This window comes from Theobroma cacao, chromosome 4 (assembly GCF_000208745.1).
Source record: "Theobroma cacao cultivar B97-61/B2 chromosome 4, Criollo_cocoa_genome_V2, whole genome shotgun sequence".
Taxonomy (NCBI): domain Eukaryota; kingdom Viridiplantae; phylum Streptophyta; class Magnoliopsida; order Malvales; family Malvaceae; genus Theobroma; species Theobroma cacao.
Window position 1 is genome coordinate 3,629,189 of NC_030853.1, and position 66,660 is coordinate 3,695,848.

The window sequence follows — 66,660 nt, forward strand, 5'->3', positions numbered from 1 at the left end:
TTAATATTTAAATGATTAATTATTAATATTTTAATTAATTTTTAGATTATTAATATTTAAAAATCTAATAAAAATAAAATGTCACATAAATAATAAAAGGTGTTTTTGTCTTTTTATTTTCTATTCCTTTCTTATTTCAAAATTATTATTACCAACCAAACACTACAATAAGTCATAATAATTATTCCTGTCTTATTCCCTTTGTCATACCAAACTAAGTAATAACTATTCTATTCTATTCTCATCTCATTCTATTCCCACATAATAACTATTCTATTCCATTCCTATCTATTCCGCCAACCAAACGTACCATAAGGGATTAGATGGATTAAATACTAATATTGATCCAATTTAATTTATATTCAAATCTAGATATATATAATGTATATAGATATTCATACAAATATTCATAACATAAATACATTTTTAAAATCAAATTAATAAAATTTTTGTCATATTAAATGGGATAAATAATTGAAATTTTTGTCTTAATACATCTTAAAAGATGAATTTGATTTTTTTAAAACACTCAAATAATTGAGCTTCTAAATTATTATTACTACAAAACTTTGAAGTTATTTTAATTTTTAATTATATTACAAAAATTTACAGTATTATTCAATTTCATAAATTATGAATATCAAATAATGATTTTTTACATATAATATTGAATTATATGATGCTTCGCTTATCATACAAAAAATGGTATCTTTGTTTTTTTTTTAAGGTAAAAATGGTATCTTTGTTACTAACTACTTTGAGATGGTAGGAAAGAGGAAAGAACTTCTAAATTATTAAAAAGTAATGAAAATATTCACTAGATTGAAACATGTATTTTCAAACAAATTAAATCAAATCTTATCCATAACATTTTTTAAAATTACTTTTTATTATCTTTCAACTCAAATTTAGATAATTAAAATTGTAATAATAATTTTTTAAGGTAAAATACCTCAACTCCAATGTTTGAGTCGAAATTTCAAGCGAGTGCATTAGTTTTCGAAATAGACACTTCATCTCAAAAATGTAAACATGAGATTAGGAAAAAACTAAAATATTTTTTTTATTAATTAAAAAAATTATTATTATATTTTAAAAATATATAAAAAAGAAAGGAGCACTGATCGGTGCTCCCTTAGGGAGCCCCAAATCCAGCTTCCAAAGGGAGCACTGGCGCTCCCCATCTTGGGAGGGTTTTTTTTTAACTAATAAATATATATATATAATAGTAATTTTTAAAATTAATTAAGAGTAAAATTATTTTTTTACCCTTATCATGTCAGCAAGTTGACAGAAATACTAACAGTTGACTAATGGTTGGACTTACGTGTCCGGTAAAAAATATTTTTTTAGGACGAGATATTTATTTCGAAAATTAATTGATTTTTGTATAATTTTAATCAAAATTTAATAAGTACAGGTAATTTACCTTTTTTTTAATATACATTTATCATGAAGTAGTGAACATTTCCTTAAAAATAAAAGGTGGGAATCCCATATCCCTTTTCTGAAGGAGAATATGACATCTCTTTTTTTATTTAAAAAATATAAAATTTTAAATTATTTAAAATAATTTGATATAAATTTTTATTCTTCTATGACGTTTAATTAAAATTTTATATTTTTATTTCTAATCAAATAGGTTTTTATGATTAATAATTGACTAACTGTTATTAATAAAAACTTTAATTGTTATCTTATAACATGTGATATTAACATGACATACAAATATAGTATAATAGATAATGACGTGATATGATAATATAATCATATAATATTTTCAACTTTTATGTTATTTTAGAAAAAATTTTTAAATATTATTTGATCCCTAAAATGAAATAAAAAAAATCAAATAGTTATTTCATAAAAATAAAATAAAATAATTATTGCAAAATTTGATTAATTAGAATGAAATACATTTAAAAATATTTTAATATATTTAACTAGTTTAAAAACATAGTATTAGAATAAACATAAAAGATTGATTTATCTTTTGATAAAAATAATCAATGATAATTATTACAAAGTTTGATTAACTAGAACGAAATACATTAAAAATATTATTAATATATCTAATTAATTTAAAAATAATATTATTAGAATAAACATAAAAGATTGATTTATCTTTTGATAAAAATAATCAATGATTAAATCAAACTAAGGATGGGCTTTTATTCGGAATAGGCCCCACATTGAATGGCTCAATCTTTGTAACCAAACGTGCTGCAAAAATAGTAGGAACAGGAGTAGCAGTAAAAATTAAAAAAAAAAAAAAGAAAGGAAAAAGGTGTTAGAGTATTTATTTAGTATATTACTCCATTTTTGTGGCTCTGGTAGCCGTCTGATATTGAAAAGAGGAAATGAAGAAATGAATCAGAGGAATTACAGGCGTCGAGTGGTGGTGTGGTGTCGGGCCATTGGCTTTTCGATGATTGGTTAAAGTATATTAGAATCAGAGAAAATGGAGCTGCAAATGAAGGTGGCGCAGGCGGTCCATGTTCTCTATCACGACACAGAATCTTGCAACCGCGTCGCAGCCAATCAGTGGCTGGTTCAGTTCCAGCAGACCGAGGCAGCTTGGGAGGTCGCCACCTCCATCCTTACCTCCGATCATCAGCCTTTCCTCTCCGATTTCGAAGTCGAGTTCTTCGCCGCTCAGATTCTCAAACGGAAGGTATATGCTCAGGTTTTCGCAAATTTCGGACGCTCTCACTGTAGTTGATACACTCTCTGACTCATCTTTGCTCGAAATGTTCAAGTTGCTTATTACTGGTCTACTGTTTGAACTTTGAGGAATCAAATAAAAACCTGCTTCTTGTGTTTTGGTGCAGATCCAGAACGAAGGCTGTTACTTGCAGTTAGGAGTTAAAGATGCTCTGCTTAATGCCCTTCTTCTGGCTGCCAAAAGATTCAGTTCTGGCCCTCCGCAGGTGCTGCTTATTCTTTTTTTAACCTATAGGGCTTTTTCTGTAATGAACTAAAGGCGTAGGATTTATGCTGTTGCTGATGCTGCCACTGCTAAGCTTTCTTTTTCTCTTGATAACAGCTTTTAACCCAAATTTGCCTTGCACTCTCTGCCCTTATACTTCGTTCTGTTGAGCATGGAAAACCTATTGAGCAGCTTTTTTATAGTCTACAAAATCTGCGGACCCAGAATGATGGGAATGCTGCTGTTCTTGAGATGCTCACTGTTCTACCAGAAGAAGTTATTGACACCCAAACTACTGATTCTAAAATAAGTGCATCCCACCGAAGCCAGTATGGCCAAGAGGTTTACTATGTTCCTTTTTTGGTTCCCTTGCCGCCTCCTCTAATTCTATTTGTGTTTTGTTTTACTAAGCTGATTTTTTACTGCACATTTATCATCGTTATTATTTTCGTATAAAGCAGCTTCTTTCACATACTCCTGTGGTCATTGAATTCCTGCTCCAGCAATCTGAAAATAAGTTTGAAGGTGGCATTCAACTAAATGAAAGGAACAAAAAGATTCTCCGTTGCTTACTCAGTTGGGTAAGATAGTTTCTGGAAATCATGCCATAGCCCTCCTATCACATTTGCGTTTTTAATTGCATGTGTTAATTCCTTTTTAGTGCATCATTGTTGCTGCATCTGCCAGACTTTTGCATGTTATCTACAAAAATCTATTCTTTTATACACACACATACATACAAAAAGAAGAAATTGTTAGATGAAGTCTCTGTTTTTATGGCATCCATTTCACCATTACTCTCTTTTCTTTTTCCGTTTAGGTTCGAGCCGGGTGCTTCTCAGAGATTCCCCAAGGTTCATTGCCAACACATCCGCTACTTAATTTTGTATTCAACTCACTGCAGGTAACCTTTTACTATCAGTGTCATGACTTTTGAGTCAAGTATTTATTGTGCACATGCCTTATAATTCTTCCGCTGGCCATAGGTATCCTCTTCATTTGACCTGGCTGTTGAAGTTCTTGTTGAACTAGTGAGTCATCATGAGGTATGTTATGCCATGCAGTTTGATGGGACTGAGTATATTTCATTACCTTATTTTTTTCCTGTGCTACTGTCCTCTACTTTTGGATTTTGTTATATGATTTACTTGTCTGTAAAACCTTATTGTTTAGTTTGTTTATATATATTTATGAAGTTAAAGTTGTGCTTGCTTTCATAGGGGCTGCCTCAGGTTTTGCTATGCAGAGTACATTTTCTTAAAGAGATGCTTCTTCTACCAGCTCTTACTGGTGGAGATAAGAAGGTGATTGCTGGCCTCGCATGTTTGATGTCCGAAATTGGGCAGGCTGTAAGTATTTTGTATGGTCTCATGGTCCCTTTTAAGTATACATCCAGTAATATTATTATTATTATTTAGAAACATTTTCCTGCATATTTGGACACTTTTGTGTTGGGCATTGCTGTTGGTGATGTTAGACTAAAGCTGGCATATCTTCCACTCACTTCCTTATTATCCTCTTCCACTTTTATGCACACTAGGCACCGTCTTTGATTGTAGAGGCAAGTGCTGAGGCACTTATGCTGGCGGATGCTCTTTTGAGGTGATGTATTGATCTATAAACCTTTGATTCACCAATCATATTTGCATTCTGATATTTCTGTGAAGCTGATGCCCATATTTTTCTGATATATATCCTTTACATTGCTGTTGTAACTCAAGTGTGGAAAAAAGAGCTGAGAGCCATTTGCTTCTGGCTAGTTTTTATGTTGTAACTAATTTGGAAACTGGGTATTAAAAATTTATAAACATGTCATGGATCCTGCATAAGTATAATGGGAATAGTCATATGCCAAAGGGATCACAATTTGAAGGTCCCATGCTAGGATGAATTCTCCTCAATAGTTTGCTGGCTCTTTGTCTTTATTCTGGTGCCTTGTGTTTTTAGGTCATATTTCATCCTGGCATGCTTTTAATTCCAGATTTTATATAACCTGTCATTTATGCTGTCAGCTGTGTGGCATTTCCATGTGAAGACTGGGAAATTGCAGACTCAACTTTGCAATTTTGGTACTTCTCAAAACTCTTCCACTGAAAAACAGCTTATTTTGCAGTATACTATGTTCTTCCTTTTGTTGAATTTTTTTTTTCTTTGGAAGCTCAATACATTTTCTTTCTTTCTCAGGTCTAGTCTTGCAAGCTATATACTTGGTCTTGATGTTGATGGTACAAGCAAAAAAAATGTCGAAGGCATGTTTTTTTCTGTATTCTCAGCATTACTTGATGCTCTTTTACTGCGTGCTCAGGTTATTTCCTAGCCCTTTTCCTGCCCTCTTTTTCTTTCCTCTCTCTATGAAAAAAGAAAAGCTTCATAGGTGTAACTATGATGTGTAATTATGATGTTTGCACTGTCCTATTTATTCATTTTTGGGGAAATGAGATTTTGCATTTTACCCAAGAAAAGAACTGAAAAAACAAAAAATAATGGCAGAAAGCAAGGCGCAAACTTGCAAGCAATCGGAGCCAAACTTGTAGATGTCTCAACTAGTTTGACTAAATTATATTTTCAGTTTTTCCAGTTAATTGTATTAAGGTCATGCATCTTAATTAAGACAGCAGATTTTTTGTTTGAAGCCAGAGGGGGGAAGGGGTGGAAGGAACTGAATCACATGAAATTGAATGATAGGTTCTGTCATGTAGGGTGTCTAGTCTTGGGTCTGAGATGAGTACTGCAAGGGGGAAGGAGGGAGCGAGGGAGGGAAGGTTTGGTTGCATTTTGTCAGAATGAAATTAGCTGTTGTCTCATAGCTATCGCCGCAATATCAGTGTCTTTTTTTTTTTTTCTCTTATTTAGACTTTGCTTGAATTGTTGCATTCTGTTTGAATGCTGAATTTTCCTTTAGTTTGCAGTGAGTGCCAAGTGGACACCTTTAGGGGTTGTTTGGATGAATGCTTTTGGTAATCTCAGTAGAAACTTCAGAAGGTTCTATGAATTCTGCCACTGTTGCTGCCAAATGATTTAAACGTCCTTTTAAGATTTGGATCTTCCTGAAAATGAAAGCCTTTGTAGAAGGAGTCTATCCTAACACATTTTCAGGGAATATTTTGGTCTATCAACTTTTCACTTACTTGAATATTTCATGCTTTCTATTAGTAATTACATTCTGATAGGTGAAAAAATGGGACCCAAATGGATTAACTGCTAAATCTATCACACATCTTAGGGGAGTAATTGGATTGATGGCCTCTAATTTGTTCATTTACGATGAATTTTTAACGACTCAGTAACCAACATGAATGCTTACTTTAGTGGTTGTTGCGGAGGCTGAAACATTGCTTCAATTTAATGTATCCTTACTTTGAATATCATTTCTTAGCATTTTTTGTTTTGTGTGACACATGCTTGTGCATGTCTGGTTATGCTATTCATATTTGAGAATTGATGCTAATATGTTGAAATCGTCTTTCATAGGTGGATGAATCTACATTGAATGACGAGAGTGGAACTTTTGACTTGCCTGATGGTCTTCTCCAATTCAGGATGAATCTTGTTGAACTTTTGGTAGATATATGTCAGCTGCTACGACCTGCTACATTTGTGCAAAGGGTGCTGATTCGGTCGTATAATTTAAGTCTATATGGTTCAACTAGTTTAAAAGTTGTTCTGGTTGATGATATATCTTGGATAAAGCTGAAGCCTGTATTCTGTTGGTTGAATTTTTTTTATGCCTGTTCAAGTATTTGTTTTATTTTTTGGTCCAAGTTTAATATGCTATCATAATCACTGTAGTTTAAGAATCAGCATGGATCTACCTTTGTTTCCCTTTTGCTATGACATATTTGGATAACTCTGCCTCTGTTAATGTTGCCTGCTTATTGATGTACGAGGACTCTTCAATTAGCATATATAATATAACTGATAGTTCTAACAATGTTGTCCTTTGTCTTCTCCTCTTTTGCAGTTACCTTTTTGTCCATAATTTCTAACATGATAAAGTATGGTGTTGTTTTAATCTTATATCATTTTATTCGTTTTCCAATTTTGCAGCTTTTTTTTGGTGGTTGGTTTTCCACAAATATGGCAATACCTTGGAAAGAGGTTGAAACCAAATTGTTTGCTCTAAATGTGGTAAGCACAGCATACACCTTTGTCCCAGTCTTTGTCTCTTTCTCTGTACTCTTGGTGCATTTGTATTCGTCATTTCCAACTTCCTCCAATGAAAAAGGAGGATGTATATATTTAATCTCTGTGCATGTGCAAATCTAATGTGTATCTATGTACATATTTTGCATTTAATCAAGTTGAGTAAGTTCTTTTTTCTTACACCTGTGTCATGCTCGTTAGTACTTGCTGTTCTAATGTTCGAATTTCTCGAGCTTTTTCCAAGAAGCTCTAAATGTGTGGTCAACATAATGTTATATTCTTGTGGAAATCCTCATAAGAGGTTTTATGATATGTTTCACAAGAGATGTGACTGGATGAATCCATCTTGATTATATAGAAGTTTATTTTTCCTCATATTTTCTTGGAACTTTAATAATGTAGGAGTCCTGCAATTGCAGGTTTCTGAAGTAGTCCTTAAAGAGGGCCAGGCCTTTGATTTCTCGGTGGTTATGCAGCTGGTTACAATCTTATCTTCCAGGCCTTCTGCTGAGCTCAAGGGATTCATGTGCATTGTATGTCAGTTATGCCTTTCAAAATATTTATGCACTACTTTTTGTTAATTTGCAATGAATATTATTTCTCAATGGTGGGTTTGTTGAAAAAAAAGGTGTTTCCTCAGGAGGATTTTTCTTTTTAACTAGGTTTACAGATCAGTTGCAGATGTTATTGGTTCCTATTCCAAGTGGATATCTGCCCTGCAAACTAATTCTAGACCCTCACTGTAAGGATGGCCATTTTCTATTGTTTACCAGTGAGGTGCTTACTTTGTATTAAATGTATTGTAGGAATCTTGCATGTATTTACATAGATCATTTTGTCTTTTGTCATCTTTTGTGGAAACTTTTTGTGAAGAGGAACGAAAAAGTACAATCTGTTGTGCAATCATCAATCTATCTAGGATGCACCATATCATGGTTTTGCTAATTTGCTACTTTCAGATTATTTCTTGCTGCTGGGATTTCAGAACCTCTGTCCTCAAATGCTTGTGTGTCTGCCCTCCGTAAATTTTGTGAAGATGTTTCTGCTGTGATTTATGAGCCGTCAAATTTGGATATCTTGATGTGGATAGGAGAGGTAATTATTTCTTCATATTCTTTTATATGGTAAAAAATGAAAAATAATTAATGCTTCATCTAATTGTGGTCAAGTTTTCTGGATTTATTTGACATACATCCAAGCCAAGTAAACAATGTTTGTTTGCCACTGGCATAAGGATAATGCCAACATAATTTGATACATAGAACTGATGATCTAACACGTTATGAACTTTTGGTAGCCAACAATTTTCCTGATCACTCTTGTTTCTTTTTTTCCCCTTTTTGTTGCTTTCTTTTTCCTCTTTCTACATCTTCAGCTGCTTAAACATTTGTCATTAAAGCTAGATTGTTGCTATTTGTTATTATCGTGTTTTCTAACTTCTTTATCATTTCTTCTCACAGGCTTTGGAGAAGGGGTGTCTTCCTTTGGAAGATGAAGAAGAAGTTGTTAGTGCAATCAGTCTGGTCCTTGGCTCTGTTTCTAACAAGGAGCTACAGAACAACTTATTGGCTAGATTGCTATCGTCTAGCTATGAAGCTATTGGGAAACTTGTCAGTTACTTTTTATGCTACTTGCTCTATTGTTATGGTTCTGCGGTTATTTTCCTATTCACTCCTGAGGCTAGTATTTGTATTATCTGGGTTATGCAAAATTTTTCCATAATTCACTGTAGCAAATAGTTTGCTTTAAAATGTTTAATGTAATTGATTTGCGAAAACAGTTTTAAAGGAGCTAACTAAAAAATTCTTGATTTCTTTTAATGGATGTTGCTTTTTCTGACTACAATCGTAGCAATTATCATGAGGCATTGCAATTTGGATGGTGTGAGTTCGTTAACTTTGCATCATCTACAGATGGAGTGAAGAGAGGCAGAAACTGTTGGGTCTTTATGGCATGTTTTAGACTCTAGCTGAAATGGGTGTAAATAAAACTGGTCGGATATGCTAACTGCAGATGGTGAGATATGTCCAATCTAGCACATTTTACTCATATGTAGCTTAGAAAGGAACTAGTAGCTGGATGGACATTAAAGACAATCCTTCCTTCAGGTTTGTACTTGCTGCATCCAGAGCTGGGTCATATTTCTGAATTGAGTTGAGACTCTGTAGTATACAGGCCATCTTTCCCTCATAGGTCATCCATGGCTGCTGTTCCAATAACAGGCAAACAGAAGCTCTATTTGAAGTAATTTTGGATTTTTAGAAATCTTCATTTATGCTTCTTTGCTGTTTCAGATTTTTTAAAAGTCATTGGTCTTTGGTGCTTGGTGAATGCGTATGCTAAATTTCTTTCATCCTCTTTTATTAAGTGCATCCATGCCAAGTTTTTCTGTTCAGGTCTTGTTTTGAGCTAGTTCCCCTATCTAGAGTTGCTTTTGTTTTATTGACGAAGAAAAAATGTTGTTTTTTTAAAATGCCTGACCTCCCACCATTAAAGAATGCTATGTTTGGTGGAAAGCCCATTCACTTCTTCCCCTTGAAGCCTAAAGTAGATATCTAGTATTTTACACTGTTGCTCGACAACTTTCTGCAAGCCAGGGTTTGAATCCCCCTGATCCTCCTCTCTTGGGGTGTCTCAACAGCAAAACTGCCTTGCAACAAGGACATCTGTTCGACTGACCTCGTTTCCATTAATGGTACCTTACAGGCAAAGATAAATGTTTTTTAAACTTATACGATGTCAGAAATTTTCATGCGTATTATCCTGAATGAATCCCCTTTCTTATTTATGTTTTTGTGTCTTGTACCAACTCATCTCATCCCTTGGACCACTACAAAAAAAAAAAAAAAAAAGGGAAAAGTTGAGGAAAAACATTATTTCATATTTATTATCTCTTTCTCCAACAAATGTAAAGCCTGTTATCACCCTAGTAGTATCTGAAAGCTCTAAAAGTGTTTAGGTTTTCTTGAATCTGATCTGAATCTTTCATTTCCTGATTAACCTGTGTGAAGTATATTTTGTAGTGTAGTTGGAATAACTATTCAGAGCAGGTTGTTTTGCTTTCTGTCAAACCTGACAACTAGAAATAAAGTCTTGCTATGTGTTAATTTCTTAGTTTCTTGCCACCTGATCTCTTTAATTTGCTATGTATTAATAACTTTTCATCACAATGCCATTTGTCATGCTACTCCTCTTTCTCCCTTAAGACTATATTTGCATTAAGCATTTCAACTAAGCCTGCCCTTGTGGTTGAAATATATGTGGGAATTAGAAAGCTAGTGAGAGTATTATGAATGAAAACAATGAGACAAAGTTGCAGTCTTTGGATAAGCTTTTTCTAGCCTGATATTCTCTCTAGCATGCTTGATGCCATTTTGCAATCATATGTGAGGTTTGAGTGTTTTGTTTGTGACTACAACTTTTGTCTACAAGATAAGAATTCCTTTTGAAGTGTTGCACTTGACGTGGTAATAATTCAGTGCAAAGATTGAGTAACAGCTGGAAAGTATAGTTCTATCCCTTATAATATCGAGTGAAAAATAGGGAGAGTGATTCTCCATTATAAAATATGACTAGCTGGTCTTCTGATGTAGATGTTTGTATGTGTTCAAATCCAACCATTACTTCATAATCACCTTGGATTCTATCCTCTTGGATTTACTTAGGGTGTTGCATTGTTCTGTAGTGGTCGGTAGCTAGCTTACAAGGAGATTTTAGGTGTAATATTAGCTGAATGATATGGAGAGGGGTTCTATGGTGTTAGGTGCAATCTGATTGGAAGGATAGATATAGAAGACATAAAAGCTGAGAGTAGTTGGCAGATGAGAATTAATGCTCGTCAGTACATTTTATTTGCTTAGTTCTTTATGTCACCATCTATGAATTATTTAGCGTCATTCTGAATTTTATTGTGGAAGCAGCTTGATTATATTGCTTTTTTTATGCAAACTGTTGCAGACTTGAGTATGTTATTTTTCATTATAAAATTTTGAATTGCAATTAACAGCTTAATTTTCTTTCAGATTGAAGATAATAACAAACATTCTCTGAGACAAAATCCAGCTGCTTATACAGAAATTTTGAGCTTTGCAACTAGAGGACTGCACAGGTATTCTCTTCAGAGTAATGAATCAGATATGGTATTTTGTTGGTGCAATTTTATGCAAGTATATTTCTATCATTGCTGGAACTTCAGATATAATATGTGGCTTTTTGAGTTTGAGGTGTAATCTCTGGTCGTCTGATTTTCAGGATAGGAATTGTCTTCAGTCATCTGGCCATGCCTTTCCTGTGTGAGCCTTCTACTGATAATTCCATCCTTTCAGTACTTAGGGTTTTCTGGCCTATGCTGGAGAAGCTTTTTAGATCAGAACACATGGAGAACAGTAGTTTAGCTGCTGCAGCTTGTCGTGCTCTTTCACTAGCGATTCAGTCCTCAGGTACTGAAGAAAGTTTCCTCCTTTTCTTCTTGCTTTTTGTCAAATAAACTAATTTTGGGGTTTACTTGGGGGACCATGGAGTCTTTTGATTGCATGATGGTACAACTGGAAGTTGCTTGATTGTGCAGGCCAGCACTTTGAATTGCTATTGCCCAAAATACTAGATTGCCTGTCGACAAACTTTCTGTCATTTCAAAGTCATGAATGCTACATTCGAACTGGTAAGTGTTTAGGTTTTACTTTTGAGCAATTGGTGCAATGAAGAATAATGGTATTTTTTTTCCAAAGATCATCTTTCTTTATTATAAAAACTCTATATTGTGTCTGTTGATTTAACTGTACATGCTCAATACTTAACCTGAATTATAATCCTTATGAATTATCATTAATATCTCAGCTCATGATTGAAGAATTAACAAAAGTAAGAGTTTGAGATGCTTAGGATAATTTTTTTACATGTCTGCTTATTTTCAGTTTTTTTCTTCTCCTTCATGCTATCTGCTTGACTATTATCCTCCAGTTCTAAATCAAAATATGGAGTAGTAATTTAGTCTTCTTATTTGTCCATAATGTCTTTGGCTGGTGGTTATTCAAATGATAGTGTGGCATGGATGCTATTTTTCTTTTCCCTTTTCATGAATATAAGGTAAATTTGGCACATGGCATAATGTGGTAACATCTTAAATACATACACACATACTTACTGTATTTTATAGTATAGTAGATAGCCACATTCAATGGGCATTTTTTTCTTAACCTTTTACTCGGGTGCAAAAACAAATCTTGTCAGCTTCTGTTGTTATTGAAGAGTTTGGTCACAAAGAGGAGTATGGTCCTTTGTTCATGAGCACATTTGAACGGTTCACCCAAGCATCGTCAGTAATGGCCCTTAATTCTTCGTATGTATGTGACCAAGAACCTGATCTAGTGGAGGCCTACACAAATTTTGCATCGACATATGTTCGTGGCTCTCGTAAGGTGTAGTATACATCTTATTCACTATTTATCATGCTTTTCTTGCTCTTGTTTTTTTTAAATCAAGGTCAGTGTACTTTATACATATTTTATTAGGACTTGCCTTCTACAGGAAAATGATTCAAATGATTTTCTTGCTGTTGAATAAAAATCTCAGGAAGTATTGGCTGCATCTGGTCCTCTGCTAGAAATTTCTTTTCAAAAGGCAGCTATATGCTGCACTGCTATGCATCGTGGGGCAGCTCTTGCAGCTATGTCATATTTGTCTTGTAAGCACTATATGTTTAATACTTCTTGCTTCCTTCTGCCTGTGGATCAAAGATAAGAGCCATTAATGATAATGCTCTCTGTGGGCTTTGACATCCTAACTTTGGTTATTATTGAAACCACATTATATAAGGAAACAATTGAATACTGATGTTTGCAGTTTTAATTTTGTCTTTGAAATTACCTTATGTTCTCAATTTGAACCAAATCCTTTTGATTTGCTCTAAGAGTCAGTGGAGATACAGAAATATTCCTTGACTTTTAATATTTGAGCTTCAATTGGGGTGGATGTTAGTTGAAAGTAATATTCACTTTGTGGTATGAAGCCTGTTCACTGTGTTTTATCCCTGCAATAACATTGACAACAATCAACATGCTTCAGCAATTCCAGTTTAAGTATGATATATCTATTTCTGCACTAAACTACTTTCAGATTCTCGACAGACACACAAATAAATACATGTTAGTGTGTTCATAACATAATACGCATTCAGGTCACTGAATTGTAAGCCATGTTAGTGAATATAGCTGCTTGTATTTATTCTTGAAGTTGGCGCTTGTACTGGCCGTTTCTTGAGAATTGTTGTTTTTCTCTTTTATGTGTTTACAATCTGTTCCAGTTATAACTTGATGAAGGATATTTATATCATTTGCTTTGAGCCTTTTAGGTTTCTTGGAGATTGGCCTGGCTTCATTATTGGAATCGATGACCTTTTCTCCTGAAGGGTCATTTGGTGCCACAGCAATTCATGTCATTTCTCATAGTGGAGAGGGACTTGTATCAAATATAGTGTATGCTTTACTCGGTGTCTCAGCAATGTCACGGGTAAATGCAGTATTCTTGAATCTCAAATAGATTAATGACTGCATATGTTTGTGCTGACTTTGAGTATATAATTTGAAACCCATTCATTGCTTTGAAGTAAATCTTTGATGTCATGTGATGTATTCACCTATTATGTTTAGATTTAATTAAAGGACATTGACTGACATTTCATAGTGAACTTGGAAACAATAGCAATGATATTGAGAAAGTATGTGGTGCAAAGGTTTGAAGTTTAAAGCTCGCATTATCTATACAAGAGTAGTTGAGAGACGGTTCAAGAACACATCAACTTGTTAGATGACAGTTTGAGGGATAGCTTTTATTTACTGACAGAAGTTATTGAGTAAGATATGATAAGGCAAATGAGAAGAAGTGAGTTTATGGAGAGGGTTTGGAGAGAGCTCTGGGTCGCTATTGTGGCTATTCTTCATCCCTTGTCAAATGAAGGTCAAAAGGGGTATATATAAATTCGGAGGGATTGTTTAAGTGTCCGATTGGAAATCCATGTCACCGTGTTCTAAATATGATGAAGTGTGTGTTTAGTTAGGCTAGTTGAGCAGGCAAGTATGATGACATGTGGTGGTATTGCAAATTCTAATCCAAGCTTCACTAAGATGTAACACTGTGTTCAATAAATTAGTGGGGGCAGCTATATGGAAGGAGGTGTTTAAAATTACGGGCAACTATATGGAAACAATGTTTGTGATAGACAAGGAGGTATTGAAAATTAACTCATGAATAGGTTTGCTAAAATGCATATTTTATGGAATTTTAGTGCTCCAACCTTCACATATCAGTGACCTTGGTTTGGATACTTTCTTTCAGTAACATATCACAAAAACATGATAGCAATTAAGGGATTTATTAATAACTTTATGGATATGCATTTACTCCATTTTAAAGGCAATGAAGCAAGTCCCATTCCATGGTAACTCAAAGCATCTCATGTTTAATTGACGGTACATATATCTGTACTCGATACAGCTGACAGCTTATGCTGCTTTTCCTTCTTAATAGGTTCACAAGTGTGCAACGATATTGCAACAATTAGCTGCAATTTGCTGTTTGAGCGAAAGAACAACCTGGAAGGCCATTCTTTGTTGGGATTTTTTGCATTCATGGCTACAAGCAGCGGTCTCTCCTTTCTTTCCCTCCTTTTCTTTAACATGCATATGGACATTCATGCAATTGCAGTGTGGGCTCAAATTTAGAACTTCACCAATTTGAATAAAGCAGTTTTAGTCGGCTAACCAATTCACTTTCAGCTAATCCTACTTGGATGATTCCGTAACTTAGCCCTCTAGAGCTACTAACTCGAAATCAGTTTTTGTCCTTTTAATTTTCTATGATTTGATTTTTTTTTCATTTCTTTTTGAATTGTATCCTGATAAGATGTTGAGTGGTTTATTTTGGCTCCTCCTATGTGCATGCCATTGAAATGCTAAAATGAACGAGGGTAAAAGGACAACTAAGTTCACAAGGCTCCTGCATTGCAAGGTCTGGGAAGGGTTGGATGTATGCTGTGTTACCCTGCATTTGCTAGGAGGTTGTTTTTGTGACTTCCAGGTGGACATCAAACAACCTTACCATTGTGCCAATGCTGAATTGACTTTACTAGCCTTTTCTTCTGATATATATATATATATATATATATATATATATATATAGACAGTCACTCCAAAACAAACCACATTAGCTATATGATGCACTTGTTTTAAGTTTTGCTTCTAGGGCTGAAAATTGGGTATATGTGTCTGTGTGTGTTGTGAGGGAATAGCAAACACGTTCTCCCACTATGTTTTGTTGGCTATATGGATGGTGTTGTGCCACTGTGGGGGGAGACGTCATGTAATTTGAATTGCCTGTTATGATTCAATCTCAGATTTGTTGAATTTCTTCAGTTTAATCAGGTGCAGGCTCTTCCAGTTGAGTATCTGAAGCTGGGAGAAGCTGAAACGCTAGTGCCAGTTTGGTTGAAGGCCCTTGCTGGTGCTGCTGCAGATTATCTTGAGAGCAAGAGCTCCAATGGAGGAAAGAGCGATTATGGGCATATGCAAGGGAAAGGAGGAAGAGTACTGAAGCGAGTCATCCGAGAGTTTGCTGATGGTCACCGCAACATCCCAAATTTGACTTGACTCCCACCCGTAGATGCTATCAGCCTGTCCTGCAGCTTTCGACACATATTGCTCGAGGCCTTCCATACTTGCTTCAAGCTCAGTTCAATTCTGGGAGATGGAGATTACCATCTGTTGCATTTGAGAAACTTGCCATCACAATATAAGTAACACTCCTGAGAATCTCTTGTACAGCAGATTGACCCAATTTTGTTAGACCAGAAAGAATCAGATTAGGATTGTTCAATATCTTGTGGGAGAGCAGATGGAAATGAGAATACAAACTGCTTTTTTTCTTCCCTTTCGGTGCCAGAGAATTACATGTACTTAAAAGAAAGGAATGTAGTCAGTGATTTCTATTTTCTTTTGTTTTTTTTTTTCCTTCCCAACATGGCTAAATTTTTGGTGAAATTAATACCAATTATTTTTTATTTACAGCACTCTTTTTTCTCCATCATGGTCTACTAAATATTGTTACAAGACTACCATTATGTCATCTTAATTTATAAATATTTAATTGCCTGTTAATTAAGGATATTAATGAAAAAATTAATAAAAATTGAAATTTCTTACAATAAAAAGGGGTATTACTATATAGAGTTTGGCATAATATTTTTTAAATTATTCATGAAAATTTAAACAAATATATATCTTTTTATTGTGTTTAATTCAGTTTTTGTAATTTTAATTTTTGATTAAATTTAATAGGTTTGGATGATTAATGTTTGGTTAATTGTCATTAAGTAAATTGTTACTTGTAATTTTATATCATGTAATGTTAATGTTATGTGATATATTGACATGTCATAATAGATAATATAAAATGATAAATAATGTTTTGATTAATAATAATTAATTAATAATTAATTATAAAAATTTATTTGATTTAAAATAAAAATATAAAGATTTAATTAAAAGTAATAAAAAAGAATTTATTTGAATTTTTTTAATAATTAAGAAACTGTAGACGTAATTACTTCTAAAAATATATATGAGAGGTAAAGTAATTAATTTTTATGAATAAAATAACCAAAAATTTTCCGTTATGACCGTAAAAGATGTAAGAAAAACCAAAAAATAAATATTTAAAAAAGGGCGGCGAAGAACGTGGCGTGGGGTCGGAAAGGTTTCAGTAAAAGAAAAACACGAGTACGCTACAGCTGAAGCCATAGCCTTGGCGTTTAGCGCAGGCAAAGGTTAGTGGAAAACCTAGCGGCAGCGGCGGCGGTGAAGGAGGAGGAGCGGCAGCTTCCACTTTATTTGTTGCTTTTTTCAGGCGGGAATAACAGAGAGAGAGAGAGAGAGGTATGGTCTGCATATATAGCTTTATCTAATCTTTGTTTGAGTTTGTTGAATCTTTCTTTCATTTTTGTTTTGTTTATGTATTTAATCGTTTGGTTACTCCGCGATGGAAGGTCGACTTTTGAGCTTTCCATTGATTTGCTTCTCATCTCAATCTCTCTCGACTTGGAAGGAAAGGCAAAGATCTGTGCTTTGCTGGAATCTGGAAGATAATACCATGTCTACTCCACCTTCATACCTTCCTCTTCTTGAGCTGATCTGCTATTCTGTATAATAATAGTTCATAAACAAGTAGTAGGATAATACTTACAGTTCATAGTAAACGGCAAAAATGAACAAATCAAGAATTGAAAAAAAAAAAAAAGAAACTAAAATGGGGCAGATCTTTGCTTCTATATATGCACTTTGAGTGATGCGGATTGACATAATATAATTGAGGTAAGTAGTAATTTTTTGATAGTATTAAATGATAAATAAGTCAATAAATTCCATTGGATTTGGAGATAAGCAACTAAGCCTGGACTTAATTTGGATTGTTCACAGATTGATCGCTTCAGCTTTACTACATATCAGTATCACCAATGCTTCATCTTGTTTGTTTCTTTTGCTTTTCCCCTTCCTTTTTGACTCAATAGATTATGCCTCGAAGTTATTTCCCCTCCGTGTATATCTAATCTAGGGATGTCATGCTGAACATTCTCTCTATGTCCCATTCACACCATTCATGAATCATGATGCATATTACTTTTCTTGTGCGGCACGACATCTTTAGTCTTATATATGCACAGAACTCTGCACCCACCCTACTTTTTGTCAATCTATGTTGAAATCTTCTGCCTAATTTGTCCTATTTGCTCTTTGTAGGCTTGCTCTGTCTCGGGTTCTTCTTCACAACGCACGATGGCAGATGGTCACGAGACCGATAAAAACATCGAGATTTGGAAAATAAAAAAGCTAATCAAGGCGTTGGAATCTGCCAGGGGTAATGGGACCAGCATGATTTCTCTTATCATGCCTCCTCGTGATCAAATATCCCGTGTCACGAAGATGTTGGGTGATGAATTTGGAACTGCATCAAACATCAAAAGCAGGGTCAACCGTCAGTCTGTGTTGGCTGCCATTACTTCTGCTCAACAGAGGCTGAAACTCTATAATAAGGTTCCCCCCAATGGGCTGGTGCTGTATACTGGGACAATTGTTACTGAAGATGGCAAGGAAAAGAAGGTGACAATTGACTTTGAGCCTTTCAAACCTATAAATGCATCATTATACCTTTGTGATAACAAGTTTCATACTGAAGCTTTGAATGAGCTTTTAGAGTCTGATGACAAGTTTGGGTTTATAGTCATGGATGGGAATGGCACATTATTTGGTACGTTAAGTGGAAACACAAGAGAGGTGCTTCATAAATTCACTGTTGACCTACCAAAGAAGCATGGAAGAGGAGGACAGTCAGCTCTGCGATTTGCTCGTCTGAGAATGGAGAAACGGCACAACTATGTGAGAAAAACTGCAGAACTTGCTACACAGTTCTTTATTAATCCTGCTACCAGTCAGCCCAATGTTGCCGGACTAATTCTGGCTGGTTCAGCTGACTTCAAGACTGAGTTGAGCCAGTCTGACATGTTTGATCCTCGTTTGCAAGCCAAGATTTTGAATGTTGTTGATGTGTCTTACGGGGGTGAAAACGGTTTTAATCAAGCTATTGAGTTGTCAGCTGAAATCCTGTCAAATGTAAAGTTCATACAAGAAAAGCGATTAATTGGAAAATACTTTGAGGAGATAAGCCAGGATACTGGAAAGTATGTGTTTGGCGTAGATGATACATTGAAGGCTCTGGAAATGGGTGCTGTAGAAATCCTTATTGTGTGGGAAAATCTAGACATCAATAGATATGTACTAAAAAATAGTTCAACTGGAGAAATTGTCATAAAACACCTGAACAAGGAGCAGGAGGCTGACCAGAGCAATTTCCGTGATCCTGCCACCTCTGCAGAGTTGGAAGTTCAGGAAAAAATGCCCTTACTTGAGTGGTTCGCCAATGAGTACAAGCGCTTTGGTTGCTCTCTTGAGTTTGTTACAAACAAATCCCAAGAGGGGTCACAGTTTTGCAGAGGGTTTGGTGGTATTGGAGGTATCCTCCGCTACCAGCTTGACATAAGATCATTTGATGAGGTATCCGATGATGGAGAAGTTTATGATGATTCTGATTAGAAAGCACTGCTCAAAGCAGGCATGTAAAAAATGGTGTGAGAGAGCCTGTACTGCCCAGATGTAATGTTTCTTTCTTGCTACTTTCACCTTTTGATTCCAAAAATAATCTGGGACACTCTTGGTTTGGGTTTTACCTATTTAGGCTGTCTGTGAAATTGGATTGAGGGTGTTTCTATTGAGGAACTACTTATTGTTTTACTTGTTTGATCTTGCATTCTACTCTTCCATCTAACTCCTCTCTTGAAGTGGTTGGGTCTCTAGAGATATTTTTGTTTTCTTGGTACAAGGGAGAGCACTATACCTTTACCATTACCACTTGAGATAAACCAAGTGGCATGCTACATTATTATCTGCTTTCATGTCTCGACATAGCCCAAGAAAGGGTGGCAAATTCTGTCCCAGAGACTGTTATTAAGGAGGCGAGTTTCTGGTGGATGGGACAGACATTTGTTGGTTTTTTTTTTTTTTTCTGAATGGTGTTATTTTATGTTGACCTTATAATAATCTTTTGACCACATTGATGTAGACCAATGTTATGACTTATGGTTGAGTTCCAAAGACTTGTCTGCCTGTATTATGGTTTCTGTTCTTGGCTAAATACAGTTTAATTGGATTCTGGTTGTTTCTATTCAGTTCCTCTCATGGTACCTTGGCCACGGAGGTTGCTGTTCTACAAGAAATAACAGGTTAATACAAAAAAAGTGGAGCAACCCTATCCAACAGGGTCTGAGGAATTTGTTAGGTTCGGAATTTCTCTTCTTAGAAAGAAAGAACTTTATGGCAGCCTCGTCGGACTAGTCCCAGTATGACAAAGAAGCACTACTTGGGGTCCGAAAAGCTGCTAGCAAGCTAGGAATGTCGTGGAATGGTTCCAAGTTTTTTGTTATCGTCTGAAGTTGGGACAGACCGGCTCCAATAGAAGTGGGAGAGATTCTTACAGGGTGAGTGCTAACAAAATTAGGAGCAGCTTACACTTTACTAATTGTGATATTAAATTATACAATCAGATCATTCTTTTTTATGTAATAAATTTTGTTCTTACGGAAGTGCAAGTATCGGGTTCTGACATCACTAAAAGATGAGATGAGTTTTGAATTTATAAATAAAAATTTATCTTCTTCGGATAAGTGTGTTTTTTGAAATAAAAAAATAACTACATGACAAATGATATTAATACCTTCTTAATTATTCATTGATATGGGATACTACTCAAGAGAGTCACCAAGATTAAAGTCTATCTAATTATTCATTAATATGAGATTTTTTATAAGAAATACCTCGAATTAAGATGAATCATTCTCCTTTATCTCTGACAGAGCTAATACAATAAGATTACGAATCATTCTCTTTTATATGTAAAAGAACAGATACAACAATGATAAGATAAATTTTAAGTTTATAAATAAGAGTTTTATTCCACTTGATAAATGTATCTCTTCTATATGTAAAAAACAAATACAACAATGATAAGATAAATTTTAAGTTTATAAATAAGAGTTTTATTCCACTTCATAAATGTATCTTTTGAATTAAAAATATAAACTCGTGTCACGTTTATGTTATAATTCTGCTGCCCTTTTTCTTAGAATATCAATTCATTTATTTGGATCTTATTTCATAAATCAGAATTAGAAGCTAATTATAGGCATTAGGGCTATGAGAATGGCAAGAAAACTCTACACGTTTGAATTATTTTCATGCCCCATTTACTATTATTTCCATTATTTTCAGAGCGTACAATTTGTACATTAATTTACAACTACCGGTGTAGCAGTCACCATGATTCAAGGACCTGCTGGAATACTTTTCTCAACCGCAATAATCAGAAATCTATAGGGATGAAACAACCTCAAAAGATGTATATGATGGGGAAACAAAAAAGGAACAGGGAAAAAATGAAAATGATAATTTCATCATACTAACAGCTATCAAGAGCCGAAAATGGGGCACTCCTTAACGGATGACATCCAGTACTATGAGTTCGAGTTGTTTCAGCAGTCAGCAAGTGCAATAAGCTGATCAACTACACCAGGCTCCGCTAGTGTGCTTGTGTCTCCAAGTTCATCTAACTGTCTCGATGCAATTTTCCTCAGAATCCTCCTCATTATCTTTCCACTCCTTGTTTTCGGGAGGCCAGGCGCCCAGTGTATTTTGTCAGGTGCTGCAAATGCTCCTATCTGCAAGGCAGATGGATATCTTCAGACTACGAGCAATGGAAATTCAAATCAAGTGCATGAAAGATCATTAAACAAACAATTCATTATCTGAGTGGGATGTTAGGATAAGGCTCAATACAGCTAAAGCTTCCATTTTTTATTTCAGGAGCTGAATCTCACAAAAACTCCAGTATTCTTGATAAGGACTATACAACTGAAAAGTGCAAGGAGAGGACTGAGAACTGAAATCTGGTTATGGTGTAGATCATATATAACACTTGGACTTCCTTGAGGCTTTAAGATGATTAAAGCAAAAGGTTCTATTTTCAAACAAATAAGGTCGATCAATCTGTCGGCTTAACGCTATTCCATTTCAAGTTTCGTGTGTATATCCTCCAGAACTTGTAGGGTAATATATGAGAGTTCCTACACATGGGTGTACTAACATCTCAACAATTTTTTTTCCAATTTGTCAGCAGACCAAGACAATGCTGGCATCATTTCTACATCAATAATTTTCAAAAAGAAAGGTGCATTAGGTTAAGCGTCTTTATGCTACAGCCACTGGAATAGTATCAAACCTGATTTCGCACTGTGAGTATAAGGCTCTTTCGGAGTTCTTCACTGTAAGAAACTCCGTCCACAAGAGTAACAAAGGCATATATGCCCTGTCCTTTAACCTAACAGCAGCGGAAAATGAAAGCTTAGACTTACTAACCACAATAATGTATCTCAGCTACTTAGTATTTAATTCTTAGAAACATGCATCAGGCCCGCTGAATACCTCATGCTCAACACCAACCACAGCAGCTTCTGCACATTGAGGATGGGAGACTAGAGCAGATTCCACCTCAGCTGTGCCAATACGATGTCCACTGCAAATATTAAGATAGTATCATCCACAGGCAACAGGAAAGAAACGGTTTGTTTAATTACTTGCTAAGGAACATGAAGACATTCAACAGGCTATTTTCCAGATAATAGCAGCACTTCATTAAAAAGAATACCTAACATTGATAACATCATCCACTCTTCCAGTAAGCCAGTGGTACCCATCCTTGTCCCTGAAACAAAGACAAAAGTAACTCAACAGTAGTGCCTGAGGATGCCATCAGTTGATAAAAGTCTAGGATAGCAAATTAGAATCCAATATTGTGCACTAATAAAAATGAAGGCCAAAAAGATAGCAATTTCAGTGTTAGGAACAACATACCTGCTGCAGCCATCACCGGTAAAATAATATCCAGCGAATGGTTTAAAGTATGTTGTCTCATATCTCTCATGATCACCATAAAGAGTTCGAAATGCACCAGGCCATGAGCTTTTCACGCAGAGATAACCACTGCACTCACCTTCAATCTCAACTCCTTTCTCGTCCACTATGACAGGCTGCAGTTATACAAGAAGAAGAGATTGATAAAAAGACAAAAAAAAAAAAAAGAACCATTCACTAGGATCAACGCCAGGAAACCAGAGTATAGCGGAATCCGTAGTCCATAGCACTAAGTGTCAGGATCCGGGCACCCATATCGAAGGCACTAAACATAGTCTCAGATGTGGTTGGAGCCAACTCATGCCCTTTCACATGCCCTCTTGGCTTAACGCAGGCTCAAGGCCCCGAACCTGTACGGACCTTATGATGTGCTCAGGATAACAGGGCCACAGAAACCACACCGTTGTGCTACAGTAACGGACCCACTGGGTACCGGCCTTTGGCATTAATTCTGTGCAGTGGCACTAAGCAGTGGTCGGTAAAGCAAATCCATGAAATTTCTGATGCAGAGGATCCACCAGAGTGGCAACTGCAGAGCATATGACTATAACAGCATTGCATTAAACCTGAACTCCAAAGAAAGGAAAGGTAGCAGAACCAGGCTTCTGCGGCCAGGCACCCGGCAGAGGAGTAATCTGCCAGTTAAGAATGAAGAACAACAATCAAAAGTTGAAATATGCATGTAAAGCAGAGTAAAATCATCTAAATTTTCCATGTAAAAATTAGTTCTGAGAATATTTTCTCAGAAGATGCTAACAAAATATGTAACCTGAAGGAATGAAGAAAAAAACTTACCATGAAGCCACCTGTTTCAGTTTGCCACCAAGTGTCCGAAATAGGGCACCTAGAGCCTCCAACAACATTAAAAAACCACCTACAGTAATCGGGACAATTTTAGGTTAAACATTTCTTTTACATATAGAAAGAAAGGAAAGGATAAAAAAAGAGAGAAAACTTGTTGATCAGACGAAATTATATAAAGCCGAGAACCTCCAAGCACTTGGATTAATAGGCTCTCCAACACTTCCAAGGACACGCAGGGACTTGCGAGAGTAGCGTGTAACATACTGCATAGTCAGCAATAGTGATATCAATATAAATTTTGGAAATACATCAAGAGGAACTCCTGCGATGGTTTCTATCCAAACATAATAGACATAGCAAAATTGCATTCCTCTCAGGCCAGAGGATAGTTCAAAGATCACGGAAATAAACTTCCATGCCGGAATTAAAGAAAATGGCTAGATTCTTGCAAAATTCAATGGAGTTCCTTTAATCTTTATTACTCCATTTTGGTTGACCATGTTGAAAGAGAAAAGGAAGACAAAATAAATTGGAGCTGTGGGAAATTATGAGGCTGGGTGTCAACTATGAACATAAATGAAGCAAACCAGTAAAGAGGAACTCTCATTGTTCACAATAATTCTGATAAATATTTCGATCCATAGATTTGTAGTTTGTAAGTAAGGTTAGAGATAAATCTTGCCTCATCACCATCACGCATAAGAGAGCGCACCAATGTAGGGGCAGTGTAGAATATGGTCACCTTGTATTTGTCAACAATGTCCCAACATCGTCCAGGATCAGGATAATTTGGGGCCTGCATATAACATGTGGACATGTTGCTATCTATTGAAACATTTATAACATATTTAAATCAAAATATCTGGTTTCAACAAATATAAGATTCATACTTATTAATGACCATTATATATATTAAAATCAAAGTTTACATTTTCTATGTTCATATGCTGCAATATGCTGTGATGGATAGCGTCTTACTACCTAGTTGCTCTCTTGATAAACTTTCAGAAACACCACATAACTTATCAAACCTTCCATAGAGCTTGATGTTTCATCTGACATAATCTAATTAAGCTGGATTATTTGCCAATTTTCCTTCTTAGTCCTTAATGACAATGCCCACGGAATCAAAAGTTACATCATAGACACTATCCAATGCCAGATCTATTTAAAGATGGATTAGTTGCTAATCTTGGAAGCATAATCTCTTTTTCCATGTCAAAAAAGAATTGTAAACCCTTACCCCCTCATACACAACAATTGTTGCTCCATTAAGCATTGGTCCATAAGTGACATAACTGTGCCCGGTAATCCAACCACAGTCAGCTGTGCACCTAAAATCAAGGAAAAGATATGTCAAGCAAACCAAGTATTGATAGATTACTAAGCAGCAAGAATTTATAAAATTTCAGGAACATTAAGGATGCAGAGTGTCCAAAGTACCAGTACACATCAGACGCTTTGTAGTCAAATGCATATTTAAATGTTGTAGCTGTGTAAACCATATATCCTCCAGTTGTATGGAGTACGCCCTTTTAAAAGTTCATATTAGAGCATAAGAAAGGAAAATGAGGAACTACATAAAATACATCAACCAAGCAAAATAAATACCTTAGGCTTTCCAGTACTCCCACTAGTATACAGTAGAAAAAGGGGATCTTCTGCATCAACCCACTCAACATCGCAAGTAGTCGCATATTTTGGGACAACATCCTACAAAAAGATTATTAAAATCAGCAATCCACGACTAAACAAAACACTAATTTAAAATTATTGCTACTGAAAACAGAAACCATCAAAATGTACAATTCCTTTCCGTTTATATACTAACCTCCCACCATATATCTCTTCCATCCTGCCATTTAGTGCTTTCCTTCTTCAATGCCGATTGGTTTTCATAGGTTAAGCATACATCTGCTCACAAGAAGATATCTCCTTTTTATAGAGAACAAATGAGTTATAAAAATTAATAAAATTGTGTGTCACTGGTGATGGAAATCCGTGCAGCAACTCAAGGAAGCACTTCAATTACAAAAGCACAGGATGCAGGCAGCAAAAAGGTAAGGGCTTAGCAGCCTGATTAACATCCATGGTGTTCTATATCTGGTTATGTTAAGCCGGATCTGACTAACACACTCCATTAGTTATGTTAAGCCAACTGGCAAGCACCTGGCCCTTGGCTATCAAAACATTCTGAATGAAATTGAAGGGACAGTAGTGCAAGGGAAGACTGTTGTACCAAAAATTTTAATTGCTATAGAAAATGAAATTTAGGCTAAAGATAAGTGCTCCAATGTACTGCAATGTTAAGCAAAAGTTGTAAAATTCATCTCAAGTCAAAAACTCAGTACCAGAAATGGGTTTGACCCAGTCTGAATATGCATGAACTGCAATGGAGAAAACAATGCTCAAATCAGATAACAATTTCTTAAAATTTACTAACCTACGGGGACCCCATTCTTGGCAGATTCAACAAGGGCAGCATCAACAATGTCCTTAAGGTGGATGGTCTTAGGACCTCTTTTAACAGCATTACAAGTAATAACAACTTTTGGTTTGCAGTCCATGATACGTTGGGCAAGAGATTCTGAAGAGAATCCAGCAAAGACAACCTGAAAGGACGAAGGGGGTGGGAATTTATTTAATTATAAAGTAGAAATTAACAATGTAATCTCTTAGTGTTTAGTAGTTTCACACTGTTCATCCTTTTTCATGTGAACAAAGAGGAGGCATGTACCGAGTGAACTGCACCAATGCGCGCACATGCAAGCATGGTAATCGGGAGTTCCATTAACATGGGCAAATAAACAACAACAGCATCACCCTTTCTAACACCAATAGCTTTCAGGTAGTTAGCCAGCTGCAGAGAAATGCACCAAATGAGAGGTGTTTCCAATTGATGAACTTGTAAAGGTGCAGCAAAGAAATAAACTGAGAGAAACCTGGCAAACTCTGTCCAGTAGCTGGGAGTAAGTCAAAGTGGCATCAAATCCAGGTTCATTGGATTCCCAGTAAAGGGCGATTTTGTCAGCAAGTCCAGCATCGATGTTTCTATCCAAGCAATTGTAGCACATATTGGTGATGCCACCTTTGAACCACTGGTAACGCCCAGAACGAACGAAAGAAAGTGATTAGACTTACGTTGACCCAAATGTTAAACAAGACAAAACAAGGAAAAAACAGAGAAAAAGACCTCGATCTTGATGTTCCCTTTCCTGACGTCGAGATTCTCGGAGTAGACTTGTTCTCCCCACCTTTGCTTCCAGTAGAACTCCGATGATGCAATGTCGGACCAAAATCCAGCGGGGTCCCATATTGATCGTTTGTACATCTCCAGGTACTGATCGCATCTCGCCCCCACAATTAACAATCATCAATTATAACCACTCAGTACAAGCTAAATCATAAATATCCATTAATTTTGTTATCATGTAGAGCTGCTGATGAATTAAAATGTAACATAACGCAGTATGAACATATCTCCAGTATTAATTTGAATGGTAAAAAACCAGACACAAACAAAAAGAATGAGAAACCTTTTGTGGAGAAGGAACGAGAGCCTCGCGAGAGAAGTCATCACTTGGGAAAACGAGGTCGTCCTCTTCCGACGCAAGAGCCTCACCCAAGACGACAGCGTTCAAATGGGAAATCTTGCCGGCGCCTGAAGGCAGAGTTGCCATGGACTCCACATGTCTCAAATGGTTGGTGGTCGTAAGATTTTTGAGATATGCCATCGCCAAAACTCCTCCACCTGCTCGGCCACCGACTGACTGACCCAATCCCTGTTTGACCTGTGATGGTGTGGGAGCTGCTCTTTTATAACGTTGAAGCTGAGGGAGGGCATGGGGGGAAATGGAAATCGTCATCATTTTTCTTTTTTTCTTTTTGTTTTTTAATAAAGGTATTCTGCCTAGCATTGACGTTGTTAAGTTAGAGATAAAATACTACGTAAACATAAATATTCCACTAATTTTGGTTTTACACTACGCCTGCCCAGATTCCAAATGTTTCTTCCTTCTATCCACACTCCACGCACTCTTTGTTCCATATCAACAACAAAAATATATGGGATAAGGTATTTCTTATTTTTCAAATTCAAAAATTCGGATCGTAAATACTTGGTGACTCTATTCAAAACCCCATTCGAATTTACGATAATTACTAATTTCATTATCCAAATTTTATTCGATTTTGATTACTTAATTGAATAAAATAAGATAGTATATCTAATTATAAAATATCTATTACCATATTCGTATGATTGGAATAAAAAACATAATATTTAACAAAAAACTTTTGAATTATTTAAAAATATTTTATTAAATTTATTTTTTATTTAATTCAATCACATTTATATACTTTTATTATAGGTCAAATAAAATCACGTGAATATAAAATTATAAATGATGTTTTGACTTATAAGAATAAATTAATTATTAATTATAAAAAATTATTTAATTAAAAATAAAAATATCAAATGTATTAAAAAAGTAATTTTTTTTAATTTTTTAAAAATAATTCCTAAATTTTCTCAACATTGTACTTAAAAAACAAGTCCCGAGCTTTCTCTATAATAATACCGAAAAAATAGATTAAAGAGAAAGGAAGGTTGAACTTTCAAATCAAAGACTCGTTATTTTCCCTTGTTGATTCATTTTGAAGGCTGCTGCCTTCTCTTGTAGAAATGTAATAATTTTTAAGTAAAAAAGAATATAATTTTCAGTTGGAAATGTCCACCATCCGCCCACCATCTTGACCACCTGCTCACGAAAAAGCCGTGCTGGGCTGGCCCGTGATATTCAATTAGATATTTTTCCGGACTTCTCCAAAAGTCAAAAGTGATTTGATTAGAAGAGAAATGTTAGTTGTTAACTGCATTTTGGGACTCATATAAATTTTTGTTTGAACTTTTAAAATAAAATTTTTTGAGATTTTAATTTGATACAATGTTTTGAAAAGGATTAAATGCTGAAATTTTTAAGTTTTTGTTAATTTAAAGTTAAATATTTCAATTATAATAATTAAAAGTTAAATGTTTTCGGTTTCTCACAATTAAGGATTAAGGTAAAAGGTATCTGACGCGTATAGAACACGCACATGACGTAAATGCTAACTTGTCATGCAAGATACGAAAAGGTAATTTTATCAAAAAATCTTTTCTGTTTAGTTAAAACGGTTCAAATTGTAGTGTGATGTGTAACAATTTTTTCATCATTACGTGTAATAAATATATTTTTTAATATGACCTGTAACAACTAAATTTTCAATATAATGGATAATAATTACATTTTTCAACATGATGTGCAATAACTAAATTTTCAACATGACATCTAACAATTACATTTTTCAATATGACGTGTAACAACTAAATTTTTAACATAACATATAACAATTATATTAACATGGCATGTAACAATTATTTTCAATATGACGTGTAACAACTAAATTTTAAAACATGACGTATAACATTATGATAACTTAATAAAATTAAACCTATCATTTTAAAAATAAAACATGCTTAATCATTTTAAAAATAAATCTTGGATTAGAAAAATTGATTTTCTCGTTTTGACTTAATTGATAATGACTTGAATGATAAGGATATATAATGTAAAATAATATTATATTAGTACTAGCATTATTACTTGTCTTAACAATTAGGAAATCACATTGGAACTACCCACCCATCCAACTCATGGTCAACACCCAACACAGCTAGGATAATATATTGAGCTTTAAAACATACTACTAGTGGTGAAGTAACTAAACTAAAATTTGTCACAAATTTAACATTTATTTTTCATAAAAAAAGTTTTAAATTTTAATATCTTATCGTTGTGTATTTATCATCAATTAAAATATGAAAAAAAGTTTCAAAAACTTCAAATAAAGTATTTTAAATATATATTTTATAAATTTTATTTAATTAATTTATTTAAAACAATATAGATCAAAATTAAAAATGTTTAAAAAAAAATCCCTAGCTTGTTTTTCTCTGGAAGAAAGTAATAACCATCAAGTCAAACCTGAGTTATTAATATCGAGTGTATCGGTCAGCCCAGCCCAAGAACTAATGGATTTTTGTTATGAGGCTTGAAGGCCCAAATGAGCCCACGTAGAGGCAGGGGATATGGTCAATCCTTATCCCTTCACTTCCAACTTTCTCAAACAGGGACTGAATATCAAGCTCGACAGCCTTCCCACCCAACAGAGCAACAAATCCTAAAAATGGGTGAAAAACCTGAAACTCCAATTCGTTTCGGCATCATCGGATGTGCAAAAATAGCAGGAAAAGTTGCCAGAGCCATTAACTTAGCCCCCAGTTCGGTCCTGTACGCCATTGGCAGCCGTTCCATAGAAAAGGCCAAGCAATTTGCGAGTGCCAATGGAGTGCATGAGAGCGTCAAGATTTATGGAAGCTACGATCAAGTGCTCGATGACCCATTTGTGGATGCTGTGTACATGCCACTGCCGACTAGTCTGCACCTTCATTGGGCGGTGATGGCTGCCAGGAGGAAGAAGCATGTGCTGATAGAGAAACCAACGGCCCTCGATGTGACTGAGTTGGAGCAGATACTTGAAGCTTGTGAATCCAATGGTGTGCAGTTCATGGATGGGTCCATGTGGTTGCACCATCCTAGGACTGTTAAAATGAAGGAGATGCTCTTTGATTCTAATCATTTAGGAGATGTCAATTACGTAAGTGTCTTTCGTTTTCTTCTTCATATTTTAGAAGGGAGATTTATTCTGTCTTGGTCTTTTAATCTTTGTTCCACCGTTCTTGGTACTTGACACGAATTAAATGAATATTGTTGCTTATCTGACTGTCAGATCTACAGCACATCAACAACTTCAGTATCCCCTGAATTCCTTGAGAATGACATAAGAGTAAAAGCAGACATGGATGCCCTCGGTGCCCTTGGTGACATTGGCTGGTACTGTCTTGGAGCTATCTTGTGGGCCAAAAATTACCAGCTACCAACTTTAGTCACGGCTCTACCAGACGTCTCCAAAAACTCGAATGGAGTCATCCTCTCCTGCTCTGCCTCCATTCAATATGGGGAACCAGCGGAAACTGTTGCGATTATTCACTGCTCATTCTTCTCCAGTACATCCATGGACTTGGCCATAACTGGTTCTCGGGGATCCTTGAATCTCCGGGACTTCATAATCCCGTATCAGGAGAGCTCCGCTTCATTTGAGTTCACGCTGGGAGCGAAATTCCTGCAACTTCATATCGGGTGGAATGTGAAGCCTCAGAAAGTAGTTGTGGCTTCTGAGCTACCGCAGGAGGCTTTGATGGTTCAGGAGTTTGCAAGGCTTGTTCATGGTATTAGAACATCTGCCTCCCACCCTGATCCTAAATGGCCTGACATTAGCAGAAAGACTCAGATGCTACTGGATGCAGTGAAGAAATCTGTTGATTTTGGTTGTAAGCCTGTTTATTTTTGAGGGTTATGAGCTTATTGTATTCGTACCTCACCAAGGAAAAAGTATAAGTTCTGTGTACTTGAACATGGAATATGAGCTCAGATTCGCAAGAAATAAAGATGTATGTATATATTATAAATGATAAAAAGACCTATTCAGTCTTTGTATTTTTTAATTTTATCCAATTTAGTCTCTAAACTCAAAATCAAAGTAATGTAATCTCTCGATTTTGAAAATTTCTTCAATTTAGTTCATTCCCCTAACGACATCTAATTTTGCTGTTAAAGGGAATGATGTCAATGCTAACGTGGCACATTTTGATGACGTGGCATTGAGATAATGACGTGGTATACCACGTGACAAATCAAAAAAATTTTCAAAATAAAAAATGATCGAAAGACCTAAGCAGTCCCTGTACTTTCTTATTTTGTTCAATTTAGTCTTTCTACTCAAAATCGTAGCAATTTAGTCTATTGATTTTGGTAATTTCTCCAATTTAATCTCTCCTCCTAACGACATCCATTTTCTCTGTTAAAGGTGATGATGCCAGCGCTGATGTGGTGCTAACATGGCAAACTTGGTTGATGTGGCAATGCTTGTGTGACTGACAGAATGATGTGGTAGTGCCATGTCACCCGACATGATGACGTGGTAGTACCATGTCACCCGACATGATGGCGTGGCAGTGCCATGTCATTTTGCCATGCTGACATGGCACTACCATGTAGCAGACAGGAAAAAAAAAGTTCCTGCTAAAAAAAAAAGGGACTAAAGTAGAGAAAAATTACGGTACAGGGATTAATGTGAAGAAAAGTTCAATGTATGAGGACGAAATTCAACAAAAATTTAGAGATTAAATTGAGCCAAAAAAAATATAATTAACTCAATTTTCAGATTATTAAGTGTCTTTTCTTGTTATTATCATTTCAATAATAAATATATTAGACTAAAAACAAAAGTAAGTGGAGCCATATATTAGCTTTATGATCATTTCTTTCAAAAGTAGTTTGAGAAATAGCATCTGCAAGCAAGCCTAAAATGAAGGAAATCACTCCCATAAACAACACCTTCGTAAGGAAACTATATAATTATAATTATAATTGTAATTATAATATGAAAAAAGAGACAACAAGAACATCTATCTTCTTAGGAAAGAAAAGCAACTATATATATATATGCAAAACAATGTACAAAAACCTTTACAAGAGGCTTGTAAGCTAACAATAGTTTGACCCAAATCAAATAGAGCCCCTGTACAATATATGACAATTACAAAAGAAAGCCAGCTATTATAGACAAAATCATGACGGCAACATTTACACAACATTTAAGTACCTAGTAACAAAAACAAGTATACTATTTAATTGTACCAAGACAGCATATAAACCACACAATAAATCGTTGCAAATTCTCAAGCATTCTTAATGCTTTCTTGAGTGGGCAAATCAGCAACCGAATTCAATCTATTGGGTTGCTTTTGGTGTGCAATTTCTTATGGCAATATGAACAAAATCAATGTTAGAATTGCAAAAATAACGCTAAAGAAATATGATCATATTGCAAGTCACAATTTTTCTCACCAATAGTTGCATACTAGATATGAATGACCTTGAATCCCTATGCCCAGTTGCAACAAGTAATTGATTTGGCCTTTTAGCCTATTGAAAGATGCATGCACATCAAATCATCAAATATCCAAGCGGTAAAATCATAAAACGACAAGACATGAACAAGGATTAAATTGTCGCTCACCTTTATAACAGAATCTATTGTGGAGGAGCTATAGGTGTTAAAGTAGATAGGGTTTGATGTCTGTAGGCTGTTGTCCCTTTCCCCTTAGGGCTTGCATGCTTCAATTTCTATCTTAGGACAACAAAATCTTCTGAAATGAAGCCCTCCGTAGTTGCAGCAACAAATTGGTTTCTTTTAGTAGCCTTCATTTTTTTCCTCTTCTTGACAACTATTGATGCAATGGACCTACCAGCATCTTCACTTGCACTAGCAACAGCTTCACTTGGTGCACCAGCAGCAGCTTCACTTGGTGCACCAGTAGTAGCTTCACTTGCTCTACTAGCAGAAGATTTTCTCTTTTGACTTTGACTTTTTTGTGTGCTTGTTTAACCCTAGACATAAAAATTAAAAAAAGTAAGTAGCAATATAAATAATAACTAAATCAAGCAACAAGATACATAATAGATAACACTTACATGGCACATAGGACAATTTGACCTATTGTGTCCTTTTTGACGACAAATCAAGCATTTCATTATCCTTCAAACCCTTGACATTTTTTTCTTTGGCCCTTCACCTTATTCTCTTCTCTTTTCCTTCTTCGATCGTCTAGCAGATCTCTTTACATATGGAGGTAAGACAACCTCCACATTTCGTTGAGGCCAGAATATTGGGCCTCTGACAGGATGGAGCAGTTGTGTGAGACCTCGACCTCTATAGCCCTGTAATTAGGCGTAGACACGATAACACGGGTCAGGGGTAATTTCATCATTTCTTTAATGAGCCCTTAGAAGTAGGCTTTTCAAACAATATTAAGGAATAAGTAGGCCTAAGGCATAAATGAATGATGAAAATAAGGGTAAAAGAATGAAGGAAATAAAAATAATGATGATTTCCAAAGTAGGGGTAAAATGGTCATTTTTTATCTTGAGTCAAAATTTTTAAGTTTTCGTGAACTCGAGCATTTCTAGACCATTCTGGACTTTGTTTCAGTGTAAAAAGAGTAAAAAGATTACACAAAGGATTGAAGGAGAACAGGCTAACTTGTTAAGGGCATTTTCGTAATTTAAATAGAGATTGGATAAGCTCTAGCTATAAATATCAATTTCTTCCAGCAGCTTCTTCTTTCCATCTCACGTTTCTTCATCCTCCATGGAAGTTCTCTTCAAGCTTCCATAACTCTCTCAAGTTAGTCTCAAATTTCATGCTTTTGTGCACCTTTTCACTAGCCCTTTATGCTCTTTTACTCTTTCACCTTAAAATCCTCCAAAGTCTTAAACTAATACTTTCTCTCACTAGCTAGGTGTTTTAGAGAGAGAAAAAAAGACTCTATAATAGTTTGAGAATTCTTAAGGAGAAATCCAATTACAATTTAGCAAGGTGAGTGTTGAAATTGAGTTGATATTTTAGTTGTTGATAATGTCTAGTAATTTGATTTGTGAGTGTTTTATTGTTGAGATTGTTTAATCATTTTTAGTATGACTAGAGTAGTGCAAATAATAGCCATTTAATGGTAGTTGGAAGCTAGTAGGAATGACTAGTAGAACTCAATTTAGAAAATAGCTTTGGAATAGTATTAATGCCAAGTTGGGTTGATGGTGATGATGCTAATGTGATGATAGGTTCCAACGAAGCCCCACCACCCCATTTGTACCATTAGAGGAAGTTGGAGTTGAGTAAAGATTTAACGAATACTGGTGAGTGAACTTGCATTTCAAAATATCTTTGGGAAATGTAGATGTATTTTGGGTGAAACATTTGAATGATTTTATCCAACTTTTCTTTAAAAATATACCTGGGAACAAGCTTTTGGTGAAATGTTTTTATCTTGTGAAAATGTGCCATATAAATGGTTCATGTGTTATCACAATATGTTGATATGTATAATATGCATTGGATGTTCCTTTTTGTGTGATAATGATGACCCAGCTATGTGCGGTGTGGGAGTGCACATGAGCTGATGATGACTCAGCTATGTGCACTGTGGGAGTGCACATGAGCAGATGATGACCCAGTTATATGCGAGTAAGGAGTGCACATGAGCTGATATGGTGAGATGGTATGTATGATGATGTGTGTATATATATGTGTGTGTGTGTGTGTGTGTGTGTGTTATAGAAAATTCATGAGTATGGTATATGATTGTAATACGTGTGAATCTTGCATGTTGAACCTTGGAAATTTCTAAACATGTTCAAGTTGATTTTGTCTTTGCAGCTAAATGGCCTTTTCTTGATAGAATGAAAACTTGTTGTTGGTGTCTTATTTCTCGCTGCAGCGAAAAACTCTCGGGTTTGGAGGGTTACATTGGCTTGATTCTCGCTGCAGCGAGAAACATTTTTTCTTGCTTACCTCCTTGTTTGGTTGCTGCCTTATTTTTCACTTTTTTAGCACCATAGTTGATCATGGACTTCCAACATCAAGGAACTAATTAATTAAGTTTGAAATGAGGAGTTTTAGTGAGAAACCCTCGGCCAATTGATAGTTTGAACCAAATTTCGCTGCAGCGAGGACTCGTCGTTTGACTTGACTTGACTTGCTTGAATACTATTAAAGTTTTCACTCTTCAAATCCCTTGTTGTGCTTGGACCATTTTCGTCAAGTGATTAACTCATTAAGAGTTTAATGAGGGGTTTTAATTAGAACTAAACTAAATTGCATAGTTTTTGAAAATAAATGCATCATGTTTACTTTAAATTTTCTTTATCATTTGCTTGTTCCATTCTTTTATTCACTCACTGGGTTTATACTCACCGTTTTTAATTTCATGTTTTCAGATCAAGAGACAGTCGGTAACTAGGTCGAGGTTCTCGTAGATTCGTATCCTTGGTAGGTATCTTGGCATTTCGTAGCCGCACCTTCACCTTGGTCACTTCGTTGAAAGCCTAGAGTCATTTTTGTTGTAAATACGTAATGTGATGTAAAGTACTAAGATGTATGCCTTAGACCATATATGTATATTTTGATTGGTACAGTCACCATGAGTGGCATTAGTTAATGTTATTTTGGGCTAATATAAATGCAGTTTTGATTGTTATAATTTACTATTAAAGTACTGAAGGATTGAGATTATGAGATGTAAATGTAAAAACAGTTGACGGAATGATGGGCAGGATTATATAAATAGGCTTGCTTGGGCTTTGTGGGCTACATCCATTGGGCCCATGCACTGGTTATAGCCCGAAAATTGGGTCGTGACAAGTTGTTCATAAGCCTTAAGGTATTCAGTCTTTTTAAAATAATCTACTAAGTACTTTATAGGATCTTCTCCCTCATAATAGATAGCACTGATGGCATGCTGGCATGGCACTCCACTGATGTCCCAAGCTCGACAACTACATGTCGCATGCTGCAAAGATATCGCATAACTTTCCCTTACCAGATGCTGATACGAAATGAACATAGTATTTTCAAGACAACCAACCACATCATGCAGCTTGCTAAGAAACCACATCCACGAGTCTTTGTCTTCAACATAGCCTATGCCAAATGCAATTAGATATATGCACTCATTCGCATCTTTGCAATCAACGACAAATAGAACACCCTTGAACCTGCCTTTCAGATGCGTCGCATCAATTGCAACCATAGAACGCATAACATCCCTAAACCCTTGGGTACAAGCCCTATATGACTAGAAACAATATTTGAATCTTTGTGCCTTATCAGTAACCACCGCAATGACTGTGTCGAGATTTTCTCTTTCCAACATATAAAAACACAAGGGTAGTAGTTAAAATGACTCCTCTAGGGGATCGAAAACAAGCCTTTTTGCATACTCCTTCGCTTGTCAAGCCTTAACATATAAGCATTCCAATCCCCACTAAACCCTCATCTCACCAATTATGTCCTTAGGTCTTAATGCTATTCCATTAGCTTGAAGCTTGTGTGACATAAGTTCAAAAATTATCTTCGCACTTACAGTTCAAAATTGCCCTTGCAAACCATCGACAGTACACATGTGTATTTTGTGAAACGTTTGAACTTGCCAATATTCTCCTTCAGGTAACTTCATTGCACGCACACTGAACTTGCATGCCTTGTCCTTGCAACCAACCTCAAAACGACCTTTACATAACCTTTCTACTTTTATCTTAAACTGCTATTTTAGAGCCAATATGTTCAAAACTCGTTTCAACTCAACCTTCGAGGAAAACATTCTTCCTTTGTATAAGTGATCATCGGCACATGTTGACTCATCAATGTTAATTGTTTGGAAGGATAACCTTTTTGCACCTAGAATTAGCCACGTACGAGATATCCCTGCACTTCCCCTAATAACTATCATCGAGTAATGTCTCAAGCAAATGAATCCCGTTCTCACCAACGATGGGGTTATTGTATATGGGGTTGATAATTCTATAATATAGAGTTATTTAGGCTTAACTTTGATAGTAATTTAGCTTAGTTCTTGTAGTAATGTATAAAAGTTAGTAAGTTTTATTTAAATATTTTAAATTAGTTAATTTATGTGAATCAATCTAATCTTAGTTAATTTTTTGCTAAATTTGGTGCTAATGTGGTTAATATAGGTTGTTATTGATTTATTTGTGCTTTTGTAGGTGTTTAATGAAAGAAGAATTTTAGTGGAAGAAGAAGAGCAATTTTAAGGTGCAGACTTCCATTGCATATGTTTTGGTATTTTGGCCATAAATCTCTCTACAGAGCTTCAAATGGGATGATTCTTGAGTCATTAGAAATATAAGGGAAAAAGATACAACTTTTGTGTTTACCACTTCACCCAGTTCGGCTTGAAAGGTGGTAAAAAATTTTGTCAAAGTTGAAGCACTATAGTAGTCCTAGAGCAATTGCAATTTCTGTTAATTAATTGGGCAAGACTGTGGCCCACATAGTCTGTTGAGGAAATCCTAGCTGAAATTGACTTCTTTCTTCATCCAACTTAGCCTAACTTCAAAGCCTTATAAAAACAACATTTCAAAAAAGAACGAGACACCAGATTGACAACTAAGATTCAAGCCGCAAAATCATTGAAGCTGAGAAAAATTTGAAAGATTAAAGAAGATTTGAAGATCAAGAATACAATCCTTGGTTTTTTTTCTATATTTTTGTTATTCTCTTATTTTCTTGGTTTTGTTTTTAATGTTTAAATTTTATTTGATGATAATGTGTGACTTGATGGGGAACTAAATTATTAATCTAATATTATGATTGAACTCAATATATTGTCTGATTTATTTATCTTTCTTTTGTTTATATTTGATAGATTTAAGTTGTTTATTTTATTCTGTTCTTAATGCTTCTAGTTGACTGCCACCAATTAGATTGAATTGGAAATCTAGGTTAAACCTTGACGAAAGAAATTTAGGCAGACCTTGAATAGAATAACATATGATCAAATGCATATAGGGTAGACATACACCTATAAGCCATACATAGCTTAAATTACAGTACGAACTTAATGAATCTTTCTTTAATTTAATTTGCATAGACATATAGTAAATTAATTGAGAAATGTATTTTTATGAGAAACTCGACAAAGACTTGTAAATAATTTAAGACTTTAGGTTAACAACTTAATCTATTAAACTGAGTTAAGAGAGAGAGACAATAATCAGATGCAATATTGAAGGACATCATAATCTTAGGTCTGGTAATCACTAAAAGCTAATAAAATAATTTTGTTGATTAGTTTTAATTTTAATTTTAATTGTTTAAATAAAATTAAGGTGTGTTAATTTTAGTAGTTAACAGTAAGAGTTAACTCAATACTCTGTGAGATTGACATTCTACTAATCACTATAGTATCTTTGCAATACGTATACTTATGTGGGTAGAAAATTAAACAACAAAAGTCATCACACTGAACATCTCCTATATCAACACCTCCAATAAGTTTCGTTTCGCCTTCAACATTATTGCAAATTAGAATGTCACTGTCATAAAGCCATTCATCATCTAAACTGTCATCATGCCATTCATCGGGTCCGTCATCTGAATTGTCATCAAATCTATCTTCACTAGTAGGGAACAAATCCTCATTTCCCTCATCAGACAGTATCATCCTTGAGCATCGTAGTGTCATCATCCAACGTCGTAGTGTTGTCCTCAAGTGTCATAGTCTCATTTGAAAATGATATTGCACCCTCTACAGTTTCACCCGATCGTTGCGTTTATTGGATAAAAGCAAGTAATCGGTATAGTGTGTGATCGGAATTATGCAACCAACTATTCTGTGAATGTCCTGTGTCTACGGGGCTGTACAAACTCTTGTGCATCCGTCAATTGTCATTGTTGTGGGTTATGGACCGAATGCTGTGGTATATGTGAAGTACTGTAAATCTCATTTTGATTGAGCTGATTACCATGTTGTACAACTTCTTCATGTGATATAACATTTGTATGATGTCCCTTAATGTTGACATACACTGCTGGAACATTCCTCAGTTCTAGTAGAATTAATGCAACATTCTCATCGTCCTTGATAATTGGGCATGATAGCTCTCCGGGTGTATTGTTCAATGATATAACCCAATCTCGTGAATTTTTGAGTTTACCCCAACAACATCTTCAATTAGCTTCATCAAGCCCGCAAATGACAAATCACTCTTAACCTCTCGCATTCATGACTCACCACCCTTGTAAATGCCATCCACCCACTGACCACCATGTTTTATCACAAGTCACACAATTGAAACTCCACTAAAATTTTGAAAACAAAAAATTTGTCAGTCATTTTACACATTACATGCTATGTTCTAAAATTTGTCAGTCATGTTGTTATACGTCAGATACAAAAAATGTTACACACCATGTTCAATAAAAATGTTACACGCCATGTGCTAACACATGTTATTTCAATATTTTTTTTACACACCATGTGCATTAGAGATGCATGGCATGTAATAACTCTGGGCAATGTTTCTAATCCATGTTGTAATTTACACAAAAAGTTTCAGAAATTAATGTGTTGCAGCAATAAACTCAATAACATACCTTGATGTCATCTCTGCTATAAGGTTTGTTTATCGACGACGATATGGCCAAATGCCAATAGATAGACCACAACACGATCATGATGGTGCTCAATAGAGAGTTGACAGAGCTGATACAATTTAGAGAGCTAAGAGAGTTGATGACGATGGTGCTCAATAGAAAGTTGACAGAGCTGATACAAAGAGCGCTAAGAGAGCTGATGACGATGGTGCTCAATAGAGAGTTGATAGAGCTGATACAAATCAAAGAGCTAAGAGAGCTGATAATAATGGTGCTTAACAGAGAGTTGACAGAGCTGATACAGTTTAGAGAGTTGAGAGAGTTAAGCAAGCTGAGTAGCTGAGCATTTATTTTCTCTATGACGGGAGGGAGATATCAAGAGATTAATTTGTCAAGATGTTTTTAAAAGTATTTTGATCTACTCATGTTTGTTTTTGGGTATAAATAGAGAGTTGACAGAGTTGATACAGTTCAAAGAGCTAAGAGAGCTGATAACAATGGTGCTCAACAAAGAGTTGATAGAGTTGATACAGTTCAAAGAGCTAAGAGAGTTGATAACAATGGTGCTCAACATAATGTTGACAAAGTTGATACAGTTCAGAGAGCTGAGAGAGTTGAGCAAACTAAATAGCTGAGCATTTATTTTCTTTATGACGGTAGAGAGATATCAAGAGATTAATTTGTCAAGATATTTTTAAAAGTATTTTGATCTACTCATGTTTGTTTTTGGGTATAAACAAATAATTTTATATGAATGATTATTTTTAAAATCACTTCATGAAAAGAGTTATTTTTCAAAATTTTTCTTATTTAAATTCACATTTATGATTTTTGTTTGTAGGACGTGGTAGGAAAGGACGAAGGAAAGGTTGCCATTTTTGAAAAAGAAAACAAGGTCTGAAACAAAAGGGTCAGATGAAATCTTTTAGGAAAAAGAATTATAACAGATAGAAAATATGCTCTGACCAAATACGACCCTCCTGGTCTTTAGCGATGGCACTGGCCTTTTATCTATCAATATAATTCAAATGTCCTTAAAAGATTCATCTTCACTGCTTAGCCTTATAGGCCTTTTGGTTTCATCATTTTAGAGAATAGAATTCAAATTCTTTCGATGCACAAGATCCATAAGTTATGGCAAGTGCAGAGCATACTCGAAGGATCTGATCTCTGTTAAGGGGCTGAGGATAATTTGTTATAGTAACCCTTAGGAAAGAGGAGAAGAGTTTTAGAAGAGCATGTTTAGAAAACACACGAGGAATTTTATTTCTGGAAGTAGTTTTGCCTCTTTTACATGAAATCCTTTGCTTTTATAGGCAGAAGATTGGACACGATAAACTTTTTACAGTAGGGTTGGATAAGCATTACAGACTCTAAACTTTTTACAGTAGTTGGATAAGCATTATAGACTCCAATAATTATACTAACAGACAAACCTATATTGGTCAAACACAATAATTATACTAGCAGACAAACCTATATGATAGAGTCTTTGTTCATAGTTTGTCTTTGGGTCCGAGGTGAGATTGAGCTCAATTATTTTTTGCTATTTTCTCTCTTTATAGATATTATTGTGGTGAAATAAGTCTTCTGGTTCTTCGTCATAATGTCCACCACATGTTTGACAAAGTGGTTTAGAAGACGTAGCTTTATCTTTTGACTATGGTCTAGAAGAGCGTGTGGTTTTGTCTTCAGATGTCTTTATGGAGAGCTATGCAATTTTGTCTTCGTTAATTTCTTCTCCATAATCCCATGGATCTTGGGACCACTCATGAGAGTCTGGTATTCCTTCATTGTATTCTTTTAATGCTGCCATTATTTGGTTGTGGTAGGGTCCAGGTCTTTCTGGGGCATAGTCTCATGACATTTCTATTTTTGATGAAGGTCAGATATGATCTGGGATGATATTGTTGTGTTGGCAGATTCTTCTTTGAAATTCTCGATATTGTTTGTCAAGTTCTTTGATGTTGCAAAGAAATGACTTGTAAGTCCAAGCAGAGGGAATAACACCAAGTTGGATAGCTTTTCCATGAGTGAGAAAATATTGTGGCTTGTAAAGGATAAAATGGTCATTTGGTTTTTTTTTCCTGCCTCTCAAATGACTAATTCTTTCCAATAGGAGAGAGGGTAGAACCATGTGAGCATATCAACAAAATTCTTTCGCCATGGTTCAATCTCTTGGTTGATTGCTTTTTCAATGAATTCTAAAAAATCCATGATGTGGAATTGTATACCTATGTGGTACTTATGGGTTAAGTACCAAAACATCCATTTTAATTCATCAGGAAATTCCATGAACTCATAATAAAAGGGATGGATAAAAGGGTATTTAGGATGAAGTCCAGAAAGTTTTAGGACAAGACCACCATATTTTCTGAAAAGTTCAATTTGGCATTCAAAAATCATTTGGTCAGTTTTTTGATGGAATGTTCCTTCTTGGACTAATCTGAGGACTTTAGGAGGATAATTGGGATGAAGGTTTGTGGCTGTTGGGATAGAAGAGGAAGGAGTCCCTGAAATGTATGTACCTGGTTTTGGTGTAAAACTGGGAGGTGTTGGTTTTAATCTTGAGGGTCTTTGGTTAAACATCAAGATTTTTTTCTCTTGAAAAGTTCTGGATAGGAAATCTACAAGATGATTCGTCTTTCCTTTAATGTGTTTGGTTTCAAAAGAGTATTTTGAAAACCATTCTACCCACCTTAGTAACTAGGGATAAGAGACTGTCTTCTGTTTGAACTTAAGCATTTGAGGAAATAATGACATATCCATTTTTACTAGAAAATGATGGCCCATAAGATGAAATTCAAATTCTGTTATGGCCTTTTTGACTGCAAGGATTTCCTTGAAAGTGGAATGATAATGTAACTCTGAGTCTAAAAATTTTTCGCTTTTATATGCACAAAGATGTCTCTTATCTTGCTTTTCTTCTAGAAGAATTGCTCCCCAATATTTATCACTAACATCCATTTAGAGAACTCTTTTACCATCAGAAAGGATCTGTAGGGGCTGTAAATTTTGAGTCCTTTGTTTGAGATCTTGTATGGATCTTGTCTGAGCTGGTCTCCATTCTGGAAGATCTTTTTTGAGCATCTTTCTCAAAGGATTCGTCCATTTTGAAAGTCTGGGAATGAAGTCTCTGAGATAATTTATTATTCCAAGAAATTGTTGAACCTACTTTTTTGTGAGGTTTTGATCTAGAAATTTCAACAATTTTTGTGAAATATGTGGACTTGGTTGACATGTTCCCTGGAGGATATTCATACCGAGGAAATCTATCTCAGTCTTGAAGATTTGCATCTTTTGTTCTGAAAGCATGACTCCATATTTGAAAATGAGACTCGAGAATTGCTGAAGTAGTTGGACATGGTCTTGTTCTATTGGGCTGAACAAAAGAATATCATCTGTGAAAATAAGAGCTGAACCCAAAATAGGTTGGAAGATTCTGATCAATGGCTTTTGGAATAGTGATGGTGCTGTTTTGAGCCCAAAAGGTAGAACATTCCAATGATAATGATGGTTGGGTATGCAAAATCCTGTTTTGGGCCTGTCTTCAGGTTGAATTCCTAATTGTGAAAATCCTGCTTTCAGATCAAATTTGGAGAAAAATCTTGCTTGGGCCAGACTTGAAAAAATTGAATTTCTATTGGGTAAAGGAAATTTGTCATCTAGCAGGAAATAATTGAGAGGTTGATAGTTGATGACCAGCCTTAATCTGCCTCTTGTTTGTTCTGCTCTTTTATTAACATAGAAAGCTTGACATGCCCATTGAGAGTTTGAAGGTTCAATCAGCCCTTGTTGCAGTAACTCTCTGCATTCTTGTTCTGTTAAACTCTTGTGTTCTGGATTCATACCTGAATGACTTGCCTTGGTAGGATTAATATCCTCATTAAACTTGAATGGAAGCTTAATAAAGAATTCAAGATTCTTCCAGAGTGGGTTTTCACATTTGTGGAGAAATTCTAAATGAGAATTAGCACATGCCTTTTGCCTGAGAGTTTTAACTTTTTTCTCTTGTCCTTTTGTATTTCTGTATTTTGGTTGTTGGGTATGATCCATTACTTTCCAGCTAATCCTCAAAGTAAACACCCTTTGCATTGCCCAAAAAGTTCATACAATCTGCACAAAAATTTTGTCATGGTACTAAATAGTTATTTTACAGGCTAATTGTCTATAAATAATGAGGAAATCTATTCACGACAAGTCCATGAAAGTTTTTCTTTAGGTTTTATATTTATAATATTCAAAAAAAGATATATAAGGAACAATAATTGATAATTGCATTGCACCCATGAGTTAACCACCAGCTTTTATTTAATAACAAAACGTGTGGAGAGATGTTTTATGCGTGCTGGTAAAATGAAGTGAAATTCCTGATTTTTTGTTTTCTTTCGTCAGTTTTGTTTCATTTCATATTCATACTTTTGCTAAGTTGCTTATCTCGATGTACAGCTTCAAAGCAAGTTGACAAGGCAGAAAGTGAAGCAGGTGATCGGGCGAGCCGCATATATATGTATATGTTTATCTTGAGGGAAAGAAGCAACTGAAGAAGAATTAAGATCAGTAAACAGAGAAGAAAGTAAAAAAGAAGAGTGGGAGATGGAAAGGGGTGAGGAAGAAAGGATTGTCATTGTCGGTGGTGGAATATGCGGCCTTGCCACGGCTCTTGCTCTTCACAGGTTTTTAACATTATTTATCTTCCACAGCCAACTCCACTCTCTCCTCGATCTTTTGCTCTTTCTTTCATCTTTCTCTTTTGCTTGACTGTTTTGCTAAAGTACATTTTAGATACATAGGAAGAAAAATTGCTATCTATTATTTCTTTTTCTTGATCAATATATGAACAAGCTGATCTATAACTTGGGACTATATGAAATTAACAGCAAAACTGCATGTATACCGAATTAACTTTTATCCTTGTTCATAGCTTTAAACTCTCCCTTTTATAATTCTGGCCAAACGCTGAGGGAAGGCGTAATAGGGAGGCTGTGCAGCAAACAGGACATCAAGGTAGTTCAACAGAGTGAGAGGGGTTTACCAGTCAAAAGGGAGGGAGGGAGGGGTGGTTCGGGGAGTTTGGGCAGCATGTGTGGTTCTGCGACTCAGGGAACCTGGTGTGATCTAGGAAAAAGGGGAATTTTGTACTGATGCATCGAGATAGTATGAGTCATACCGTATCCAGTGCTTTATCTATAATCGAAAGACTAGAGACTTGACTAACAGCTCTATAGATCTTTTTTTTTTTTTGGAAGGTATAATTTGTATTCATTCTGTAACAGAGTACATTCATGCTACGACAAGTCTTCAGTCTAGCATTGGATGAAGACTTATAGCTATCAACTTATCCGAAGTCTCAAAAATATAAAAAATACATGATCCAGATATCTCTAGATCACACGAATACAACTCTATAAATCTAGTTAACAATCAATACAAATACAAATACAAATACTTTTCAAACTAAAATTCTGGTCAAATAATAGGCTTAATTTAATAACTGTCTAGACTTCAAGTGTTCAACGAATTTCTTTTGTCAAGGAAAGAAGAAAGAAGAAAGAAGAAAGGAAGATTCGAATTTAATTTTTTCCAACAATATAGGAAGAGATCATTAGATGGTGATAATCATTTAAAGAAATAAATGCTTGCTAAACACTTATCCAACTTTTATAATTAATTTTTTGTGACATGGGTGAATATATAATCAATAAGTTGGGTGCATTTGAGTGTGCCACTAAATATAGAAGAAAAGTGCAAACTCAACAAATATCATATGTTTATTAATTTAGACTTTGAAGAGACATCTTTAAGTTAGAATTTAAGACTATTTCGAAAGTTCCAAGTTAAAATCTTGGAATAAATTAAATGAGGTTTATAACATAAATGATCAACAGAATTGAGGAATAAGTCCAGTCTTAATGAAGCTTGAATGAATAGAAGGCTTGAATGAAGAACAGCAGAGAAGAGCCCGAGCTTGAAATAAAGAAGGCTAGGCACTAGGTGCTCTAAACGCACCATTTGACTAAGGGACAGGTGCTCTATACGCATCGTTTAAAGAAAGACTGGCATATTATTAGCTTGTACAACGAAAGACACCATTTCATTTAATCAGTTTTTCAAAAGTTAGTTCGGTGCTGTTAGTTATAGAGATTAGTAAAGTTAATTTTCTCTCTTATTGGTCATTCATTACCCTTATGTATATGAGGCAGTGTACAAAGCATTTTTCAATGAATTTTTTTCACATTCTCAAAAATTCCTGTGCCTTTCTCTCTTTTCTTAACTTTTGTCAATAAAGAAAACTCTACCTCTTATTATATAAGTCAAATATTATTTAATTTAAGGCTTAATCCTGAGAAAGACATGAGTGAGAATTGAGAGAAAAAACAAATATCTCCATCATTTAAATGCTAGACCTTTATTTTATCTCAACCACGACAAGAAAATTTTAAAACTTTTAGATTTAAGTTGAAGTCTTATCATGTATGTGAGTTTCGTCCAATTCTATGTTGATATTCCTTTTGATTTATATTTTTATATATATATATATATATATATTATTTTCTTTCTAAAATTATTATAAAAAATCCAAAATGCGATAAATTGCTTTGAATCTAAAAAAGAATTATTTGGATTATACCGTTTAGTGGCTAGAATACCTCGACACCATGCCACATTCAAAATGGAACGAAAAATGGCAGATTGTAAATATACCCAGAGAAGATAATGGGGCAGCCGAAACTTTGGCTAAAGAAGGAGTTCTTTGGGAAAATGCTAAAGCGTAACTGTCCAGGTCTGTATCTTCTCTGGGTTGCTGTCTTTGATGCAAGTGCTTAACTGGTGTCTCGAGTTTTTTGCCTGCTTAAGATCTGTTTTCTTATTGGCTTTCTTTTTTCTGGTGGACGGTTCTGGTTATGTGGGCTGCCTTGAGGGACGGGAATATGGTTCTGTTTCTGTGAAAAGGGTTATGAGATCGTGTTTATGTTCTGTATCATCGTACTGTCATGACCTTGTTGAGTGTTTGTTTTTCTGGTATTGCAAGGGTTGGCAATGCAATTCCTGCTCTGGTTGTATTTTGGGTGGAGGGTAGGCCTTGCTTGCAAGGGATATAGCTGTTTCTGGGTAATTGCTCTTGAATCAACCAATCTCTGTATCTTACCTACCCTATGAAATATGAACACTAAGAGGAGTTTGATGTATAGATTCAGTAAAAGCATATATTGGTATTAATTAATATGAATATTCATTTTGGTACGTCAAATATGAAATATTTTAAGTTTGTACAAAGTACTAAGAATCTAGTGTATCTCAAACCTTAATTAGACTTTCTCGTATATACCAATAAAAAATAGCGGATTTGACATTCGATTCGATAAACTCAAATCTTAATTATAGTTGGATTTGGGGGTTAAAAGTTTATGATTGATGAAGAGGAATGTGGAATTCAGGAAAGGGATTGTAAGTATGGTGTTGGAAAGATCAGAAAACTTGCGAGCTACAGGAGCTGCCATCATAGTGCAACCAAATGGGTGGCGTGCATTGGATCAACTTGGCATTGCCTCCAAACTTAGGCAAACTGCTCTGTCTATACAATCGTAAGATAATCTTCCTTCCTCTCTCTCTCCGAAAAAAGTATTGTCACTTGTTTTAATCTACCTAGGATTTTTGATCGCAGGGGACGATACATTACAGTTAAAGATGGCAAGCAGAAAGATTTGCCTGTTGGGTAAGCTTACCTTTTTCCTTATTACATTAGTTGTTTTTTAGTACAAGAAGAAGTTCTTTTCCTTTTCAAATGGTCAACAAATAGCATTTCCGTGTGACCTCTTGTCAATATACCTAAGGATTTTCTGCATAATACAAAAAGGGTTTTTTTTTTTATTGGGAAAAAATATTTGAACAGAGCTTTTTGAGCCAAAGACACACTTATTATGGATCTAAATGTCGGGGTAAGACAAATGGTTGGAAAATTAACTTACGAGTTTTTGTAGGGATGTTGGAGAATTAAGATGTTTGAAACGGACTGACCTCCTCAATGCATTAGCTGAGAATCTGCCTGCAGATACTGTCCGCCTCGGATGCAAGGTGGTGTCCATAAAATTAGATCCCTCAACGTCTTACCCGATTCTTCAATTGCAGGATGGAAGTGTGCTAATGGCCAAGGTAATTGGAACAATTCCTTCATTCATGCATACACAAAAACAACATTCATGGTTTGTTTTCAAAGCTTGTATTTGAGGGTAGAATTTAGATTTGGACTTTAAATCTAATAATTAATCCAATTACAACTCTCTCTCCCTTCTCAGAGTTTTACTTTTGAATTATACATGAATGTTAAATTAAAGTATTTGAAAATACAAAAATCAAAATTGAGTTTTCTAGTGGAACCTATGATGATATTAATTTGCAAATTATTGGAAAAGCAGGTTGTGATCGGATGTGATGGTGTGAACTCTACCATTGCAAACATTCTTGGACTCAACTCCACGAGGCTTTTCTCCACAAGTGTTATTAGGGGCTTCACAAATTATGAAACAGGTCATGAATTTGGCAGTGCCTTCCTCGTTTTCAGCAAAGATGATGTTCAGCTGGGACTGCTGCCTGTCACTGAGAAGCTAGTGTATTGGTTTGTAACTAGGAAACAAACTTCTCAAGGTAATAATTTAGCTTAGTCTAAATGTCACAGATACTATATAAGTAAGAGATGAGATGGGTGTTGGATTCCTTTGAATTAAAAATAGAATTATATACTAATGAAAAATACCCGAGTCGAGATAGGTTCAGATCAAAATAGATCTTTCTTTTTTATAGGTGAAAGAGTCAATACAACGAGAACATTGCACAATTACGTACTGATGTAAGATGTGTAACATAATTGCTTCCGTCGTCTCATAAATATCGTTGGGACACTTGGAATTTGTCCTTGTACTCATATTAACAATTTCTACATGTTTTTTTTTTCTTTGGTTTTAAATTTACCCGCAGATTCAAAGGTTTCGAAATCTCAAACTCTCATCAAAGAGTCAACTGTGGAAGCAATGAAGGGCTTCCCCATCCACATAATGGAGATGGTAAAGGACAGCGATCTGGACTCCCTGCATCTGACGGATTTGAGGTTCCTAGCACCATGGGATTTGCTTGGAACAAATCTTCGTAGAGGGACTGTGACAGTGGCAGGAGATGCCATGCATGCCATGGCTCCATTCCTCGCGCAAGGTGGCTCAGCATCTCTAGAAGACGCAGTCGTGCTTGCAAGATGCTTATCGCAAAACCAAACCATGCGCGTTGATGAAAAACAAGCGAAAACGATGATGGACATGGAGGCGGCATTGGATCAATATGTTAAAGAGCGAAAAATGAGAGTGTTTTGGTTGTCGCTGGAAACTTTTCTCATCGGGACCATGCTCGATACTTCAACCCTGCTGGTAAAATGCTTATGCATTATCTCTCTAATGGTCCTCTTTAGAGACAAGATTGCCCACACCCGCTACGATTGTGGTCGTCTCTAAGCAGCAGCTGTTGTAGTTATTGTTGGACTTGAGCACCCATGGCTGTGCTCCTCTCAAATGCCAAATAAAGTAAACTGAGGAAACATGACCTTCACAATATACAACAGGGTTGATAGCTAGAAATAATTCTGTTGGACGAACATTGTTAAATTACCATATAATGTAAGGTAAAAATAGAATTATATATATGAACAACGTTTGGTGTAACTAGCTGTGATAATAAAATTTAAATAAAAGAAGGGGGAAAAAGTAAGAAAAATTGAATTGCAATGTTGTTATGCATAAAGCTCCTGGTCAGGTGTCAATTTCGTTCCAAAATTGTGGCGCAAATTCCATTAAACTAGCATCATCCTCATTTTCGACGAATTTTCTATTAAAAATTCAATCCAAATTTTGTTAAAATGGTCATTTTTCAAAGAAATTTTACTAAGATAAAACTTTGCCCAACATCATGATACTGGAATTTGTAACTTGCAATATACTCTGGGAAGGGTGACTAAGGGAACCAAGAGAGTGGAGTCCTACTTTATAGAGTAAAAAGGAATTTTTTGAAATTTTATTATAAATTTCACTAAAATATTTTATTAGAAATTTTTTGAAATTCTGAATATTAAAATTCGTCAGAATTTTATCGGTGCCAATTTCATTAAACTAGCTTCATCATCATCTACAATGGATTTTGGATTAAAGAATACTTCATCAGAAAAATTTATTCAAAGTTTTGTTAGAATTTTCAACAAAATTTCATCAAAATATTTTGTTAGAAATTTGTCAAAATTTTGAATAATAAAAATTTGTCAGAATTTTGTTAGACAATTGTGGTGCCAATTCCGTTAAACTAGCTTCGTCATCATTTTCAACTAATTTTCAGTTAAAGAATATTTCATTGGAAGATTTTATTAAAAATTCAACAAAATTTCGTTTGAATTTTCATTTTTGGATGAAATTTTATAAAAATATTTTATTAGAAATTTGTCAAAATTTTGAATATTAAAAATTCCAGCTCAGAATTTTGTCAAAAAATTGCGGTGCCAATTCCATTAAACCGGCTTTATCATCATTTCTGATGAATTTTCAATTAAAAAATATTGCATTGGAGGATTTTATTAAAAATACATTGAAATTTTGTTCAAATTGCTATTTTTTTAACGAAATTTCATCAACATGTTTTATTAGAAATTTGTCAAAATTTCGAATATTACGAATGTAGAAAAATTTCATTAAAAATGGTAATTTTTCAATGAAATAACTCTTACTTATTGCAATCCATCGGAAGAAACTTATAAAGAAGTAATAAAAATCTTACGGTTTCATTTGGTAGTGGGCGGGCCGTGTCAACAAGTAGAAGATACCAAAGCCCAACTCGTTGTGGCCTAACTTGTTGAAACCCTTTAAAGAGGGTGGTTGCATGGGAATATCAGAATGTTCCCCATCAATTATTTTGTCCCAAAACCGCCACCATACCATTACTGGGAAAAGATAAAAGGAGAGAATTTCCTTTGTTGTTTCTTCTTCAAACATATGTTAGGCACATAAAAATGATTCCAATTGCTTCTAAAAGGAGATCAGTTGTAGCCATATCTAAAAAGATAACTACAATTTTGGGGAGAATAAATTCCTTGGAATTCTGCTGCACCCAACTAGTTTTTTCTATCCCACCCAATTAGCTTCTTGTAAACATCACCCACCAATTTGGATCGAAACACAAAAGCCTGCCATAATTGGCACCAGATACCTGAATCATGTGCCAAGATAAAAGACAACTAGGAAAGCAAATGGGCCAATTATCAAACAACTAGTCTGTCACATTGTACAATTCCTTGTGATCAATACTTCTTGGGCAACAACAACTCCTATAGCTCTACAGTGTAATCCAAACAAGGCACAAGACAATGCTAAAATTATTTAAATTGGAGGGATTACAAGACTCATCTCCATTACCAGTTTTTTTTTTTTTCCATGTTATACCTAGAGGAAGCATTAATTAATATGTAGTTTTGTGTTTCGTTTAAACTGTCTTTGGCCTTGCTTTTCTGACCTGCATGGAGAATTATGATGGACTATTATATGTGCTGCTAGAGTTGATGCCACGAATTGCTTTCTGTTATTCTTGTTTTCATCAAAAGTGAGAAAATAAAGAAACTGAAAAATTGTTCTCTTTCCCCTTTTTCGTTGTTTGTTCTTTCAAAACTCAAAACCAATCTCACATAATAAGGTTAAACTTTTCTCTCTTTTTTTTTTTTTTCTCAAGAAAAGGGATAGAGTAATGTATGAAAAGAAACATTTATTTTAACTATTATAACTTGAAATTTTAACTTGGACATCATGAATTTGAATCTTAAAAGTGAGAGATGTACTACTAATGGAGTAAAAGAAGTCCACGATCATACATATCGTAATGAAAAAAGTAAATAAATAAAAAATTATACATCATGAACTCACACTTTTAACTCAAAAGATATTTATTTATAAATCCAAAACCAACGCATCCCATAGACTTCCAACTTATAAGTCCAAAACCAATACATTTATGGCTTGAAAGTATGACATCCTCTTTTGATGTGTACACTCTGATATCAAATGTCAAAGTTCACACCAACTTATGAAATATTATTCACTTTAGTTAAATATACTTTACAAGTTGAAGATAGTATAAACTTTTAAATGCTCAGTCTCACTTTAATACTACAATTGATATAAGATTCATGGTTCCCCGCTAGAATCATGATATTTTTTATTAATGTGAGATTTATAACTCTTTCCATCGATGTGAAATTCATGATTTTTCTCCGAAATCATAACATCTTCTCTCAATGTCAGATTTATGGCTCTCGCCATTGAGAGCATAGCATCTTCATGGCTCTCCATTAAGAGTGTACAATTTATTCGATGTAAAATTCACATAACTCCTCACTAAAATCGTAACACTAGATCGATTGAAAGGTAAAATAGAAACAAATTTGTTTAAACATCTTTCAATTTTGACACTTTTGTTTTAAACTATGGAAAATATCATCATTTAGAGTAAGATGATTTCTTGTAAAGTGAGTCTACTTCGGAATCTAAAAAAAATCTAAAAGAGGGTTGAAATATTCAACAATAGTTGTCTTTTCCCGTTGGAGATGTCGATGGGCGATGGTTCCAAATCGAAGACAAAACTTTTAAATGTAATTTTTGACTATCTATGTGCCGTAGAAGTGTTATGATAATGAGTGAGAGAGAGGTAAATTCTTAAATTCAAATTGTTATTGATAATTGATTTGAAATTTTATGTCTCTTTCGATTATAATGTCATGACATACATTGTTTCCTTAACTCCCTATCACGAAATTGTCAATACATAAATAAAATAAAAAATTTTTAAGTCATTTAAGTAAGGTGTTACCATTATTAAATATGAGTAAGATAGTTGCCAAATTTCAAAACATTTGATTGTACATACATACATGGTGTGTGACGCCAGGATTAGACAAAGCAAAATGACCATTACTATAATTATAATTATTTGTTTATTAATTGAGGACTGTGGATTCTCTATTTGAAAGGTCTTCTAATTATTAAATTAGAGTATAGCATGGCTGGCAACCCCCAATCAAGAGAGAATATGCATGATATATGATGCCAGGATTAGACACAGCAAAAGTCAATGACCACGACTAAAATTAAAATTTTATTGAAGGTTGAGATTCTGGAATATTCAATTTGTTTTTTTCCTTTTTTATGAAACAATTTGCAATTGCTTAATCATTTTTGGCCTAATAAACAACTTTGAGACTTGCCCTTTCGACATAATCAAATAATCAAATCTAGTGACCTTTGTGTTACCCAAAAATGTTATCTATGATCATTCTTGAAAGAAAAAAGTATAATACTTTAAAAAATTCTAGAATTATTTAACAAAATTTTAATATATTTTTATTTTTTATTATGTTTAATTAAACTCTTATACTTTTATTTAGATCAAATAGGCTTTCTTAATTAACAATTGACTATCTGTTATTAATTAAAATATCACTTATTATTTTATACTCATGTAACATTCACTTGAAGGGTAAAACATATCAAGTGATTATATAATCATAACACATCAATATACCAACATTACTATCCATTATGATATATTAATATATTACGTTAACATAATATGATATAAAATGATAAATGATTCTTTTTATTAATGTCATACTCATAAAAATTTATTTGATTAAAAAATAAAAATATAAAAATTTAATTGAACGTAATAAAAAATAAAATTTTTTTAAACAATTCAAAGACTTGTTTTAAATATTATGTTTAAAAAACATTACTTGTCACAATTATTTACTCCGGTGACGTATAAGACAAATTCAAACTTCAAATATGATGTAAAAGAACTTAATAATATAAATTGACAAATTAGGCGTTATTCGGAAAAACAAAATCACTTAGAATCTGTGGCTTTAACTGTGATCAGTAAGCAGTGACTAATGCAAAGTCATGGGTCAACTTCGCAATTTCAGACGTCACTAAGTTGTTCTAGAAAAACTTGGGTTTTTTCCAATGTTGTTTCTGCCATTGTGGGAAACGAATGTTTGAAAGGGCAATTGCTTGGAACCATGTAGAAGGTGGACTTTGAAAGGTTTGAGTGTGGGTCTTCTCTTCGAGAAGTGGAATTATATGAATCATTATAGGTTTAAATTTATGTTGGATAAAGCCTGGTTAAGTTTAAGTTTTTCTTTTTTTAATGTAAATTTTGATTAAATAAAAATTGATAGATTGATAAGGTTCAGTAAATAATTAATATCTTTACACAAAATTTAAAAATTGAATTATAATTTTTAACAAAAAAAATACATATTTAAGTTAAATACCAAAACTTATTCAAATTATATATTATTTTATATACTTCAATTTTATAAAAATCAAATAAAGGTAGATTAATAAAAATGGAACAGAGCGAGTATTATCTTACATCCATCCATTCATTACCCATGCAAGCTACTCGAAACTCTAGCTCCTAGGTAATTAAATAGAGTTTTTTTTTTAATTTTCTATATGTAATAAATAATATAACTAAATGTAGAATTTAAATATTCAACGAATCAAATTTGAAAAAAAATAAATTAACTTATCTTATTTCCAGTTATATGTATATAATATATTGGGTTTATTTAAAATGTTGCATTCTTTATAAATAAACGTGAAGAACCAATGGTTTACTTAAACCAATGGAATCAGGTTGAGTATGATAAAATACAGGCAAAGTAATTTTGTTTTGGGAGAATAATAATTTTTTAAGAAAACCAAAAGCAACATATATATTTTAATTAAACTAAATGCTGCATTAAATTTAGTGCACATAAACCCAAAAAAATAAATTTTAGTGCTCATAAAAACAAGAATACTTTTGGAAAATCGAGATGCGGTGGGTCAAAATTTTACACTCGAGATTCGCTCTCCGTGTGAATTGGAGCTCCACCGAACAATCTCCTAAATATTATAGATATAATTATATAATATTCAAAAAAACTTTGAAACTATTTAAAAAAATTTTAAATAAATTTTTATTTTTATATTACATTTAATTAATTTTTTGTATTTTTATTTTACATTAAATAAACTCCTATAATTAATAATTAATTAACTGTTTCTAATCAAAATGTCATTAATAATTTTTAAGTCATGTGACATGTTGAGATGTTATAATGTATGATGATATGATATATTGATGTGGTATGATGATATGACCATATGATATTTTTTTATCTTACGTATTAGCACTACGTTAGTGTTCTATTAATATAAAATAACAAATGATATTTTAATTAATGATAGTTCTTCAATCATTAATTATAAAATTCTATATATTTGACCTAGAATAAAAATATAAGAATTTGATTCAATAAAATAAAAGAATAAAGTATTATTTATATAATTTTAAATAATTCAATAATATTTTAAAGTATTATGACATATATAAATATTACTAAAATTTTCAACAATTCAATTATTTCATTATTTACTTAAAATAAATATTATAAATTATCATTTATTACATTCGTGTCATTTGTGATTTGTATAATTGAAATGTGGGGTGAAATAGTAGTAGTATTACTTTAAAAATGTTTAAGACTTTAGGCTAGGTTATACAAACAAGTACAAGAAAACAAAAAGAGAAAGAATAATACTTTGATTGTACATATAGAGAGAATGATAGCTAATTGTAAAAAACAATAATTTATATTTAATAGTTGTTATTCTCTTTTAAAAAGATTAAGATTTGATTTCACTTTGAAGTAATTTTGCTAACTAATTTAGTCGATACATAACATTACTTCAATAATTTATACTCTTCATAAAGTGTTTAATATATAAAACCACTAATTAATATTAGGTTAAATATCATGGATACAATATCATATAAAAAAGATTTATTTAAAAAAAATAAAAATAGAACGTTGCTTTTGGGAAGTCAAAATTTAGTTGAGATCCATACCCACGATTTCAATTTTGAGGACACGTGGCACTTCTATTCTTATCATCTTTTACCGAACAAACCTATGGTACTTTAAATTTTAAGTGAAAGAAATTTATTTTTGAGATTTAATTTTTGATGTTTAGTTATATATTTTTAATTAGAATTTATATTTGATGTATTGATAGTGTATAACTTCTATACGCTATCAACTTATTAAAATGTGTCACCTTATTAATATGATAAAATAAAAAAATTTTAAAAACTTCAAATTGTTATGAAAAATAACTCAAAAGAACAAATAATGATAACTGAAAGAACAATTAAAGAAAGAAAATATTTAAAGAGGAGAAAAGAGATCTTATTGAAGTGTGTGTTTACAAATGAACTAAGGGACCTATTTATAAGCAAATAACCCCCTTATCTTGATAGAATTTACAAGATGAAGATAACACTTAGAGATTAGATGGATTAAATTCTAATCCAATCTAATTTACATCAAATCTAGATATAGATAGAATAAATGGATATTCACAAAAATATTCATAACACTTCCTTTTGAATATCCATTGTATTAAGAATATGCATTGTTAAAACTTTACAAGGAAAAAACCTCATGGGAAAAAATCCGAGTGAAGGAAAAATAGTACATAATTCTTTTCAAGAATACGCTTATGAAATACTGCCTCATTAAAAACCTTATCAAGAAAAACTCAGTGGGAAAAACCTTAATGAAGGAAAAGAGTACAGTGCGTATTTTACTCCCCTTGACAACTGCATTATTTAAGATCTTTAAAACGACGCATTCCAATCTTTTGCATCAACTTTTCAAATGTTGCAGTTGGAAGGGCTTTAGTAAACAAATATACTAGATTGTCACTTGAACGAATTTGTTGAACATTAATATCACCCTTTTCTTGAAGGTCATGATTGAAGAAGAATTTTGGCAAAATATGTTTTGTTCGATCGCATTTAATGTATCCTTCTTTTAACTGTGCTATGCAAGCAGTATTATCCTCGTATAATGTTGTTGGAATTTCTTTCTTGATTGACAAACCACACATTTCTCGAATATGTTGAGTTACAGATTTTAACCAGACACATTCACGACTTGCCTCATGAATTGTTAAAATTTTTGCATGATTAGAAGAAGTAGCAACTATAGTTTGCTTTACAGAACGCCATGAAATAGTCGTACCTCCATATGTGAATAAATAACATGTCTGGGATCGAGCTTTATATGGATCTGATAAATATCCTGCATCTGCATAACCAATTAAATATGATTTTAATGTATTTGAATAATATAAACCCATATACATTGTTCCTCGAAAATATCGAAGTATATGTTTAATTCCATTCCAATGTCTTCGAGTTGGAGAAGAACTATATCTTACTAATAAATTCACAGCAAATGAAATATTAGGTCGTGTATTGCTAGCAAGATACATTAATGCTCCAATTGCACTAAGATATGGTACTTCAGGACCAAGAAGTTCTTCATTATCCTCACGAGGTCGAAAAGGGTCTTTTTCCACATCTAATGATCTTACAACCATTGGTGAACTCAATGGATGTGCTTTGTCCATATAAAATCGTTTTAGTACTTTCGCTATATAATTAGATTGATGGACAAAAATGCCATTTGTCAAGTGTTCAATCTGAAGACCCAAACAAAACTTTGTTTTTTCAAGGTCTTTCATATCAAATTCTTTCCTTAAATAATCCACAACTTTTGATAACTCTTCAAGAGTTTCAATAATGTTTAGATCATCAACATAAACAGCAATTATCACAAATTCAGATCCGAATCTCTTTATAAAAACACATGGGCATATAGGATCATTTTTATAGCCTTCTTTCGATAAATATTCACTAAGGCGATTATACCATATGCGTCCGAATTGTTTTAATCCGTATAAAGATTTATTTAATTTGATTGAATAAATTTCTCGAGATTTCAAATTTTGTGCTTCAAGCAACTTAAATCCTTCAGGGATTTTCATATAGATATCATTATCAAGTGAGCCGTATAAATAAGCTATAACTACATCCATCAAACGCATTTCAAGTTTTTCATGTATTTACCAGACTAATTAAATATCGAAATGTAATTGCATCCACCACAGGAGAATATGTCTCTTCATAATCAATACCAAGCTTTTGGGTAAAACCTTGTGTGACAAGCCATGCTTTATATCTCACAATCTCATCTTTCTCATTTTGTTTTCGCACAAATACCCATTTATATCCCACTAGTTTTATGCCATTTGGTGTACGGACTACAGGTCCAAAAACTTATAATCGACATTTATTTCATTTCGGTTCCATCTTTTTCCTGTCATGACATAATTGATTGAGATCTCTTCATTTTCACTAATTTTAGGTACCTGAATTTCTTCTGAAATTATGTCAGGGGTTTTTTCTAGAGTTTTTGTTTCCTCTTCTTGACCATCTTGAATATTTGCTCCTTTTCTTTTTCGAGGATTTTTATCTTTGGAACCGATTGGTCTTCCACACTTCTGTCGTGTCTTAGACTCATTAACAACAACAGATTATCCTACATCAATTCTGATTGGAGCATTTGCAGCTGGTATATGAGATTTAGTTACTTTTTGTAGGTCAGTAAATGCGTCTGGCAACTAATTTGCTATATTTTGCAAATGAATTATCTTTTGAACTTCTTGTTCACATTGATTTGTGCGAGGATCAAAACTAGATAATGATAATGTATTCCAAGATATTTCATTTTTCAGCTGCTTATTTTCTCCCCTTAATGTTGGAAAATTTTTTTCATCAAAATGACAATCAGCAAACCTTGCAGTGAATAAATCTCTTATTGAGGGTTCTAAATATTTAATTATAGATGGAGATTCATATCCAACATATATTCCTAACCTCCTTTGAGGACCCATCTTTGTGCATTGTGGTGGAGCAATTGGAACATATACCGTACATCCAAAAATTCTTAGATGGGAAATATTTGGTTCCTGACCATAAACCAATTGTATAGGGGAGAATTTATGATAACTTGTTGGCCTGATGCGTACAAGTGATGCTGCATGCAAAATGGCATGTCCCTAAGCAGAAATTGGGAGTTTGGATTTCATAAGTAATGGCCTTGCAATCAGTTTAAGGCGTTTGATAAACGATTCTGCTAGACCATTTTGTGTATAAACATGACTAACAGATTGTTCAACATTTATTCCAATAGACATGCAATATTCATTAAAAGCTTGAGACGTAAATTCACCAGCATCGTCAAGGAGAATAGTCTTGATTGCATAATCAGAGAAATGTGCTCGCAGACGAATTATTTGTGTAAGTAATCTTGCAAATGCCAAATTGCGAGTTGATAACAAGCACACATGTGACCATTTTGTTGATGCATCAATTAAAACCATAAAATATCTGAATGGTCCACATGATGGATGTATGGGTCCACATATATCACCCTGAATACGTTCCAAAAACATAGGAGATTCAATCCCAACTTTTGCTGGTGATGGTCTTATAATTTATTTACCTTGAGAGCATGCAGCAAATGAGAATTCATTAGATTGAAAAATCTTTTGGTTTTTCAATGAATGACCACATGAATTTTCAATAATTTTTTGTATCATTATTGATCCGGGATGGCCTAACCGATCATGTCAAACATTAAAATTATCAATAAACTTCTGGTTTACATAAGTTTCAATCATTTAATTTTTGTGTAGTACATTTCAAAGGACAAAGCCGGTAATTTTTTCAATACACATTTTTTACCCAATATAATAGATGTAATATAAAGATATTCAGTGCCTCTTTCATTTGTTGTCTCAAGATGATATCCATTCAAACGTATATCTTTAAAACTTAATATGTTTCTTTGAGACCTTGTAGAAAATAATGCATCTTTTATTGTGAACTTTGTTCCTCCAAGTAGTGAAATATTGGCTCTTCCAAAACCTTTAATTAATCTTGTACTACCAGATATTGTATTGATATTAGCTTCTTTCATTGTCAAGCGAGAAAAATATTTCTTGTCTTTAAATATAGTGTGCGTTGTAGCACTATCTATTAGACAAATATCTTTATCATTGATCTTGGATTTAACTAGATGAATATCCATATTTTTTTCAAGAAAAATAAAATATATATAGTAAGAAACTTATATAAAAGAACATTAAATATAAACTTTGTTATTAAAATACAAAAAAAAAAAATCTTCCTAATAGACATATTAAAACACAATAACTTCTTAATAGAATTGTACTAAACATACTAAGTTCCAAATAAAGTTGTACTAAAACACATCAACAAATAATTTAAGAAATTTCATTATTGGGATTTTCATCACCAATCAAATGATCAATCCGTCCTTCAGGGTGGGCAAAAAAATCAGTAACATCCAAGTGTGTTATATCAACTTGGCGATCATCTTCAACAAAATTTGTTTCGATATTTTTTCCTTTATCCTTTAGTGATGCTTGATAAAGTTCAACAAGATGTTTTGGTGTACGACAAGTTCGTGACCAATGGCCTTTCATGCCACATCGATAACAAACATTTTCTGTATTCCTTTTACTTTGTCCACCTTTATCTTTTTCATGTATCTCTTCACTATTCATCCACTTCTGGTGGGTATTCTTATTATTAGAATAATAATTTGTGTAACCACCAATACTACGATAATTATGACGACCTTTTCTACGACCATGATTACGACCACGATTACGACCAAGACCACGGCCAGAATTTCTAAATGATGTCGCATTCACTTCAGGGAATGGAGTAGAACCAATTGGTCGAGATTCATGATTTTTCATCAATAGCTCGTTATTTTCTTTAGCCACAAGGAGACATGAAATCAGTTCAGAGTATTTCTTAAAGCCTTTTTCACGATATTGCTGTTGTAGGAGCACGTTTGAGGCGTAAAAAAAGTAGAGAATGTTTTTTCTAACAAATCAGCATCAGTCACTTTTTCTCCACATAATTTTAGTTTAGAATTAATTCTGTATAATGCTGAGTTATACTCACTTACAGTTTTAAAATCTTGCAATCACAGATGAATCCAATCATAACGAGCTTTTGGCAGAATTACTGTTTTCTGGTGGTCATATCTCTCATTTAGACTTTTCCAAAGATCGACTGGATCTTTTATTGTGAGATACTCAATTTTTAATCCTTTATGAAGATGGTGGCGAAGGAAAATCATCGCTTTTGCCTTATCTTGATTGAATGCTTTATTTTCTTCTTTGATTGTGTCTCCAAGACCCATAGCATTTAAATGAATTTCAGCATCTAGAATCCAAGATAGATAGTTCTTACCGGTAATATCAAGAGCCACAAATTCAAGCTTTGTAAGATTTGACATTGTGATGGCTGAAGAAAATTTGAACTTCGACTTTGTGAAGCTTAAGTGTGAGAGATTAGAGAATTGTGCTGATAACCTGTTATGAAAAATAGCTCAAATTAACAAATAATGATAACTGAAAGAACAATTAAAGAAATAAAATATTTAGGGAGGAGAAAAAAGATCTTATTGAAGTGTGTGTTTACAAATAAACTGAGAGAGCCTATTTATAGGTAAATAACCCCCTTATCTTGATGGAATTTACAAGATGAAAATAACACTTAGAGATTATATGGATTAAATTCTAATCCAATCTAATTTACATCAAATCTAGATATAGATAGAATAAATGGATATTCACAAAAATATTCATAACACAAATTAAATATTAAAAATTTATAATGATTAATTAAATAAAAAAATAAAATATTTTCACTTTTCAATCTCTCAACCGTTCTTTTTTTTGTTCTCTTCTTGCTATTTCTCTCTAACTCCATCATCTTCTTTTTCTCTTCTTCTTCCATTAAAATTAGGTTCTGTAAAATTCTATAACTTCAAAAGTAATTTTTATATTCTTTTCTTATTCTTTAGAGATTGAAAAAACAAGATTCAAATAAATAAATCTTATTAGTATAATTTTATTTAGTCAACAATGTTGCTTATAAATAATAGATTAAGTCTAAAATTATTCTTTTTCCATGGGCTTTAGGTTTTTTTTTTTCCTTCGAATACACTTGTAAAACTCCAAAACCCTATTAAAACCAAAATTCTTTAGAGCTGTTGTTTTACCGTTTTACTAAAACTCAAAATGCTAATACATTTAAACCTAAGGTGTTAAACTAAATCATGTGTTATTTGGTATTTAAACCAAAATCATTGTTCATATGATATGTTATATAAACATTTTAATTTTTAACTAAACCCCACGTTTTCAAGATTTTAAATGAAGAACAATTTTGGCTTAATCCTATTAATTAGACGCAAAATTGTTAACTTAATAAAATTTCGCTTATAGGATTTATATATTGAAATATTTTTTCTAATTTTTTTAAGATATGTTTTCTCAATCTCTTTAATAAAGAATAAGAAAATAATCTAAAAATTACTCTTGAAATTGTAGAATTTTGTAAAACTTACTTTTAATGGAAGAAGAAAAGAAGAAGATGATGGAGTTGGAGAGATAATGGAAGAAGAGGAGAAGAAGATGATGGAGTTGGAGAGAGATAAACGATGAGAACAAGAAAAAGAACATCTGAAAGAGATAGAAAAGTGATAATATTTTTTTGTTTAATTATTATTATAAACTTTTTAATATTGAATTTTCAATCCTTAAAGATTTTTTATTTTACCTCATTAATGAGGTGTCATATTTTGGTGACTTGACAGTGTAGAGAAACTATACACTATTAGTGTATTAAATATTAACCCTTTTGATTAATGTTTTATATTGTTAAGAATAAGACGATTTGAATTTTTTTATTTTATTAAGTTAATATTAATAATTTAACAAAAATTAAAAAAATTAAATTATGATATTAAATTAAAAAGTTAGGGATATATATAAATACAAAATAATTAAGCATCAAATTTTAAATCTAAAAAGACAAATTTATTCTACCTCAAGTTATAACGTATATTTTGTAATTTATTCTTTATTTTTGGAATGTCCAACTACCTTTCGTTCTTTTTTTTCTTTTATTACTTTTAAAAAAGAAATACTCATTAGAAAGGGAAGAAGAGAAATATTTGGAATTTGTCAAAATTTACCTCTCCCTTTAATTGCTAGTTTAGTCTTTATTTCTGTAACACCCCATACTTTGCTATGTTGACTAATAAAACTTATTAGATACCAATTGAGGTTAATTAGAGTGTTTAAGAGTGATGAAGGGGGGAGAGAATATTCTAGAGTAAAATATTTCGCACGTGAAGTAATAGTAATTAAATAATAATATTTTTATTGAAGATGAATTAACGATATAAAAAAGTGATTTGAAAGTGAATCAGGGCATAATAAGACATTTTGGGTGCCAAAGAGACAAGTGAAAAATTTTGAAATAAAATAATATTAAATTATTAATATTGTTTTCGTTGTCGAAATTGATCATGAAGGAGGAGTGTATGGTCAATCTAAGTGAGAAAGAAGAAGAATGAGGAAATTTCAAAGAAAAATAACGTTAATGGGGCCTTTGTGTCTTTATTAAATAAAGTTAGGGCGGATAAGTAAATATTTAAATATTACGGTGATACCGTGTTGAAGTGTAAACTTGATATTTTATTGGTACAAGTGTTAAGGAAGAAAAATGGAAAGAAAATGGAATTAAAAGATTGTGGGTGGATACAATTAAAAAAAAGTTGAAAACCTTGGAGGGCAAAATGGTAATTTTGCCATTAGTTTGGTTAAAGCTTCCAAAGGAAGTTTTGACTCTTCATCCTTATCCCATGGTCGATTCTTATCTCCAACCAAAAGATATTTTCTTCTTCTCTTTCACCCACCCAGCGCCTTTTTTATGCTCTCATGCCATTTTCACCTTACTACCATGCATTTGAAAGGAAAAATGGAGAGAATCGGCTAAGTAAAGAAAGAAGAGAAAAATGGAAGGCTTGGGTAGTGAGTGATTCAATAGTAATTGAAGAAATATCAAGTGGGTTTCAAGATTCAAGAGACATAAGGTAAGGATTTTTGTGTTTCAAGCTCACGGTTGGTTAAATCTTTGGAGAAATAATGTGTGAATCATTTTGGTAGCTTGATGATTAATGTTTTGAAGAAATAGTGGAGTGCATGCACGGGTTAACCAACCATAAAGGTAAAAACGAATGATGTTTTAAGTATAGTTGAGAAATCTTGAGAAATGGTTATTGTTGTGTAGTTGAAATTTTAAGTGGCATATTGTGAGGAATTATGGTTGTTGAAAAGATCTATTTACATAAGCTAGATGAAAATTATTAAGTTTGTATGGCATGTTGTGTGAAAGAAATGAAAAAGGAATAATGTGGATGAAGAATTGAGAAACAAAGTATTGAAAATTAGATAGATAAGGATGCATGTAAATTTGGAAATAATTGAGTGAAATTGAGAATAATTGTTGCTGCCATATATGTGGTTTATGTTGAGAAAATATATGACGAATTTGAATAAAAATCATTGGAAAGGTTGAAATGGGCACTTGATGTTATAAACAAGTTACCGGTACTTATAATCTAAAGAATTACGCAAGCAAAGGATATGAAGAACCTTAGCAAAAACGTGTCAAGATGTAAGTTAATAGAATGTGGTTTCATGTGAATGAGAAAGAGAAGTGGAAATGATATACACTAAATGTATTGAGTTTAATTTGTTGCTAGGAAAGTTTATCATGGTGGCGTACCGGGCTATGTAACGAGTGACCGACAAGTAGAAATAGTGAGATACGCACCCGAATCAATAGCGACGAAGCACCCCATTATTGTAAGGTGAGTAGGGGGTGCCTATTTCAAAATTTCCATAGCTATATAATGTTATACGTTTTATAAACGTTGCCAGATTTCACTAAATGCAATTGTGGAAAGCATGAGCTGTTAGCCTTGATAGGCGATTTCTAAATGGATTTATAATGATTTATACACTGTTATTGTGGAAAACATGGGCTAGTAGAACTCGTAGGAAATTGTGGATGTAAGTTGTTTTGAAAATTATTTTGGATACATCTATAGATGAGCTATATACGTAAAATGCTTTAGAAACCGAAAAACAAGTCTTTTATACTATTTTGCATTTAACGTCTGTGCCTTGTTTTTTTGTGTGATATATATAGTTTAAATGCAATTGTTAATGATTTAAAATGCAAGTTTTGAGCACCGATTTTAGTTCGATCTTTGTATAAGAGAATACACCATGCCTTTTGTGTGAAATGTAATTTGAAAGGTTATTGAACCTTGTTTTCAAATGGTTTTAAGTAAAAGACTTGGAAACCTTGATTTGCTTTTTTTGAAAATGGTTATCACAAACCAAGTGCCTCGAGAGTAGGCCGGTTGTCACTTCGGTTAAGTGTGACTATCGTGCACAAGTGAGCTTTAGCTAGAGGATCTTTCGGTCGCCAACAGGTTGTTAGGCGTGGCGAGGGCCACGACTTATGATATTATAAGTGGTTAGGCCATTAGTGATATACGCGGTTACGACCGCTTGATTCTCTGATGTCGGCCAACATTATGGAGACTGCCATGGCTATGGGAATCCGGTGGAGTAAGACTCCCGAATTGTTATTACGTGGAAGTGGGTCCACGTGTTGATATCATACTTTCCTATTCGAGAGCCTTTTGAGTTTTCAACGCATACTCTCTTACATGGTGGAGAGTTAAGATTTTCTCTGCAGCTCCCATTGTTTAAATAGAAGCCTTCAGTGCTTACTTGGCAAACATGAGTTGATTTAGGTGGTTGTACACTTTGATTTCTTTACATGCCACACATTTTGGGAGTGTGGATACCTTTATACTGTATTTCATATGTTGATGGCAAATGATGTTTTCAATGATTGAAACTCTTTCTGTTACACTTATTTTCGGCACTGTTTTGCCCAAGAAAGCATTGTATTATGATTTTATGATATTATTTTTACAAGGCATAAATATCCTTCTTGTGGTTTGGTTTATAAGATTAGCATTTTATATTCTAGTTTTATCATTCAAATGATCTGCTTATTGCTTGTTTCCCATCTATTCCCTACTCAAGGAACGATGATCACTGAGTTTGTGAGACTCACCCCTTTATTTCCCTTTTGTAGATAACGATCTGCCTAACGTGCAATCATCAACACTTATGGTCCATCGCAGATAAGTAAAGGCGTCTCATAGCATTTCATTCCAAGTCACTCCTTGGCTAAAGGTCGAGTTGTAGCACTTTATTTAATTGTAAATGGATAGTGGCCTTGGTATATGTATTAAACTAAAGACTTTAGACCTCATTGTGTATGCTTATGATTATATGTTTTAAAGATTGAATTGATTATTACAATTATGGTTCAAGATATGATACGAAAGTATATGGTTTAAGCACTATAAGGAATGGTGATCATATATAATGAGCTAATAGGTATTTCTAGTAAAGCTTGTTCGGGATTTGGCGGGTTTACCCGCAAGTCTTGAACACCGGTAATAGCCGAAGAGCGGTTGTTACAATTTCCTTGTTACTTTTACTTTTTTTATTTTTAAAAATAAATATATAAAAGAACATTTAGATAAAATTTTTTTGTGAATTATAAATAAAAAAGTATTTAGTATTTTTTATGGAAGGATAAAATAGTCTTGCATTTATATTTTCATTCCCATAATTTTATCTTGCATGTCATTAAAAGTAACATATTTTTAATATTTTTTTTATTTCTATTTGATATACTGAAAATAAATTTCTTCTGTTGGAGTTTTTGCAATTAGAAAACAATGTAAAAAACATATTCGGATACAAAAGTAAATAAAAATGAGGAAATATTATATACAAAATATATGTAATTTTTTTAGATGACAAAATGTATGATTCTATTTTTATATAAACTAATTATATTATGACTATTATGAAATATAATTTGAAAAAATAACTATAAGAGAAAATATTTAAATGGAGTAAGAAAATCTTATTTGAGTGTATGTTTACAATAAAGTGAGGGTCTATTATAAGTGAATAACCCCTTATCTAGATAAAATTTACAAGATAAAAATAATGCTTAAGGGATTCGATATGGATGGATTAAATTCTAATCTTAATCTAATCTAATCTATATCCAAATCTATATATAATATATATATATATATATATATATATATATATATATATATATATA

At 33.6% G+C, this 66,660-nt stretch overlaps 6 protein-coding genes across 11 annotated transcripts; 4 read left to right on the forward strand and 2 right to left on the reverse strand.

Annotated features, from left to right (window-relative positions):
• Positions 2,312-16,066, forward strand: LOC18601186 (transportin-3). 3 transcript variants are annotated; one of them, XM_018119585.1, is made up of 24 exons: positions 2,312-2,674; positions 2,832-2,930; positions 3,047-3,271; positions 3,391-3,510; positions 3,750-3,833; positions 3,916-3,975; positions 4,150-4,278; positions 4,470-4,531; positions 4,942-4,998; positions 5,114-5,234; positions 6,401-6,535; positions 6,977-7,057; positions 7,492-7,605; positions 7,735-7,814; positions 8,032-8,167; positions 8,533-8,682; positions 11,095-11,180; positions 11,324-11,511; positions 11,640-11,732; positions 12,302-12,489; positions 12,644-12,755; positions 13,422-13,579; positions 14,597-14,713; positions 15,481-16,066. In XM_018119585.1, exons 1-24 carry the CDS (start codon positions 2,462-2,464, stop codon positions 15,712-15,714), a joined length of 3,042 nt encoding a protein of 1,013 aa, XP_017975074.1. In that variant the 5' UTR covers positions 2,312-2,461; the 3' UTR covers positions 15,715-16,066. The 3 variants fall into 3 exon arrangements, with proteins under 3 accessions (XP_017975074.1, XP_007032101.2, XP_017975076.1); XM_007032039.2 differs by having other exon boundaries at positions 15,490-16,066; XM_018119587.1 differs by having other exon boundaries at positions 15,496-16,066.
• Positions 16,796-19,423, forward strand: LOC18601188 (eukaryotic peptide chain release factor subunit 1-3). Its single transcript, XM_018119619.1, has 2 exons — positions 16,796-16,998; positions 17,860-19,423. Exon 2 carries the CDS (start codon positions 17,896-17,898, stop codon positions 19,207-19,209), a length of 1,314 nt encoding a protein of 437 aa, XP_017975108.1. The 5' UTR covers positions 16,796-16,998; positions 17,860-17,895; the 3' UTR covers positions 19,210-19,423.
• Positions 20,867-27,388, reverse strand: LOC18601189 (acetyl-coenzyme A synthetase, chloroplastic/glyoxysomal). The gene is made up of 18 exons (XM_007032042.2): positions 26,979-27,388; positions 26,636-26,782; positions 26,385-26,540; positions 26,180-26,302; positions 25,886-26,054; positions 25,274-25,356; positions 25,054-25,155; positions 24,886-24,974; positions 24,686-24,776; positions 24,125-24,238; positions 23,629-23,705; positions 23,434-23,512; positions 23,205-23,273; positions 22,579-22,754; positions 22,373-22,429; positions 22,150-22,240; positions 21,947-22,045; positions 20,867-21,386 (listed from the first exon to the last, which is right to left on the reverse strand). The coding sequence occupies exons 1-18, from the start codon at positions 27,357-27,359 to the stop codon at positions 21,201-21,203; spliced, it is 2,289 nt and encodes a 762-aa protein (XP_007032104.2). The 5' UTR covers positions 27,360-27,388; the 3' UTR covers positions 20,867-21,200.
• LOC18601190 (uncharacterized oxidoreductase At4g09670) lies at positions 29,610-31,036 on the forward strand. The gene is made up of 2 exons (XM_018119640.1): positions 29,610-30,141; positions 30,274-31,036. The coding sequence occupies exons 1-2, from the start codon at positions 29,671-29,673 to the stop codon at positions 30,892-30,894; spliced, it is 1,092 nt and encodes a 363-aa protein (XP_017975129.1). The 5' UTR covers positions 29,610-29,670; the 3' UTR covers positions 30,895-31,036.
• Positions 46,181-49,181, forward strand: LOC18601192 (FAD-dependent urate hydroxylase). 4 transcript variants are annotated; one of them, XM_018119635.1, is made up of 6 exons: positions 46,181-46,342; positions 46,998-47,144; positions 47,225-47,275; positions 47,541-47,712; positions 47,976-48,204; positions 48,535-49,181. In XM_018119635.1, the coding sequence occupies exons 2-6, from the start codon at positions 47,014-47,016 to the stop codon at positions 49,056-49,058; spliced, it is 1,107 nt and encodes a 368-aa protein (XP_017975124.1). In that variant the 5' UTR covers positions 46,181-46,342; positions 46,998-47,013; the 3' UTR covers positions 49,059-49,181. The 4 variants fall into 4 exon arrangements, with proteins under 4 accessions (XP_017975124.1, XP_017975126.1, XP_017975123.1 ...); XM_018119637.1 differs by having other exon boundaries at positions 47,612-47,712; XM_018119634.1 differs by having other exon boundaries at positions 46,181-47,144.
• LOC108661545 lies at positions 59,823-60,871 on the reverse strand. Its single transcript, XM_018118972.1, has 2 exons — positions 60,599-60,871; positions 59,823-60,404 (listed from the first exon to the last, which is right to left on the reverse strand). The coding sequence occupies exons 1-2, from the start codon at positions 60,869-60,871 to the stop codon at positions 59,823-59,825; spliced, it is 855 nt and encodes a 284-aa protein (XP_017974461.1).

Coding starts and splice junctions, on each gene's coding strand:
- LOC18601189 (XM_007032042.2), bottom strand. CDS start 27,359: ATGCTAGGCAGAATACCTTTATTAAAAAACAAAAAGAAAAAAAGAAAA. Junction 26,783..26,978: donor TCGTTCCTTCTCCACAAAAG/GTTTCTCATTCT, acceptor AGATGCGATCAG/TACCTGGAGATGTACAAACG. Junction 24,975..25,053: donor GGAGTACTGGAAAGCCTAAG/GTATTTATTTTG, acceptor AACTTTTAAAAG/GGCGTACTCCATACAACTGG.
- LOC18601186 (XM_018119585.1), top strand. CDS start 2,462: ATGGAGCTGCAAATGAAGGTGGCGCAGGCGGTCCATGTTCTCTATCAC. Junction 8,168..8,532: donor TCTTGATGTGGATAGGAGAG/GTAATTATTTCT, acceptor TTCTTCTCACAG/GCTTTGGAGAAGGGGTGTCT. Junction 12,756..13,421: donor AGCTATGTCATATTTGTCTT/GTAAGCACTATA, acceptor TGAGCCTTTTAG/GTTTCTTGGAGATTGGCCTG.
- LOC18601190 (XM_018119640.1), top strand. CDS start 29,671: ATGGGTGAAAAACCTGAAACTCCAATTCGTTTCGGCATCATCGGATGT. Junction 30,142..30,273: donor ATTTAGGAGATGTCAATTAC/GTAAGTGTCTTT, acceptor TCTGACTGTCAG/ATCTACAGCACATCAACAAC.
- LOC18601188 (XM_018119619.1), top strand. CDS start 17,896: ATGGCAGATGGTCACGAGACCGATAAAAACATCGAGATTTGGAAAATA.
- LOC108661545 (XM_018118972.1), bottom strand. CDS start 60,871: ATGTCAAATCTTACAAAGCTTGAATTTGTGGCTCTTGATATTACCGGT. Junction 60,405..60,598: donor GATATGACCACCAGAAAACA/GTAATTCTGCCA, acceptor CTCCTACAACAG/CAATATCGTGAAAAAGGCTT.
- LOC18601192 (XM_018119634.1), top strand. CDS start 46,975: ATGAAGAGGAATGTGGAATTCAGGAAAGGGATTGTAAGTATGGTGTTG. Junction 47,145..47,224: donor ACTGCTCTGTCTATACAATC/GTAAGATAATCT, acceptor TTTTGATCGCAG/GGGACGATACATTACAGTTA. Junction 48,205..48,534: donor TAGGAAACAAACTTCTCAAG/GTAATAATTTAG, acceptor ATTTACCCGCAG/ATTCAAAGGTTTCGAAATCT.